Source organism: Oppia nitens, unplaced genomic scaffold, assembly GCF_028296485.1.
Source record: "Oppia nitens isolate AA-2021 unplaced genomic scaffold, nextdenovo-longstitch-racon4-pilon3 scaffold4_pilon_pilon_pilon, whole genome shotgun sequence".
Taxonomy (NCBI): domain Eukaryota; kingdom Metazoa; phylum Arthropoda; class Arachnida; order Sarcoptiformes; family Oppiidae; genus Oppia; species Oppia nitens.
In genome coordinates, this window is record NW_026533232.1 from 258,123 (window position 1) to 330,211 (window position 72,089).

The following is a 72,089-nucleotide window of genomic DNA, read 5'->3' on the forward strand; positions in this document are numbered from 1 at the left end:
ACTATTAAATAAATAGAAAAATATTATTTATTGATAAAATATAATTAAAAATAAAAAAAATAATATATTAATGAAATATATAATATTAATTACCCAAATAAAAATTATTATAAATTATTTAAATTTGATAAAAAAATGATAATAAAATGTCTAGTGTTTGTCAAATAAAATTTAGAAATATTATACATTAATATCATTTGTAAAGATATCAGAAATTTTTATGCAATTTTTATAATCAATCGGAAAAAATATTATTAAGCTAAATATATATATAAAAAAAAGATTAATAGTACATATGATAATTCTAAAATTATCTAATATATATAAAGAAACATTATATTATATATTTTTTTAGATTTCAAACAAATTTTTTTAAATTTATAAAATAAAATTAACACTATATTTCTTTATTCAATTAATAAATTATTATTTTTATATTTATTAATAAAATTATTAGTACTATTTATTAACTATCAAATTAACTTTTTAACAAATTTTCAATAATAATAAAAAAAATTTCTGACGAAGATCTAGCTTTAACTGTAGCTCAGAGTCCTTTTTATTATGGATAGAATTCGTAATTTAATAAAAATAAATAAAATAAATAAAGGTAATATTAATAATGTAAATTAATATTAATAAATAAATAGAATTAATATATATAAAAGATATTTCAAATAAATAAATTTAAAATAATTAATTTTACTGCAATTTAATGTTAAATATTATTATATAAATTAAATAAAATGATAAAATATTATAATTAAGATAAAATCATTTTTTAATCTATGATATTTAGAAATATACAAAATATATTTTCTTATAAAAAATTAGTATTAATTAATATATTTATATATATAATCTAACTCTTATGAATATCAAATATTGATTAAATTAAATATATAATATTAAACATAAAACAAGATATTATAAAATTAATAATTTATGATTTCATAAATAATATTTTATTAGATTAATAAAAATAATTATAATTATAACGTTTGCACTTTATATCTCAAAATTCGAAGAATAAACACTTGAAACATATAATATATAATCTAAATATATTTAATTAACTTTTATTTTTATTTTGAATCAGTTAATTAGTAAATGAAAACATATATCAATTTTTTTTTTTAAAATTTTATTTGTTTTTAATATATAAAGTTTTTTTGAGCTATTATACAGTTTTAGTAAATGAAAAAATACATTTTGAAATATATTTTTATATTGTTAATCTATTATTATTATATACATGCCTAATGTTGAGTATATTTTATCATTAAAAAAAATCATTTGTAAAATCATACATTTATTATTAGATATATATATAAACATATTCAATAGATTACAGAACTATAATACATATTCATGACAAAAAAATACTATTTTAATAACAAGACTATTTTAATTATTAAGTAAAGTAAAATTATTAGATAATTAACTATTAAATAAATAGAAAAATATTATTTATTGATAAAATATTATTAAAAATAAAAAAATAATATATTAATGAAATATATAATATTAATTACCCAAATAAAAATTATTATAAGTTATTTAAATTTGATAAAAAAAATGATAATAAAATGTCAAGTGTTTGTCAAATAAAATTTAGAAATATTATACATTAATATCATTTGTAAAGATATCAGAAATTTCAACAAAAAAATTAACAACTTAATTATTGTTAAGCCTTTAAATGGAAAAGCTTAATTTAATCATAAAAATTTGTTTATGCAATTTTTATAATCAATCGGAAAAAATATTATTAAGCTAAATATATAAAAAAAGATTAATAATACATATGATAATTCTAAAATTATCTAATATATATAAAGAAACATTATATTATATATTTTTTTAGATTTCAAACAAATTTTTTTAGTTTATAAAATAAAATTAACACTATATTTCTTTATTTAATTAATAAATTATTATTTTTATATTTATTAATAAATTATTAGTACTATTTATTAACTATCAAATTAACTTAAATTAATTTTCAATAATAAAAAAAATGTCTGACGAAGATCTAGCTTTAACTGTAGCTCAGAGTCCTTTTATTATGGATAGAATTCGTTCGTCATATCCATTAACAGCCAATTCTTTAGATGTCAATCGTGAGGCAACATTGAATATGCTACAGGCTAAAGGTGCATTGCAGATTGCTCAGATTAATAAACATTTTTCAGTACTACATACTGGTTACGATGATGGTGTTAAAGTTTGGACAGATTATAGCCGAGAAATAGAATTGTATGTTGATAATATTATAATGAAAACAGTACCAAAATATCGTGGCGTACTGCACGAAGCTAGAAATAAACTAGCCAATTACATTCATCAAGAATATTTTAACCGTTTTCCAAGATGGCCTGCAGTAGGTAACGAAAAATAAATTAATTTTTTTTTATTAAAAAATTTAATTTAAAAAATTTACTTTTTTTAATTATTAAAAAAATTAATAGGAGTTACTCAATCCGATTATATCGAACTATTAACTAAAGATCATTATACTTATGGTGCAAATGATATAGTTTGGTCGTGCGAAGGTATAATCAAAGTCGAAGATAAACGACCAAATGCTAGCACTTTTCAGTGTTATTTCTATGGCACACCTGATATAAAAGTTTTGTTACTTGATAATGATAAATGCAAGCAAGTTGAACGTATGTTACAAAATGGAGAATTAAAAATTGGCATATTATAAGATATAAATAAAATGTTAATATTAATAAATAAATAAAATTAATATAAATAAAATTAATATAAATAAAATTAATATAAATAAAATTAATATAAATAAAATTAATATAAATTAAATAAATTAATATAATAGAATAAATTAATATAAATAAATAAATAAAATTAATATAATAGAATAAATTAATATAAATAAATAAATTAAATAAATAAAGGAAATATTAATAATGTAAATTAATATTAATAAATAAATAAAATTAATATAAATAAAAGATATTTCAAATAAATAAATTTAAAATAATTAATTTTACTGCAATTTAATGTTAAATATTATTATATAAATTAAATAAAATGATAAAATATTATAATTAAGATAAAATCATTTTTTAATCTATGATATTTAGAAATATACAAAATATATTTTCTTATAAAAAATTAGTATTAATTAATATATTTATATATATAATCTAACTCTTATGAATATCAAATATTGATTAAATTAAATATATAATATTAAACATAAAACAAGATATTATAAAATTAATAATTTATGATTTCATAAATAATATTTTATTAGATTAATAATTTATGATTTCATAAATAATATTTTATTAGATTAATAAAAATAATTATAATTATAACGTTTGCACTTTATATCTCAAAATTCGAAGAATAAACACTTGAAACATATAATATATAATCTAAATATATTTAATTAAGTTTTGTTTTATCTTATAGTAGTAATGTATTATTAATAAATAAAAATTGTGGTATATAAATAAGTTAAATAGGTATGTTTTATAATAAATTAAATAGCAATATGATTTATTTATATAAAAAATGTTTATTTTTTTAATTTTTAACTATTACAACTCGAAAAATGTTTAAACAAAATCATCAGTCTAGTTCAATTGAACTAAGACAGGAACTATTAGCTGAAATTGAATGTATTTATCCAAATATTGCCAAATCATTGCATTTAAATCTAGATGAAACTTTAAAACAACTGAATGGCAATTGTATAAGTAATATAATTAATAAAGAAAAATTTTATATTATTAAACATCAAAATAATAATGATACAAATAAATACTATGATGAATTTCGTCAAAACTTTTACGATTACGTTAAAGAAAATTTAAATAATATTAACATCGAAAATAAATCATATTTAGTTGATATTTGTTCACTACTTGCCGATCAAATTCATATTGCATATTTTAAGATAACGTCAAAATGGCCGCAGCAAGGTAAAATAACTATTTTATATATATATAATTATATTTTATTATAATTGTAATTATAATTATAATTATTTACAAATTATATATTTAACTTTTTTTTAATTAATTAATTAATTTTCAAGGACAAAACTGTTTTACGCGTCTAGAATTAAATTTCTCACATGGTCGTAAATATCATGGTAATGATATTTTTATAACATGTTTCGGAATAATCAACATTAACGATATAAATACTGCTAAAGAAACTTTTGAATCGTGTTTAACTGGAAAACCTGAAATTAAAATTTTAGTTTTAGACACTATTTTATGTGAAAAGATGGAAAACGATTTAAAAATGCAAACTTATTATGGCCATGCCATGCAAGTAATTTATTTATTTATACTAATTTATAAACATTTAAAATGATTAATCAAAATTTTTTTAAAGAATAATATGGAACATCAATCATTTGAACAGCCATCATCATTTGAATCACAATCATTTAAACATGACTCAATAGTTTCAGTAAGCTTATAAAATTAATTTTATAGTTAGAAAATCATATTTAATAAAAATATATATAATTAAACATTAAATTAATATATCTTTTGATTTTGTAATTTTATTTTATTCAATTTAAGGAGACAAAAGCTTTTCAAAATCAGTCGCAACACAAACCATTTGTAAGTTGTTTGTTAATTTAGTACATATTTATTATAATTTATTAAAAGAAAAATTTATATATTAATTTAAATTTAGAAATTTATTTCAAATTCCAATGATACATATTTAGTGGCCCAAAATAAACTGATTATAATGGTTTTGAAAACGAATTATCCTAATATTGTTAAAGCATTGGATGATAATCGTAATGAAACACTATCGGCATTAAATGGCGTTGGCTCTATCAATATGATTGAAATAGAAAAATCATTTAGTCATAGACCAATGTATAATAAAGATGTATCGAAAGAATTTGATAATTTTACAAATTTTTTCAAACAATTTGTCTACGAAATTATGGAAAATGTTAATATAGAACATAGAACATATTTAAATGATGCTTGCTTAGTACTTGCTAGCTATATTCAGAAGGAATATTTTAAAAAAGCACCAAACTGGCCCGTTAACAGTAATTATTTTTTTTTAGAAATTTTTATATATATATATATATATTAATATTAATTTGATATTATCGTAAATATATTTATTTTTTTTATATAAGGTAGAGAAAACAACGAATATATTGAGTTAATGTTCAGACATGGCTTTCAAAGTAGAGCGTTCAGCATATTCTGGACTTGCGAAGGACTGTTCAAAATTCAGGACAAAAAGAAAACTGTATTCGAATCGTGTTTGTCCGGTACGGCTGATATCAAGATACTAATTATGGACGACGAACGATGTCAACGAATGGAATACAGTTTACAGAATCGTCGATCGTTTTCGCCGCCGCAAAGTAAAAGAAAATTTGTATAAAAAATTATATAAAAATTATTATTTCATATAAATTTTTTATCAGTTTTAAAAATTTATTTTAAAAAAATAATTAATCCTTTTATATATATAAATTTTAATTTTAATATAAGAAACAATACTTTTACTTTTAATTTAGATTATTAATTAGTAAATTACTATTTAGTCTATAATTTCTACTATAATTTTATTACTAAATATTTATAGAAAATATATATTTCTAATTTTTTAATTTTTCTATTAAATTTAATTGAAAAAATGTATTGTATGTATTATTTTTTAATTAAAATAAAACTTTAATTAATTTAATATAATCTTAATAAATATGTATTTTTCAATTTTATAACTTATAAGTTGTATAACTTTTTGAAAACAGTTTTGTTTAAATTAAGTAACAAACAGACATTGATAATAAATTTTAATTATTTAATTTGTTTTTAATAAAAATAAAAGTTTTTTTTTATTTATTTCAGTTTCTTAACCAAAAATATAATTTATATATAAATAGAAATAATTTTAGTTTAATGAATTTATTACTACAAAACTAACGGTATATTTTACTATAATATTAAATATTTTTAACTATAGTTTTATTATTTTTTTTTAAATTTTATTTTTTAAGTTTTAATTATTTCTCGTTTGTTTCGTCCGAAAAACTTATCGATGACTTCCAGACATTCATCTGAATTGTAACGATCGCGAAGTATCAAACATTCGGAACGGTTGACCTCATGTAACACTCATCGTATGGCCGCCGATCGGACCAACTGTTTGGACGCACGCATCGACTGAGGATAACATGTGTTGACAATACCGATGCGTTCGGCGAATATCCAATTCTCGATGTAATCGTCAAACTCAGCACTGGGTATGACTCGCGATACGAGTCCCGACTGTAGGGCCTCAGTGGCCGACATCTTGTGATTAAAATACAACATTTGTGCGGCCATTGATTGGCCCATAATCTGCGGGAACGTATAAGTCGAGCAACATTCGACCGACAATCCTAGCGATGAAAACGGTGTCGAAAAATAGGCCGAATCCGATACGACTACACAGTCGACCAGTGCCAGTGTAGTGGGGCCGCTACACCAATGGCCGCTGCCGTTTACCGCAGCGATCAACGGTTTAGGGAAAATTGATAAACGAAGCCACAAATTGCCGAACAGTGGTGTCGACAAACTGGACAACATTCGGCCGACAGTCCTAGCGATGAAAACGGTGTCGAAAGATATGAAAAATTAAAAAAAAATGATTTACTAGTATATAATAGATTTTAACAATTGTTTTCATAATTATTAAGTGTTAAGTAATTTCTATAACGAAAAAAAAAATTATAAAAAATCTTTATTTTATTTTTAATATTATAAACAAAATTTTATTAAAATATGTAGTTTTAGTTAATGAAACTTTCATCTAAACATAATAAACAAAAACATCAAATAAATACTCATTTAAAACGTCTTTATATAAATTGTTTAGTCATATAATTATATAAATTATTAATTTATTTTTTTTTAATAAAAAATAAATATTATTTGCACAAAATCATCAATGAATAATAAATTTATTTTATCAATATATCTATATATTATTAATATTAACAATATTTTTATTTATTAATTATAATAAATAGAAAAATTTGTAAATATTTGATAATAATTTTTTTTAACAGTAATAATATACAGTACTTTTTATACCAATAAATATAGTATTTATCTAATCTTTAATAAATTTTAAAAAATTTATTATGTCATAGATTTATTGATTTATAAATACAGTATTTTTTTATTTGTAAACTAAATTAATTTTTTTTTAGTTATTTTTGTTTGTTTCGTCCGAAAATCTTTTCGATGGCTTCCAGACATTCATCTGAATTGAAACGATCGCGAAGTATCAAACACTCGGAACGGTTGACCTCATGTAACACTCGGCGTATGGCCGCCGATCGGACCAACTCTTTAGTCGCACGCATCGACTGAGGATAACATGTGTTGACAATACCGGTCCGATCGGCGAATATCCAGCTCTCGATGTAATCATCGAACTGAGCGCTGGGTATGACTCGCGACACAAATCCCGACTGCAGGGCCTCAGTGGCCGACATCTTGTGATTAAAATACAACATTTGTGCGGCCATTGATTGGCCCATAATCTGCGGGAATGTATAGGTCGAGCAACCTTCGGCCGACATTCCCATTGATGAAAACGGTGTCGAAAAATAGGCCGAATCCGAGGCGACTAAACAGTCGACCAGTCCCAGTGTAGTGGCCGCCACACCAATGGCCGGTCCGTTTACGGCAGCGATCAACGGTTTAGGGAAATCGATAAACGCGGCCACAAATTGCCGAAACTTTTCGATCATATTGTCTACAATATGATTCATATCTCCATCAAAATGTTTCAATGATTTTTCATAATTATCTATAAGATATATATTGAATCAATATTATTGATATTTAATAAAAATAACAACTAAATCACTTTTATTTAAACTAAACTTTTTTCTTTTTTTTTAAATTATAAATATTTACTTAAATCAATGCCCGTCGAATAGAAACTACCGGTTCCCGTAATTAGGGCCAACTTAATGGACTCATCGGTTGCCGCATCGTTTAGTCCATTGGCTACTGTGTCGTACATTTGTTGTGTCCATGCATTGTATTTGTGCGGTCGGTTTAGTCGTATGATTGCTACACCCATACGTTTGCTTAATAATACATTTGGTTGCCTAACAATTGTATCAGCGGTGCTGATGGCGCTGGTGATGGTGATTGTGTTGGTGGTAGTGGTGGTGGTGGTCGTGGTGGTGGTAGTGGTGGTGATGGTACCGGTACTGATAGTTATAGTCATTATATTCAAGTCTATAGAAAAAAATTTAAAATAAAAATGGTTTACTATAGTATATAATAGATTTAACAATTGTTTTTTTTTCATATAATGTATTAAGTAATAAAATATTTTTTTTATTATGAAAAAAATATTCAAAATATGTCGTTTAAGTTAATGAAACTTTTCTAAACATAATAAACAAAAACACCAAATAAATAATCATTTAAAACGTCATTATATAAATTGTTTAGTCAGCTAATCGTATATATTATTATTATTTTAATAAATAATAAAAATTACTTGCACAAAATTATCACTTAATAATAAAGTTATTTTACCAATATATCTTAAAGTTAAAGTTAAAATTATTATTATTATTATTATTATTATTATTATTATTATTATTATTATTATTATTATTATTATTATTATTATTATTATTATTATTATTATTATTATTATTATTATTAAAATTTACTAAAAAATATAATGTAAGTTATTTAATAATCATAAAATTACATTTTTTAAACTTTAGATTTAATTAATTTTATCATTAAAGTAGTTATTAAACTAATATTTATATAATTAGCTTAATTATAATAATAATATTGTACTTAAATGAATCATCACTTTTAATAGTAAATATTATTAATTAATTAATTGTTTTCTAGTTTAACTAATATATATTTACTGTATTACAGTTAAACTACTTATATAAATAAAATTAATTGTTTGTATTTAAGATTTTAATCTTATAAAAAAAATATTAGCCTATTTTTAAAAAATAGTAATAAAATGTTATAATAATTATCTACATAAACAAAATTATTGATACTTGAATTTATATCGCTATTTAATTAAACAAACAAAAAACCAAACAAACAAACAAAAGTGTTCAAGGTTATAGGTTAATTTATTTTTAATTAATTTTTTTCAAGCCAATAATTTTTATTAAAATTTTTTAAAAACTTATTGTATAACTTTTTTGAATAGTTTTGTTTTTTGATTCAATTAAGTAACAAATAGATATTGAAATTATTTATTTTTTTTTAAATTTAATTTGTTTTTAATTTATATAAAAAATTGTTTTTATTTATTATACAGTTTATTAAACAAACAAAATAATAATAATAAATAAATAAATAGCAATATCATAAGTTAAATGTATTTATTACTATATAATATTTTTTTTTAATAAAGTTTTATTTTATTTTTTTTATTTTATTTTTTTGTTGTTTTTTTTCGTCCGAAAAACTTTTCGATGGCTTCCAGACATTCATCTGAATTGAAACGTTGTTTAAGTATCAAACACTCGGATCGGTTGACTTCGTGTAACACTCGGCGTATGGCCGCCGATCGGACCAACTGTTTGGACGCACGCATCGACTGAGGATAACACGTGTTGACAATACCGGTCCGATCGGCGAATATCCAGTTTTCGATGTAATCGTCGAACTGAGCACTGGGTATGACTCGAGATACGAGTCCCGACTGTAGGGCTTCAGTGGCCGACATCTTGTGACTGAAATACAACATCTGTTTAGCCATTGATTGGCCCATAATCTGCGGGAATGTATAGGTCGAGCAACCTTCGGCCGACAGTCCTAACGATGAAAACGGTGTCGAAAAATAGGCCGTATCCGATGCGACCGCATAGTCGACCAGTGCCAGCGTAGTGGCAGCCGCACCAATAGCCGGTCCGTTGACGGCAGCAATCAATGGTTTCGGAAAATCGATAAAAGCGGCCACAAATTGCCGAACAGTGTCGTCGACAAACTGGTCGATACCGTTGGTCTGTTTGTACATGTTTTCAAAGTTACCTTTAAATAATAAAATAATAATTAATTAAAGATTTATACACACAATCACACACACACACACACACACACACACACACACACACACACACACACACACACACACACACACACACACATACATTCATATATAGTACAGACAGACACCGACACACAGTTACCTATATCATTGCCAGTAGAATAATAACTACCGGTTCCCGTAATTAATGCCAACTTAATAGACTCATCGGTGGCCGCATCGTTCAGTCCAGTAATAATCTGACCATACATTTGTTGTGTCAGTGCATTGTATTTTTCTGGTCGGTTTAGCCGTATAATTGATACGCCCATACGTTTGCTTAGCATTACGTTATTTGGTTGATGTATATCATCGGCTTCTCTATTGTTAACGATATTATTGCCGTTGGTGTCAGTGGTTGTGGACATTATTAGCCGTAAAAAGTTATAAATACTTCATTTAAACAACAAAAAAATAATAATTGCATTATTGGTCAGATAATTGCAGTCGGCTATGATTTTTACAATTTTTTTTAACTGTCGATTATATGGCCAATCATGCAATTAATTAATTAAAATAAAAAATTATCTATTATAATCTTATCTAGTTTAAAATTATCCAAAACATTAATCACCTTGGTCAATTTACATTTACAATAAATACTGTATTTAAAAAAATTATTATTATGTAAACTTAAAATAATTATAACTATTCACTTTATGTAAGTATATTTTTAAAAAATAATTACTATATTATTTTAAAAAATAAAATATTAAAATGTTAAGTTAAACTATGTTATAAATATTTTATTGTTTATAAAAATACTTAATACTAAAATTACACATAATTTATATACATTTTAATTATTATATAATTATTATTAATATTATTATTGAAACAGTATATATATGTATATCATATATATCTGTTAACAACGCGTGTACTAAAACCTGAATACATTCAACAAATTGTTTTTTTTTTAATAAATTTTTTTAATATTCATTATTATAATACAACATTCATATCTATAATTGTATTGATAGTATATTTTATATATTAGAAAAATGTTTTCAATAAATATTTAATAATAAAAAATTCCTAAACTAAATATAAATTATAAATATATATTTTGATAAATTCAATGTCATTTAAACAGAATATTTATGTAGTAATCAGGGTTGGAAAAATACAAGGTTTTCAAATTTGGCTTTAGAAAAATTACATAAACAATGATAAAATATTTATTTATTTATTTTATTAAAATTTTTATTATTACATTATGATAGTAGTAGTAGTAGTAGTAGTAGTAGTAGTAGTAGTAGTAGTAGTAGTAGTAGTAGTAGTAGTAGTAGTAGTAGTAGTAGTAGTAGTAGTAGTAGTAGTAGTAGTAGTAATAGTAGTAGTAGTAGTAATAGTAGTAGTAGTAGTAGTAGTAGTAGTAGTAGTACCGGTGCTGGCAATGGTAGTCATCATTAGCATTAAAGCATTAATTCAAATGTTTGACTGGTCTAATTTATATTAAAAATTATCCCAAAAATTAATAATTGCCTAATTACTGTAACTTTATTTTTAATATAAACTGTCAATACTGTTATTACAATCATTATTATGGAAAACATTTTTAAACAACAAAAAAAACAATTTAAAAAAATTATATTAACTCTAAAACTATATGTATATAGTATAATACTATATACCCGTATATACTGTATATACTGTATATACTGTATATACATGATCTATCAATTTATATAGATTTTTAGTTTCTTAGTAATTGATTTAATTAATTTTTAAAAATTAAAAAAAAAATAAAAACATGTATAAAATTATTAATTAGTAGATTAATTAGTAGATTAATTAGTAGATTAATTAGTAGATTAATTAGTAGATTAATTAGTAGATTAATTAGTATTATTAATACTATTATTTTATTTTATTTATTTAAAATTGATTTCTGTTTGTTTCGTCCGAAATACTTATCAATGGTTTTAAGTGATTCATCAGATGCTAAACGTTCTTTAATTGTCAAACACTCGGATCGGTTGACTTCGTGTAACACTCGGCGTATGGCCGCCGATCGGACCAACTGTTTGGACGCACGCATCGACTGATGATAACATGTGTTGACAATACCGGTCCGATCGGCGAATATCCAGTTTTCGATATACTCATCGAACTGAGCGCTGGGTATGACTCGCGATACGAGTCCCGACTGTAGGGCTTCAGTGGCCGACATCTTGTGACTGAAGTACAGCATTTGTGCGGCCATTGATTGGCCCATAATCTGCGGGAATGTATAGGTCGAGCAACCTTCGGCCGACAGTCCCAGCGTTGAAAACGGTGTCAAAAAATAGGCCGAATCCGATGCGACTGCACAGTCGACCAGTGCCAGCGTAGTGGCCGCGACACCAATGGCCGGTCCGTTGACGGCAGCGATCAACGGTTTAGGGAAATCGATAAATGCGGCCACAAATTGCCGAAACATTTCGGCAAATTCGTCGGTCGCACGATAGATATCGCCGTTAAATTTTTTCAATGCATTTTGAATGTTATCTACAGTTAATTACAGGTAAAATACAGTATATATATGATTATACGTTTAGCATAAAAACAAAACAATATTAAAAATTACTTCAAAAAAATTTTTTTTTACTTAAATCATCGCCCGCCGAATAGTAGTCACCGGTTCCCGTAATTACCGCCAATTTAATAGACTCATCGTTTGCCGCATCGGTTAGACCAGCGATTACCGTATCGATCATTTCGGGTATTATTGCATTGCGTTTTTCTGGCCGATTTAGCCGTACAATTGATACGCCCATACGTTTGCTTAGCAATACTGTTGGCTGTCCAACGGCTTCTCTATTGTTATCGGTGTTACTGTCGTCGGTGTCAGTGGTAGTAGTAGTGGTGGACATCATTAGCCGTGAATTTAGAAACACTTTTCCAGCAATCGATGGCTTCGTTGACGATAATATCGTTGAACACAAACGGTATAAAAAGTTATTATTATTATTATTAGTTTTAGTTAATATACTTTTATAAATAGTTAACATTTTTTAAAAAATATATATTATATTTATAATTATTACAAATCAATGTATTAACAAAATATATAGTATATCTACTATTTAGTTATCATATAGGATTGACAACAAAAATAGCATTGAATACAACAAACAATATATATTTTATTAATAAATTATTCACTAAAATAATTATATAAATTAAATTTGTTGTTTATAACTTTATTTATTTTTCAATGTTTAAATTAGGTAATTTTTTTTAAAAAATAAAATTTTTAAAATCATTTTGTTGTCGTTGTTTAGTTAATACATATACATAATTGAATCTAAATTAATTGCACAATAATTATTTTGTTGTTGATATAAATTGCTAAATACTTAATAATATTTATATACAATTGAATATCTGTTTTTAATAGCTAAATGAGGTGCTATTAAAAAATTTATTACTATTATTACAATAAGTAATTAATTAATAAAATTAATGTATAAAAATTATTATTATTATTATTATTGTGTAAACTAATCAATAATTATTTACAATTTATAACTATCATATATATATAAATATATTTATATAAACTAGTAATTATGTTATTTTATTTATTTTTTAAATACTTAAAAATATAAATTTAGATTTAATATTTTTTTTAAAAAAAATTTATCCTATAACCTTGAACACTTGAATAATTGTTTTCTATTACGTCAATTGTTACTTAATTGAAACAAAAAATAAAATAAAAGTGTAAAAAAAAGTTTATATTAGATTTGTTAATTTTATTTTTTTAAATAAAAATTTTTTTCCAGTTAATAATTTTTTTTGTTTTAAATTTCAATAACACATTTGATTGAATTTTTATTAAAAATTTTGACTTCAAATTTTAGATTAAGCATCAAAAATAATGGTATCGATGGGATCAGATATAGTTGATAATTATAATTAAATTATTATTATTATTATAATTTTGTTAAACAATATTTAAATAAGTTATAATAGTGAAATATTAAATATATATATATATATATATATATACAGTATACTATATTTATAATTACAAATTAACATTGTTATAACCATCACACTTTAACTTACAGTTATAAACTAATATATACAAAATATTACAAATATATACACACAATAAAATAAGAAATTTTTGATTTTTTTGCATGTATTTTTGAAACTTTTTTCCACCTCCTTAATGTTAAAGGAGGTGTCACCTAGTAAATTTTAGTTTTATAAACCCTAATTATATCAGATTATTTTAAACTTTATTTGCTTAAAATATCTGTAATACTTTTCGAGTAATCAAAGTTTTATTTATTCCGCTTTTAAATTTACACACTGTATATATACAGTATATACACACATTTATTGATTAAAACATTTTTAATAAAAAACCATGATAATATCAATGTCAAAATATTGATGGGGGGGGGGGTAGCCTACAAACAAGGACAACCCTAATGGCCATACTCGGGTCTAGACTCATAAGATCTAAACTCATTTGATCCAAATATTATTTTATTTTTTCAAACTATATAATTATATATAAATGATAGAAAACTTAATAAAAATAGTAATCTAAATAGTTTAGAATTATTAATATTTATTTATTACATATTAATTTTTAAAAAATATAAAAAGCCAGAGATATTACCAATTGGTTAAAAAATGAATAAATTTTATAATTATTTAGATTATTATTTTATTAAGTTTTGTATCATTTATATTAAATTATATAGTTTGAAAAAAATAAAATAAAATTTGGGTCAAATAAGTTTGGGTCAAATGATTTGGGTCAAGTGAGTTTGGGTCAAATGTCTCTCTCTCTCTCTCTCTCTCTCTAATCAAAAAAATTAAAATACACTCTAATTAATAAAAATAATAATACAATATACATACATAAAAATAATTTTATTTTGTATATCTATAAAATCTACGATAATATTTGATGTCAATGTATTTATTTGTTTATATAAAAACACATCAAGGTTTTTTTTTTTTAGTTTATTAGTAATAGATTTATTTAAAAAATAAATTAAAAAAATATATAAAATTATTAATTAGTAGATAATTGTATTATTAATACTAATATTTTATTTTATTTATTTAAAATTGATTTCTGTTTGTTTTGTCCGAAATACTTTTCGATGGTTTTAATGGATTCATCTGAAGTAAAACGATCGCGAAGTATCAAACACTCGTATCGGTTGACCTCATGTAACACTCGGCGTATGTCCGCCGATCGGACCAACTGTTTGGACGCACGCATCGACTGAGGATAACATGTGTTGACAATACCGGTCCGATCGGCGAATATCCAGTTCTCGATATACTCGTCGAACTGAGCGCTGGGTATGACTCGCGACACAAATCCCGACTTCAGGGCCTCAGTGGCCGACATCTTGTGATTAAAATACAACATTTGTGCGGCCATTGATTGGCCCATAATCTGCGGGAATGTATAGGTCGAGCAACCTTCGGCCGATATTCCCAGATAAGAAAACGGTGTCGAAAAATAGGCCGAATCCGATGCGACCGCACAGTCGACCAGTGCCAGTGTAGTGGCCGCCGCACCAATTGCCGGTCCGTTGACGGCAGCGATCAAAGGTTTAGGAAAATCGATAAAAGCGGCCACAAATTGCCTAAAGTTTTCGGCCAATTTGCCAGTCGTACGATAGATATCGCCGTCAAATTGTTTCAATGATTTTTGTGTCATATCTATTTAATTACATATATATAGAGTATATATACATATAAGATAACAGTTTAAAAAACAAAGCATAAAAACAAACAAAAAATATTTATTAAAAAAAAATTTTTTTACTTAAATCATTGCCCGCCGAATAGTAGTCACCGGTTCCCGTAATTACCGCCAATTTAATAGACTCATCGTTGGCCGCATCGGTTAGACCAGCGATAATCGTATCGTTCATTTCCTGTGTCATTGTATTGTGTTTTTCTGGCCGATTTAGCCGTACAATTGATACGCCCATACGTTTGCTTAGCACTACTGTTGGCTGTCCAACGGCTTCTCTATTGTTATCGGTGTTACTGTCGTCGGTGTCAGTGGTAGTAGTAGTAGTGGTGGACATCATTAGCCGTGAATTTAGAAATACTTTTCTAGCAATCGATGGCTTCGTTGACGATAATATCGTTGAACATAAACGGTATAAAAAGTTATTATTATTATTATTAGTTTTAGTTAATATACTTTTATAAATAGTTAACATTTTTTATTTTTTTTTAATTTTTTTAAATCTATATTATATTTATAATTATTAATAATTAATGTATTAAAAATATATATATATATATATGTTTTTCGACTATTTAGTTATCATAAAGACAACAAAAATAACATTGAATACAACAAACAATATATATTTTATTAATAAATTATTCACTAAAAGAATTAGATAAATTAAATTTGTTTTTATAACTATTTATTTATTTTTTAATGTTTAAATTAATTTTTTTTTAAAATAAATAAAATGTTTTATCGTTTTGTTGTTTAGTTAATACATATACATAATTGAATCTAAATTAATTTACACAATTTTAGTAACTTTTTTTATTTTAACTGCTAATAATTACGGTAATAATATTTATATACTATATATATATATGGCCTTCAATGAATAAATGTATTAATAGCTAAATGAGGTGCTATTAAAAAATTTATTATTATTATTACAATAAGTAATTTATTAATATAATTAATGTATAAATATTATTATTATTATTGTGTAAACTAATCGGTAATTATATACTATTTATAACTATATATATATATAAATTTATATAATATAGTAATTACTTTATTTTATTTTTTTTCAAAACACTTAAAAATATCAATTTAGATTTTATATATTTTTTAAAAAAATTATCCTAAAACGTTAAACTCTTGAAAAATTTGTTTTCTACGTCAATTGTTACTTAATTGAAACAAATGAAAAAATAAATAATAGTGTTAAAAGGTTATAGATTTGATCAGGGTTGTGAAAGGGGTAAGGGGTAAGGGTAACAATTTTTTTAAACAAAATAAAAACTATATACATATATAATATGTATATATATAGATAGATAACTCTAAAACTATATATATATAGATTTTTAGTTTCTTATGATAGTAATTGATTTATTTTTAAAAAAATAATAAATAAACAAATAAAAACATATAACATATTAATTAAATTAATTGATAGTTTTTTAAAATTAATATTATTATCTTTTATTTTATTTTATTTAAAAAATTCATTTCTGTTTGTTTTCGTCCTAAATATTTATCAATTGTTTTAAGTGATTCATCTGATAGTAAACGATCGCGAAGTATCAAACACTCGGATCGGTTGACTTCGTGTAACACTCGGCGTACGGCCGCCGATCGGACCAACTGTTTGGACGCACGCATCGACTGAGGATAACATGTGTTGACAATACCGGTCCGATCGGCGAATATCCAGTTCTCGATATACTCATCGAACTGAGCGCTGGGTATGACTCGCGATACGAATCCCGACTGTAGGGCTTCAGTGGCCGACATCTTGTGACTGAAGTACAGCATTTGTCCGGCCATTGATTGGCCCATAATTTGCGGAAATGTATAGGAAGCGCAACCTGCGGCCGATAGACCCAGTGATGAAAACGGTGTCAAAAAATAGGCCGAATCCGAAACGATTGCACAGTCGACCAGTGCCACCATAATGGCCGCCCCACCAATGGCCGGTCCGTTGACGGCAGCGATCAACGGTTTAGGAAAATCGATAAATGCGGCCGTAAATCGCCGAAACCTTTTGACAAATTCGTCGGTCGCACGATAGATATCGCCGTCAAATTGTTTCAATGCATTTTGAATGTTATCTATTTAATTGCAATTACAGTTGAAATACAGTATATATATATATGATATACACTTAAGCTTTAAAAACAAAACAATATTAAAAAACTACTTCAAAAAAAAAACAAATTTTTTTTACTTAAATCATCGCCCGCCGTATAGTAGTCACCGGTTCCCGTAAGTAACGCCAATTTAATAGACTCATCGTTGGCCGCATCGGTTAGAACCTTCGATTACCGTATCGATCATTTCGGGTGTCATTGCATTGTTTTTTTCTGGCCTATTTAGCCGTACAATTGATACGCCCATACGTTTGCTTAGCACTACTGTTGGCTGTCCAACGGCTTCTCTATTGTTACCGGTGTTACTGTCGTCGGTGTCAGCGGTAGTAGTTGTGGTGGACATCATTAGCCGTGAATTTAGAAATACTTTTCTAGCAATCGATGGCTTCGTTGACGATAATATCGTTGAACACAAACGGTATAAAAAGTTATTATTATTAGTTAATACACTTTTATAAATAGTTAACATTTTTTTAATATTTATTTTTTTGAATTAATTTAAATTATTAATAATTAATGTATTAAATATATATATGTTTTTCGACTATTTAGTTATCATATAGACAACAAAAATAACATTAAATACAACAAACAATATATATTTTACTAATAAATTTTAAAAACTTTATTTATTTTTTAATTTTTAAATTAAATGTTTTTTTAAAAAAATTAAATGTTTTATCATTTTGTTGTTGTTGTTGTTGTTTAGTTAATACATATAAATAATTGAATCTAAATTAATTGCACAATTTCAGTAACTTTTTTTTTATATAAATTATAAAAAATACTTAATAATATTTATATACAATATATATAAATATAAATATATATTATATGGCCTTCAATGGATACCTGATTTAATAGCTAAATGGGGTGCTATTAAAAAATTTATTACTATTATTACAATTAGTAATAAATCAATATAATTAATGTAAATAAAATTATTATTATTATTGTGCGAAATAATCAATAATTATATACAATTTATAATTAGCATATATATTTATATAAACTAGTAATTATTTTGTTTTATTTTTTTTAAACATACTTAAAAATATGAAATTAGATTTAATATTTATTTTTTTTTTAAAAATTATCCTATAACCTTGAATACTTTAATAATTGTTTTCTACGTCAATTGTTACTTAATTGAAACAAAAAAAAGTTATCAAGGTCATAGGTTTGTTTATTTTTTTAAATTAAATTTTTTTTCCTAGTTGATATTTTTTGATTTAAATTTCAACAACAAAAAAATAATAATAAACAACAACAATAACATTAGTTATGTATACTTATTTTTTATTTATTTAAAAAACAATATTTAATTTTTTTTATATAAATAAATAATAATAAAATGTTTTTATTTATTTATTTTTGTAATTGAATTATTGGTGGTCCCTTACTTATAAATAAATTTAGGTTTATTAGTAAAATAAACAAATTTACAAATTTTGTTTATATTGATATATAATATTACTGTTTATTTGTATATTTAGTTAATATTATTATTATTGATATTTTAAAATCATTTTTTTCTTTTATATTTATTTTTTAATTTTTAACAGTATCTTATTTAACCTAGATCAAATATATTTTTAAATAACTTAAGCTTTGTTAGTGCATTTTTTATCAACAAAAAAATAGATATTAAAATAACATAATTTATATACTATTTATTTATTATATATTATTATTATTATTATTAATATTATTGAAAAATTTTATAGAAAACATATGTTATATTATAATTATTTAATTAATTAATTATTGAATTGAAAAATAAACGGCAGAAAATAATATCTAAATTTAGATAAAATAATTAATATTTATTTTTATAAAAAAATAAATTAATTAAATTAGTTACCATTTGTTTTCTACTGTAAATTATATTAAAATATTTTATTTTAAAACTGAAAAATTAATTTTTCATTCATTTTGCAATTAATTTAGCAAAGTTTAGCAACAGTCTAAAAAAATATCAATTTATTTTCATTATTATTATTATTATTATTAAAAAATAATAAAATGTTAACTAAACTAGCTACATTAATAATTATGATATCTGTTATCTACTGTCTGATAACAGTTCAAGGTATTATTTTTTTTAAAAATAAATTATATTAATTTAAATTAATAATAGTTAAAAATTTAATAATAATTTTTTTAAAACATTTAATTAGAAAATTATATAAAAGTACTACTACTACTACTACTAAATAATATTTTTAATTTTATCATTATACTATATTTAAAAAATTTGTTTTATATTTAATACAATACCATATTATAAATATAACTTTATCTATAAATAAATTAATAATAAATTTTTATGTTTTATTATTATTATTACTATGTTTTATTATCAGCTATAAACACTTGTGAGCCCTGTCCTCAAAACTGCTGTCCAACTGGTCAGATATGTATCAATAGTGTGGTCAATGGCGCAAAATGGTGCGTCAAAACAATGGACAAATAATAATTAAATAATAATATTAATAATAATATCAATTATACAAATTTTATTTATTGCTTTTTAACTAAGAATTCAAAACAAAAATTATTATTTTTTCAAAAATATTTTTTATGTATAATTTGTATAATTAAATAAAAACTATTGTATTTTAATAATAATAATTATTATTATATAAGTTTAGTTTAATAAAGATATTATTAATATTATTAATAATAATCTTATTTATTGTCGTAAAAAATTATGCATTTTTTCTGCTTTATTTTTAGTCACACATTATCAACAAATTATATAATTAATCTATAAAATTATGTAATAAAAAGTAAAATGCATACTCTATAGCCGCTATAATTATACAAACTAATGGTTTTCAACCTATTTAATGGTATTAAAGTTTTTTTCTGAAAATGCTTTCTAGCATTCTTAACTGGTTTTTTATTATGAATTTTATTCAATATAAACAAAAATATTTTTGAATTCTAGTTGGTTATTTGTGCATGATTATAATTTATAATAATTATTACATTAATATAGTTAAAACAAATTTAAATTAATAAAAGTTTCTTTTAATGTTTTAAACCATACTTATTTTTATACTACATACATGTATATGATTAAATGTAAATGCTATACTAGTTATAATATATAAATTCATTTATATAATAAAAAAAATTTTAAAAAAATATTTCAAAAATTACTAACATTATATTCAATGTTAAAATAAAATAATGTAATAATTTTATTATATTTTATGCAATTCATAATTATTATAATAGTTATTATAATATATATATATATAAAAATCTATAATGATTAACAGATTTACCTAGTTCAATAATTACATAAACTATTTCTAAATATGATTTTTAACCCCCATATAAACAAGTTAATTAAACAAAAATTTATTTAATATTAATTCATGGAATTTCTATATTTATAATTATTAATGTATTATTTTTTTTTTTAAATATTAAACTTTTGTTAACATATTTATATGTTTTTTTCTTTAGTAACCATTTGTTTTCTACTGTAAATTATATTAAAATATTTTATTATAAAAATTATAAATTTATTTTTCAGTCATTTTTCAATTAAGTTAGCAAAGCTTAAACAGTCTAAAAAAATATTAATTTGTTTTCATTATTATTATTAAAAAATAATAAAATGCTAACTAAACTAGCTACATTAATAATTATGGTTTCTGTTATCTACTGTTTGATAACAGTGCAAGGTAGTATTTAAAAAAATTATATTAATTTAAATTTATAATAGTATAATATTTAATAATAATTTTTTTTTAATAAAAGCAGTTAATTAAAAAAATTATATAACAGTACTACTAAATGATATTTTTGATTTTATCATGATACTATATTTAAAAATTTTGTTTTATAATTTATACAATATAATACACACACATATATATATATATACAGGCAAATTATAAATATAACTTTATATATAAATAAATTTTTATGTTTTATTATTATTTATTATTATCTTTTTTTTTATTGCTAAATAGCTATAAACACTTGTGAGCCCTGTCCTCAAAACTGCTGTCCAACTGGTCAGATATGTATCAATAGTTTGGTCAATGGCGCAAAATGGTGTGTCAAAACAATGGACAAATAATAATTGAATAATAATAATAATAATATCAATTATACAAATTTTATTTATTGCTTTTTTTTATCAGAAAACTTAAAACACAAAAATTATTTGTTTCGAAACTTATTTTTTATGTATAATTTGTATAATTAAATAAAAACTATTGTATTTTAATAATAATGATTATTATTAAATAAGTTTAGTTTAATAAAGCTATTATTAGTATTATTATTATTATTAATCTTATTTATTGTCGTAAAAAAATTATGCATTTTTTTGCTTTATTTTTAGTCACACAATATCAACAATTTATATAATTAATCTATAAAATTATGTAATAAAAAGTAAAACAATTTCTATTTATATTATATATAAATATATACCGGTATATACATGATAATAACAGCTAATAATAATAATTGTTAGTATATTAGATAAATATATTATATATTATTAATAACAATTTAATTACTAGTATAGATAATAATAATAAAATTTTGATTTCAATTTGACACCTACTGTATATCTTATCAGTTAAATAGGTGTAAATCAATCAATTAATATATATATATATATATATATATAGTATTATAGTATATATTATAAATCCACCTAACAGTGGATAACCAATTAACGGACGGATAAACTAAATAATTAAATATTTATGTTATTTGTTAATCAATTGTTGTCATAAAGGGGTCATTTGAGAGCTATTTATATGCCCTCTCATAAAGTAATGTAAAATTAGTAAAAAAATTGGACACAAATTCACAATTAGATCCCAATTAGGACAACGTCTGGTTAACGCAATAGTGGATGAAATAAAGGGTAAGTTTGAAAATTAATTATAATTAAACTAATAATTAATTAATTAATTTTTTATTTTTTATATACAGGTTAAATATCTAAGAAAATATTAGTAAAGAGAATAAATTTTTAAAAAATTTTAAAAATAGTTTTATTAATTTATTAAATTATTTTTCTCTAATCCCCATTCAGCGGACGGACCACAAAACATTGAATTAAAAATTTTTGTCCATAAATTATGACCAAAAATTAAAAATTGTATAAAATCATTAGATTATACCGTATGACCTCACATTAAATGATTTTCACAATTTTTACCGTATAACCTCACATATAAATGATTTTCACAATTTTTACCGTATAACCTCACATTTAAATGATTTTCACAATTTTTACCGTATAACCTCACATTTAAATGATTTTCTCAATTTTTACCGTATAACCTCACATTTAAATGATTTTCTCAATTTTTACCGTATAACCTCACATTTAAATGATTCTCAATTTTTACCGTATAGCCTCACATTTAAATGATTTTCACAATTTTTACCATATAACTATTTTTAATATGGGAATACGGTACTTTTTCAAAAAAACTATTTTTAATATGGGAATACGGTACTTTTTCAAAAAAACTATTTTTAATATGGGAATACGGTACTTTATCAAAAAAAACTATTTTTAATATGGGAATACGGTACTTTTTCAAAAAAACTATTTTTAATATGGGAATACGGTACTTTTTCAAAAAAACTATTTTTAATATGGGAATACGGTACTTTATCAAAAAAAACTATTTTTAATATGAGAATACGGTACTTTATCAAAAAAAACTATTTTTAATATGGGAATACGGTACTTTATCAAAAAAAACTATTTTTAATATGGGAATACGGTACTTTATCAAAAAAAACTATTTTTAATATGGGAATACGGTACTTTTTCAAAAAAACTATTTTTAATATGTGAATACGGTACTTTATCAAAAAAAACTATTTTTAATATGGGAATACGGTACTTTATCAAAAAAAACTATTTTTAATATGGGAATACGGTACTTTATCAAAAAAAACTATTTTTAATATGGGAATACGGTACTTTATCAAAAAAAACTATTTTTAATATGGGAATACGGTACTTTTTCAAAAAAAACTATTTTTAATATGGGAATACGGTATTAATTTTAAAAACATGAGTTAACTATGGGAAGACGGTAATATGATTGCTTATAAGATAGTTTAAATATATATTTGAGTTATTACGGTATTATTTCATATATAAATTAAAAAATATTATTTTCTTAATTAGTGACATAATTGATGCCCATTTTGATCGATAGATGTATTGTTTATATTATTTGTTATAATTTATCCGTCCGTTAAAAGGTTGATATATCATATCTATGGGCACAATATGTTCTTGATGATATATATTGTTATACATTTACACTTAATTTAATATATTTATAATTAAAATAATACAGTATTAATTGCTCAACTGATCCAGGACATTAGTTATATATTGCACTAATATTAAACTTATTTAATATAATATATAAATACTCTATTTAGTTAGTTATTTGTACAGTAGATAATAATTACACACACACACACACACACACGCACATACAAAATGATCTTGCACAAATATTACATCAACAACAATAACAAAAATTAATTGTGCACAATAGGTTCATCCAAGTTTATCAATAATTTAAATCATAATAATAATAATAATAATAATAAAATTAATTTATATAACAATATCATTAAAACAAATATACAGTATATAAATACAATAGACTAAAAAAATTTTTTAAAAATTGATTAATTGTTTAAAACAATACAAATTAACTAAATAATATATAAAAACAACATTGATTATAATAATTTTATTTGAAAAAATTAATATAATAATAATATAAATATTAGTATAGTATAGCGTAGTTTATTTAACTTTATATAACTTGTAAAACTAATTATTAAAATAAAAAAATTAAACATATGTTTTAGTTTTTTTTGTAAATCAAAACATTATATTACAGTATTTTTTTAAATATTTATTTATTTTTTGGTATTAGAAATTAATAACAAAAAAATTTAAGTTGAACAAAAAATCTTATCATGTTCAATTCAATATATCGATCATTGATTAGACGCAAACAAATTGATCTGGATAATGTCAATATTAGTGAATTGGCCCGTGTATTGTCAATGTTTGATTTAATTTGCCTGGGTAATTGATTTAATTTTATTTAAAAAATACATACATTTATGTTTCATTATTATTATTAATTACATTTTATTGATATATAAATATAAAAATTAATTAATAATAATAATAAAAACTATAGGTATCGGTTCAACATTGGGCACCGGTGTCTATGTATTGGCCGGTGATGTGGCCAGTGAAAAATCGGGACCCGCTGTTGTTATAGCATTTTTAATTGGTAATAATAATATATATATTTTTTAATATTAATTAATTTTATTGCTTGATAAAATTTTTAAAAAATACTTAACTATTTATTATTATTATTATTAGCTGCTATATCATCAATGTTTGCTGGTAAATAAACATACAATTATTTTTTTTTTTAAAAATTACAATAATTTGTTGTGTAAAATATTTTTCAATTATAGGTTTATGTTACGCTGAATTAGGCTCACGTGTGCCACGTACCGGCTCAGCCTATGTATACACTTATGTAACTGTAGGCGAGTTTATGGCATTTATAATTGGCTGGAATCTCATACTTGAATATATTATTGGTATTTAAATTATAATTATTTTTTTAAATAATAATAATATTAATAACATTTTTTTTTGTAAATTTTGTTATTATGTATATTTCAATACTATATCTAACATTTTTTTTTTAAAAATAAACTATAATTTATTATTATAAGGTACGGCATCGGTAGCCCGTGCCTACTCAGTCTATTTGGACGCCCTATGCGGAGGTACTATATCTAAACACCTGCGCCAATGGGTACCCATAAATGTATCGGAATTGGGCTCATATCCCGATCCATTAGCATTTGCATTGACACTAGTGTTGACAGGTTTGGTATAATTTTGAAAAAAATTATTATTTTATTAACACTAACTTTATTTTTTATTTCAATAGTATTGTTGGCCATCGGTGTTAAAGAGTCGATACGTTTGCATACATACATGACTTGTGTTAACCTATTGGTTGTAGTGTTTGTGATAGTGACCGGCAGTATTAATGCCGATACACATAACTGGGCCATACGTAAGAGTGAAATACCCGATAAATATGCCAAATATGGCGGCGACGGCGGGTTTTTGCCGCACGGTTTCGCCGGTTTGATGGCCGGAGCGGCCACTTGTTTCTATGGTATGTCTAATTATTTTTTATTTAAAAATATTAATTTTATTTTTAATTTATATAAAATTATTAACATTTAGCAATATTTAGTAATAATGCTTTACTTTACTTGATATATTTTAATTGGGATTAAAAGTAATACAAATTGTAAATATAAAATATATCAATAGTTTTATTGTTTACATTAAAAGTTAAAATTATCATTTAATAGGCTTTTATAAGACTTAAAAGTACTTATTATATAACTTTTTTAAAAATATTTTAAATATAAATTTGTGATTTTTTTAAAATATAATTTAATAGTTATATCACTTATAAATTATTTTATTTAAAAACTATTAATTATATTAAAAAAAATAGTATTACTGTATATAATAAATGCTAATATTATTTTATATATAAAATTTGCATTTATTATTAATTTTTTTGTATTTATAATATAGATTTTTGACTAAATTTTTTCATTTAAAAAACTGTAATTTTTAAACTGATAAATATTTTTATAATTTTTGTATAACTTATTTATATTTATCAAATTAGACAAAGCCTCAGACGGGCATTTAAATTTTTATTATTTTTATTTTTATAATTTAATTTTAGTTTAATATCGTATATAATGATTGTAATAATTTTTTTAAATATTTAATTTTTAATATAATAAATAAATTCGTTTATTGATTTGTTTTTGCCTAAAGTAAGCATAATATATATCTAATAAAATATTTAAAAATAATAATAATAATAATAATTAAATAATTTTTTTAAGTAAAATTTAATTGTTTAATCTAAAATGTTATCAAATATTTAGATATAATAGTATTATTTAGATATTATATAAATATATATATATATTTAATGATTTTTTTTTGGTTTTATTTTATTATAACATAATTTTTTTTTATTGAAAAGCATTTGTCGGTTTTGATGCCATCGCCACCACCGGCGAGGAGGCGAAAAACCCTAAGCGGGCCATACCGTTGAGTATTGTCATATCGTTGTCCGTCATATTTCTGGCCTATTTCGGTGTCTCAGCCGTCCAGACACTGATGTTGCCCTACTATATGCAAAACAAACAGTTCACTAACGGCGCTACTTTCCCCTATATCTACGATCAGTTGGGCTGGCATTGGGCCAAATGGATCGTATCTATAGGTGCACTGTGCGGACTATCGACCAGTTTGTTGGGCGGCATATATCCGTTGCCCCGTATATTCTATTCGATGGCCAGCGATGGCGTAATTTTCCGATCGCTGGCCACTGTCTATCGACGCTCGCAAACACCATTGTTGGCCACTTTTATTGGCGGCCTATTGTGTGCCGTAATGTCGGCACTGTTTGATATATCACAGTTGGCCGATATGATGTCTATTGGTTAGTAAAAAAAATGAAACTTAATGTATAACTATTATATAAGAAACACTTAGTTTTTTTGCTAACTGTCCCCGATCAATTTTTTAACACTAAAAAAATTAGGTACTCTATTGGCCTATACATTGATAGCCGAATCTATACTTATAATCAGGTAAACTATTTAGTGATTTTTTTTATAAAAAAAACTACTAGTGTTGTACTAAAACTATCGGGCACCGGGAGTTATTAAATTTAATTGATTTTTGTTTTTAATTTTCAATTTTTGTTAGATATGCCAACGATCTAGACTTTATCAATGAAACGCCTGAACCGATTGATGGCAATGGTGTCGGTGTTACCGATGATAGTGTCGATGCCGATGATGACCAGTCATATAATGAGCTAACACTGGGAGCTGTTTGTCGACAAATTTTTACGTGTAATCATCACTTGACACGTCCGACACGTGTTTCATCGATAACGGCCAACACATTGATAGCTATAATCAGTTAGTTATTTATGATAAATAAGTTTTTTTGTTGAAAATGCAATAAAAAAAATGTATTATTATTTTTCACATAATAGCACTGTTAATCATAATACTGGACATTGAGCTACTGGTACTCTACGATCAACTTATCGGTGGACATACCGGTGCCATCAGCGGTGTTGTCCTGACATTAGTTTTGTTGGTAGCGGTAATGGTATGTTTGACACGACAGCCAACAATAGCTAAATCTAAACATTTTGAGGTTTGTTTGCTTTTGTTTTTTTTGTTGGTGGGATACACCTAAATTGATTGATTGATTTAAAAAATACAGGTGCCGTGGATACCGCTCATACCGTTTTTGAGTATATTTGTCAACTTTTATCTAATGTTAAACCTTTCGACCGCCACATGGATTAGGTTTGCCGTTTGGATGACTATCGGTAACTATTTTCAATTGTTATTTATTTATTATTATTATTTTTTGATAATTTTTTTTTTAATTATATATATATTTTTATATCTATAATAGGTTTATTAATTTACATATTTTATGGCATCAAACACAGTAATCTACATAATGTTGTAATAAATAATACTAATAATAAATCAGTAAATGTTGTTAAAAATTATATAATTAGCAATAGTAGTAATAATGATAGTAATAATTATCATATTAAATGCTAGAAATTTTTACAAGTTTTTTTTATTAAAAAAAATTATACATTATTTATTTTTCTTATTTAATTAATTTTTCATATTTTTCACATTCAATTATTATTGTTAAATATGTTTTAATTAATTACATCCAAATGTATTATTTATAGTTTAAACTTATACAGCAAAAAAAATTAAATTTAATTATTTTTATTGTATTAACAAATATTTTTGATAAACTGTATTAAAATATATCATTTATGAATTAAACAATTAAACATTTTAATAAATGCTAATATTGTTAAAATTAATTTTTTTAATGTTTAATAAATCAATTAATAATTTATATATTTTAATACTAGATTTTTTTAAATTTAAATATTAATTTAATCTACGCTTATTATAAATTTGTATTTGTTTACAAACTTTAACTATAATATTTAGTTAAATTTTCAAACAAATACTGTATAATACAAACTGTAAATAACTAAATATAACAATTGTTTTATTGTTTATATTAATGTTTGAATTATATTATAAATTGATTAAAACAAAAAAGAAATCTATTTTTTTAAATTTTATTTAATTTATTTAACTATATTTTATAATAAAAACTATAACTTTTAATATACTGTAATTAATAATTTACTACTTTATTACTTTAGCTAAAATTAATTTATTGTGTTGTTTAATGTATTGATTTTTAATTACCTAAACTAAACATATTTAATAATATATCTAATAATTTTTTTATTATAAATTTAAAATTTGGATTTTATAATTCAATTATTTATTATTATTATTATTTGTAAACAGTTTTTTTTGTGATTATTTTTTATTTAAAAAACTGTCATTTTTAAATGAATGTATATTTTAATAGTTTATAATTTATTTATAATAAAAACTTAGGAGACGACGACAATCGAGGATTTATTAATTTTATATATATATATATATAATATTAAAAATTGACTAAAACTTTTATAACTGATATACAGCTTATTTAATGTAAAATATAATATAGAAATATTTAATTATTATTTTTTTTTTAAATCTAGTACTTAAACAAAACAAATATTTAAAAAGTATTTCAAATACTGTAGTTTTTTGTTTGTTTTATAAATTTTATTAATAAATATAATTAAATTATTTTTTAAAAAAAATTGTTGAATTCATTAACATTAGTAGTTTGTAATTAATATTAAAATAACAATATATAAAAATCTTTAAAAAAAATAACAAAAAATAAAATCTTTAAAAAATAATATCAATAAAAATTTAGTTATTCTCTATAATCTACTTAAAAACTTAAAAATTAAATAAAAATAATAATATGAAATATATGAACTAATAGTTTCATATTATTATTATTTTTTATGTCTAGACGTATAAACTTGATTTTCATTTGATTGAATATTTCGGCGATTAGTTAATAACTTTGTGAAATAATTTTAATAAATAATTATTTGTACAATATTTGTAATATATATCAGGGTTGTGAAAGGTTTCCGATTTCAGTGGGTGGGGTGGTATAGGGTGGGGTAAAATATACAAAAATCTCGAAATAGCTTGGGGTATAGGGTAGGGTTAACAATTTTTATTGCATTTTTAAACGACAAATTTGAGTAAATTCCCAATAAATTCCTAATAAACTTATAATATATTCCCAATAAATTCATAATAAATTCCCAATAAATTCCTAATAAACTCATAATAAATTCCCAATAAAACTACCTAAGTCTTACCCTACCCTACCCTACCCTACCCTACCCCCCATTGCAACCCTGATTATTATTATTATTACCATCGTAATTCCAGTGTTGGCCAGAGCATGAAAAGCTAGAAATTAGTGTAAAAAATATTAAATAAATTAGCATTATTTTAATAATAATAGTGTTTTCCAAAAAAAACTATTGTAAGATTATTATAAATTATTTTTTAGTAAATAAATTTTTATTTTAAAAATAAAAACTTTTTATAAAATTATATAAGTTTATTAAGTCGTTTATATAGGCTGTAATTTTTTAAAAGTATTATTACAACATATTTTATTTGTCATTATATATGTTAAATGTTTTATTTTTAAAAAAGTTTTTTTTCTCTATAAATATATTTAAATTATTATTAGTTATATTGTATTTTATTTCTATTACAACTATAATACAATATTAGTAAATATATTAATTTTGTTCAGAAAAAAATTTATATAATTTTTAAAAAATATAATAGAAATAAATTTACTATTTAAAATTTAGTTAATATTAGAATTATAATAATATTATAATAAAAAACTGTTAATATTAAATATAGAAATAATTTTATTACATATAATAAAGCTAAAGATATTTTATAATTGATTGCTATTATAATAAGTTCATTATTTTGTATTATTATATTAAAAAGTAATTTTTACAATTATTTTACTACTTATTTATTTTTGACTAAAATTATATTTATTAAAACTATAACTAAACTACAATTAGTAATAAACTTAAATCTTATAAATCATTTATTTATAGCATATTTATTTTGTAAAACATTTATTAATTAACATATTTAAAAAAAACATAAGTTACTTAAGTAAATTAAACTAAAATTTATAATTTAATTATACTTATAATGATATGATTTATAAAATTAAATTACAATAATTAAATATGTTTTTTTAATTAAAAGATAATATTTATAATTATTTAATTTTAACTCATAAAAAATAAAATTTATGATAATTACTTATAGTAATACAAGCTGTAAATTTTAAATATATAAATAGTTTTAATATAATATATTATAGTTTAAGTTTATTTTTTTTATAGACGAAACGGAAATTAAATAAAAATTAAGTTAAGTTTCTTTTATACATTTCTACCAAAAAAAAATAATTATAAATTTATTAATATTTTAAAATTTTGTACTTTATTTTTACAAAATTTTATAGATTAGCAATCAAATTGAATTTTTTTTATTAATTTTAATGTAGATTTTCGCCAATTTGTTTCTATGGTATATCTTTGAGTAATAATAATAATAATATTTTATTTAATTGATTTTAAATTATAGTTTATATTTAATAGTTTAAGTATACAATAACATAGTAATTATAGTAAAAAAATTTAATACAAACTATAAATTTTTAATATATGAATAAATTTATTGTTTAAATTATAGCTAAATTTATGTTTTTTCTACAATAAACTAATATTTATTTATATTTTTAAATTAATAATTTTTTTTTTAGTTTTTTTACAATAGTTTTATAGTTATAAATTTTTAAAAATTAATTTTATAACTAATTAAATTTAAATATCTATTTTAATAACTTTTTTTTGACAATTTTTATATTTATAAAACAAAAATAGACTTAAATATAAAAAAATACAAAAATTTAATTGCAAAGTGGCCGCCATTTTATATACTTTTTGTAAAAAAAATTTTGATACTAATAATAGTATTGCATAATATTTTATAAATTCAAAATCTAATAATAAAATATAATACAATTAATTTATTTATAATATAAAAATTTTATAAAATCTAATTTTTTATGAATAGTACAAAATTATATAATATATTACAGAATACAGTATTTTTAATCTATTGTTATAACAAAAAAAAACAAATCAATTGTATAAATATTAATAGTATTATATAATTATGAAAAATACAATACATTATATACTGTATATATATATATATATAGCTTATACAATATAATATATAGTTTTTTTTATTTTGGCTACTAATATACATATTTTATTTTTTTGTTGAGATATTGTACATTCCTGAGCTAACATTGTCACTAATTTTTTTAAATATATAAAAAATATATTTTACTCATCAAAAAATACAATTATTTTTTTGGCTCCTAAAACTGTTGTTAAATTAATAAAATTCAATGTCAATTATTAATAATAATATTAATAACAAACAAGTTTAAAAAAATAAAAATAAAATGATAATAAAAGTTACATTTTATATTAAAAAAATTAATGATTATTATTTACAATGAAAACTTAAAAACATTATATTATAGTAATATTTCTAATTTATTTAATGTTAATAATAACAAAAATAATTACATAACATAATAACAAAATAAAATACATACAAAAATAAAACATTTGAAAAATAAGTAATTTGTTTTTATGATAAATAAAAATTTTGTATTAAATAATAAAATTAAATGTTTATTCAATATTTACAGTATGCAAATACAGTGTTTGTTTGTTGAATTAATTTTAATAATATTATATATTATTACAGTATATTTTATGTTAAAAATTCAATTGAATATTTAAATTATTAAAAGTCTAGTTATGACAATTGAATAATAATATTTATTTTATTTTTATAAATATTAAACTGAATAAATATATAGTGTATTATTAAATAATTGTTGTTTATTTATACAGAATATTTTTAAAAATTTATTTTAATTAATTTCATTTATAATTGTTATAAAAAAATAATATATTTTAAGTATAATAGTAGTATTATAACAAAACAATACATTTATATTATATATACTGTATATACAGAAAGTGTAATAATAATAATAATAATAATAATATATTTTTAGTTATTTGTTATATATTTTGTATTAATATATAAAAATTTTGTAAAATATCGTATAAAAGTTTTATTTTATTTTTTTTAAATAACCGATGGATAAGTTTTGTTTAAAGTGGAAATGGATGCAAATGTTTGTCCAAACAGTTGATTATTATATATATATATTTTAATAAACCAATGGTTAGTTGTTGTAGTTGTTGTTGTACTGATCAAACAGTTGTATGGATTGTACGGTTGGTTAATATAATCAACAATTTTTTGTTAATGTTATGGTCAGCCACAACAAACAATGGTTTCCGACGACACAACAATGGATTATAGCCTGTTTTGATCCCTGGTATTCAAACAATTTATATATATTTTTATTGATATTATTAAAAAAAATAATAATAATTATATATTTTTATTTTATTTGTTGCTTAGGTATGTGTGTGTCTGATAATAGTATGAAAAAGTGGAAAATGGATGTCAATGGGTGGAAATGGACGAAAATGACTGTCCAAATAAAAAAACAATTATTTTTAATATTAATTATTTTATTTTACCGTTGGTTGTACTGTTTAAACAGTTGTTAGTGTATAGGGGGGTACAATTAGTAAACACCTATACCATTGGATATACCAACTGTTTGATCAGTACAATAGCGGCAAAAACATATAGTCAGCCCCCGCCACCCCCACCGCCAACCCCCGATTTATTGGTCAAAACATATTATTATAATTTATTAATTTTTTAATGTTTAATATATACTACTGTACTGTATTATTATTACTGTATTTTACATTCAATTGAAATAAAACAAAAATTTTAATTAAATATATATAAATATTTTTCATTTAACTAAATAAATATATTGTATTATTATTATTAAATAATTATTGTTGATTCAGCTAAAAAAAATTTGTAATTTAAATAAAAATAATATTTACATATATAATAAAGTATAACAGGTATAATATAAACTGCTATAAACTATAAGCTAACTATTTATTTTATAATTAGCTAACTAGTAAATTATTATATGAATGATTTAACAACTCATAATGATAATAAAGTATTACAATTAGTTAAAAATTGTAAATTATATTTATATAAAAATATGTATTTATTATTATTTTTGTAAACAATTTTTGTTATAATTAATTTTGGTTAAATATTTTTATAAAAAAAACTGTAACTTGTAAATTGATTAATATTTTAATAACTTAATAATTTATATATATAATTTATTAACAAATAGATTCTAAAAACCACCCATTTAAATTTTTATATTTGTTTATAGTTATTAAAAATAATTAATCAAATTAATTAATTAACTAGTTACTACATACTATGCATTTATTTAATGTAAATCAAATTATTAATTTTATTAATAAATTATTTTTAAAAAATTCATTTTTTTAATTATTTGACTCAATTAAAAAAATAGCTAATAATTAATTATAATTTTATATTTCAATAATAAATTTAATGTTATTGTAAACTAAGACTAAATTATAGACAAAATATATAAATTATTTTTTTAATAAAAAACTATTTAATGTAATTGTAATTAATTAAGAATATATAGTTTTTATTAATATTAATATTAACAAATAGTTTATATATATATATATCTTATATTAAACAAACAAACAAAAAATAAAAATATTGTAATTAATTATTTAAATCAAATCATATAATCATCTAATCATTTATTATATACAGTTCCCCTTCCCTTCTCTCCCCTCTATTTTCTCCATTAAACTACACATTTTACTTCATAGCTGATTATGTTTGTCCGTCCGTCCAACACATCTACCGTTCCCTTATTATTATTATGTGTTGGCGACACCACCACCACCACCACCACCACTACTACCGGTGCCGCTGTTGCTGTCCATCAACTGTTGTTGTTGTTTAATCCATTGCTGGCACAGTTGTCTCAAATCATCGGCCAAATAGTACAGTTCAACCATACTGACCAATAGATGCATATAGGGTTCAATACTGATAACATCGTTGTATTGGTCGTCCAAATCTACCAGCGCTTCCTGTATATCATCGGCACAGTTGCCAATATCTTCGATATAACTTAGAGTTTCGTTGTCCAGTTGCCGACGACGATCATCATCACTGGTGTTGGTGGTGGTGGTGATGACATCGGTATTAAGTAAACACCGGTGCCTCATATCGTCCAAGTAGTTGTCGTACAAGTCGACAATCATGGAGTTAAGATTAGCCCGGTGCTCATCGATAACTGTGCGCAACTCATCCACAGACATCACTGGTGGTGGTGGTTGTTGTTGGCTACCTGTGCTGATGCTACTGGTGGCTGGGTTGTTATCATCACTCATCATTTGTTATATATATATATATATATGCCGTGTATATAGTTAAGTATCGATGGACAGGTAGATTGAATGGGTGGTTGGCTGAGTGAACTGAGCCCTACCGTGATTTTTTTGAAACTAAATAAAGTTTTTATTAGCATTTTTTTAGAAAATAATTTTATTTTTTATTTTTTAATCAATTGTTGCATTTATTTAACATATTGTATTGTTGTCTATATATTAGTTAATATTGGTTTAATGTATACAGTATAGCAAATATAAGATAATTTATATTATAATCATTGAAATGTATATCTTATTTGTAAATTTATGTTAAATATTAAATATTTTTTTAATATATATTATGTTTGATATCATTTATTTACCTAGGTTATTATGAATTTTTTAGTACAGTTATATTAAAACTATATTTAACTATTAAACTAGTTATTTTTAAAAAAAACTTATTAAAAATATTAATTACCGGTAAATATTATTTCAAAATGTTATACAGTTGTAGTACTGTATTTAAATATTGCAAAATAACAAATTATAATAAATTATTTGTAGACAAAGTAAATAATAATAATAATTTTTTTTATATTTTAATTAAAAATATATATATATATAATTATGTTAATATATAGTTTTATATTTAGTAATAATAGTTTGTACGTATAAATTAAATATCATTGACTTATAGTTAACTTTATGCAATATTTACATTATATTTACATTATATCATTTTAATTAAAAAAATACTAATAATAATAATAATAAACTATAATTTTCAATATCAAAGAAAAACATTATAGATATAATTTATTTTTATTTTTAAATTTAAATTTATATATAAAGTTTATAATTTAGTACATATTTTTATAGTTATGGTTTATAATGATTATAATATTTATTATATACTGTATATATACAGTACTATAGTATATAAATTAATTGCTTTAATCAATCATTATTGTTAAAAATTTATGGTTTTTTATAAAGTGTTTGTGTAAAACATTGTTTTATTAATAATCAATATTATTTACAATACTAGAGGACATTGAATCTATTTTTTTTTCATTATAAATCCTATTTTTTGAATTATATATGATTTTATCATTAAAAAAAATAAACTATAAATATATTTATAGTATGTATAATATTATATGTTATATATAGACATAATTATATAATTAACTAATGTTTATTAAATAATTAATTACTATAGCAATCAATATTGTTGTTGTTGTTGTTGTTAAATATTTATTAGGTTTTATTATTATCAAAAAATTTAATAATAATAATAATAAATAAATTTATATATTGAAAAAACTTTACTGTTTGTCTAAAAAATTTTAGTTTAACTAATTTTTTTCCCAACAAAAAAAATAAAGTAAAAATCACTATTAATATTACAACATATATAGATAATAATATACAGTATAATAATAGTAATAATTATGATTAAACATTATATAACAAAAATTACTGGCAATAAAAGCAAATCACAACTGTTTAAAACACAGTTAATATTATTGTGTCATTTGATTAACATAATCAAACAGTTATCGTTTATGACAAACGTTATTACCAGTACTGAGCACCGGCTGATCCTATTTGATACATCATTGCTTTTAGGTGTTACCCAACGGTTTGACCAGTTTACCGCATTGCAGACAATGGTATTGGGCTACAGTATGCACCGATTGTTTCATATGCCGACGACTACCTACAGTGATAAACGGCTTAACTATTGTTGGCATCAATTGATCCAATTGACAACCGATACCAATATAACAGTTCATAGATTGCAAGCACTGGCCATCAGAAGCACCGATAGTCTACTTGTTGTCCATCGGCTTAGACATAGAGCTCGGTTAGTCTATAAACTAGTCAACTGGGCTATCTATTCAATTGGTAACTATACAATACTAACTGTAGATTATTATTTTTTTTTATTTCTAGCTTAACTATTTTATTTTTATTTTATTTTTACAAACTATCAATATAAATTATACATAAATAAATTATATATATACGGTACTGTATATATATATTTTGTAAAAATAAAATTTAAAAATAAATAAATATTTAGCTAGATAAAAATAATTAATCTTCATAATATTAATAACATATATCATATAAATTGTGTATAAATTATTATTTTATTTCTAGCATTAAAAAAATTTTCTTATCTAGCTAATTTTTAAATATATTAATTTAATAAAAAAAAATAATTTTTTAAAAGTTTTATCTAGAAAAATTATATGATGATGATGTCTAATTTATAATTAATAATAATAATTTAATTTTTTTTTAAATATATATAACCTAGATATTTTATTCAATCTTTCACTGGTGGTTATTATATTCAAAGTTTATACATTCAAACAATTTATACTAGCTATACCATCCATGCTATTGTTTACAATAAGTATCTATATTGCTGCACGTGATCTATGTATACCAAGCTCATTTTTTCATCTAATTTGCTGCTATTTCATATGGCGTTCCCAATGTCAGGGCTATCAATTAAAAAATCTGCTTGTTAATTTTAGAAAACTAACTAACAATGGCAACCATAATAATAATAATAATAATAGGCGCAAAATTTTTAGACTAATTTTTGCATACAATAAATTGTACTGGATACTACATAATCAGGGTCAATTGCTTGAACAGTTAGGCAGGTGCAATCAATTTTGGCAACATTACTATCTGTATCTAACAGTTACATTGATGCCCCTGAATCTGGCCCTAACCTATGTTGTTGTGTTTGATGGTGATCGACTAAATTGGATAACTTGGCCACTGTGTACATTGGGTATCCTGTATATATGGATATTTGTTTTCCTACAATCGTTTTATGCCTCACTAGTGGCCAAACGTGCCCGACTAACGCCCGGCCAGCTCTACGGCTGTCAGACAATATTGTTGACCAATAGTAGTGGTGTCGGCGGCGCCAAACTTAAGCTAAAACTGTTGACACTAATTGAAACGGTTAGTCAAACGGTTAGACTACAAACTCGTTGTGTGTACGGGTTTTCTATAGGCTCACTGGTTGTTATGACATTCCCATTTTTGGCACAGGTATGCATTTTTAAAAAAATACATATTTATTTATTTTTATTACAATAATTTTAATTAAAAAAAATATTTATCAATTTTTTTTTCAATCTATATTTATAGATAACAATACGTTATTTACGGTATTTTTTATTGACTATCAATTTAGCAAAAAAATATCAATAATAATAATAATAATAATAATAATAATTAGACTATAATATTTGATTGTAATTATAAAAAACTAAATAATAAATTATTTTTTTTAATATTAATATCAATATATGTTTAAAAAATATAATAATATCTAATATTATTGTATAATTAAATATTTATTTGTGTACTAATAATATATGACAAATAAAAAAAATAAAAAAAATTATTTGTGTACTAATAATATATGACAAATAAAAATAATAAAAAAAATTATTTGTGTACTAATAATATATGAAAAATAAAAATAATTAATTAAGTTTTTTTTATTTCGTAACTTAAACTTGAAATTTATATATTTATTTTATTATTAGCTATTGTTTTAATTAATTTTTTTTAATGCTATACAATATACTAAATGTTAAATAAAAATGTTTTTAAACAAATACTTGTACTTATTTGTGTAATATTTATTTACTAAAATTTAATATTTATTACATACAATATAAAGCATCGAAAAATAAAATATAATTTACTTGATTTACAATACTAGAGGACATTCAATCTATTTTTAAAAAAAATAATAAATCGTATTTTTTTAATTATGGTTTATCATTAAAAATATATACTATAAATAATATATAAAATGTAGACATAATTATAATTAACTAATGTTTTATTAATTAATTACTATAGCAATCAATATTGTTGTTGTTTGATGTTTAATATTGTATTTATTAGGTTTTATTATTGTTTAAAAAAATAAATACTATATTAATAATAAAAAATTAATTTATATATATATTGAATATGTAAATAATTTTACTTTTTTTTAAATATATAAATATTTTTCAACAACAAAAAAATCACTATTAATAATACACTATATATATTATATAATTATGATTAAACAGTATATCAAAAAAATTACTGGCAATCAAAGTCAATCACAACTATTTAAATCACAATTAATATTATTGTGTCATTTGTTTAACATAATCAAACAGTTATTGTTTATGACAAATATTATCAACACTGCTGAGCACCGGCTGATCCTATTTGACATATCTATGCTTATTGGCCATCGATTCATTCAATTTACTAATTTCCAGACAATGATGTTGGGCTACGGTATGCACCGATTGTTTCATATGCCGACAACTAGGCGGGACAGTGATAAACAACTTAACTATAGTTGGCATCAATTGATCCAATTGACTACCGATACCAATATAACAGTTCATAGATTGCAAGCGCTGGCCATCCAAAGCACCGATAGTCTAATTGTTGTCCATCGGCTTAGACATAGAGCTCGGTTAGTCTATAAACTAGTCAACTGGTCTATCTATTCAATTGGTAACTATATAATACTAACTGTATTATATTTGTTAGATTATTATTTTGTTATTTCTAGACTAAACTATTTTATTTTAAGTTTATTTTTAATTACAAACTATCACTATAAATTATACATAAATAAACTGTATATATTTGATAGTTTGTAAATAATAAATTAAATATTTAGCTAGATAAAAAAACAATTTATCTTCATAGTATTAATAACATATACTGTATGATGATGATAAATTGTTTATACTAATAAAATAATAATAATAAATTATTTATATCTAGATATTTTATTCTATTTGTCCATGGTGATAATGATATTGAAATTCTATACATGGTCACAATTAATTTTAGCCATCACATTTATATCCTTGTTCACACTAAGTGTATCAATTACAGCACATGATATTTGTTTAGCTAGCTCATTTTTTCATCTAATTTGTCTATATTTTATTTGGCGTTCCGAGTGCCTGGATACTATTTTGAAAAATCTGCTAGCTAATTGGTCCAAAAATACCAATAATAAAAATAAAAACAATCATCATGATAATAATAATAATAATAAATTGAAAATTTCTATATTTTCCAACAATAAATTGTACTGGATAATCCAGGAACAGGTAACTGTGCTTGGCCAAATCAAACGATTCAATCAATTTTGGCAACACTACTATCTGTATCTAATGGTTACACTGATGCCCCTGAATCTGGCCCTGACCTACGTTATACTGTTTGAATGGCAACGACTCAATTGGATAGAGTGGACCCTGTGCTCAACGGGTAGCCTATATATTTGGATATATGTTTTTGTCCAATCGTTTTATGCCTCACTAGTGGCCAAACGGGTCCGACTATCGCCCGGACAGCTCTACGGCTGTCAGACAACAATATTGTTGTCCACCAATAGTGGTGTCGGTGTCAAACTTAAGCTAAAATTGTTGACATTAATTGAGATAACGTTTTCAAGTAAACGGCTTCAATCAATGTATGGCTTCTCTATTGGTAAGCTATTTGTTATGACGTTTCCCTTTCTAGCACAGGTATGTTGTGTTATAATCATTTAATAATTTCAAAAAATAACTAAAATAACAAATTTTTTTTTGTTTTTTAAATAAAATAAATTTCAACTATATCTTTATACAGATTACAATACGCTATTTAAGATATTTTTTGTTGACTATAAAAATAGCCGAAAAATATCAATAATAGTAATAAAAGAAATTATATATTATTAAAAAATTAATTAATTTTAAAACTAAAATAATATTATATTAAATTATAAGCAAAATTTGTTAAAATGATAATATTATACAATTATTACTGTGTATAATAGAAAATTTTATAATAAATATATTATTTTATTTTTTTAAATGATTCATCAGTTTATTTATTATTTTAGATATAATATTGCAATAAATTTTATAATAACTTTTTTTTGTATATACAGTATATATATATATACAAAGTTAAAAAATAACAAATATAAAGCATATGTGTTTGATTTATTTTTATAATTTATAATGATAATGATAATAATAATAATAATAATAATAATAGCTATAATAATAATGATGATAATGATAATTTGTTATTTAAAATTATTAAAAGTTGCTAAAATAAATTTTTTTATTACTAATTTAATTAATAATAAAACTAAAATAGTAATACAGTTTAATTACAAGTAAATTAAATTGCATATAGCTTGCTAAATTTATTTTGTATATATAATTTAATTTAATATATTAAAAAACATATGGGTAAGCTAATAATATTATTTTTAACTTAAAATATATAATACAAACAACGATAATTTTTTTTATACTAATTAATTGTGGTTTTTTAAAAATAAATATTTAAATTTAATTAAGTAATTAAAAAAAATAAAAAATATTAATTATTCCTAAATAATTTAATAAATTTAAATATTTAGCGTAATATTTATTTTTATTTAAAAAAATTAATTAGAATTACTAATTTAATTAATTAATTTTTTTTAAAAAAATTGATTAATATTTACACATATAAATACACGTACGTATATTTTAATATTTTACATTTACTATGTACATTTTTATAATTTTTAATTTAAAAAAAAATTAAAAATTAATACGCATTCACCAATAGATGACGTTGACGTAAAAATATATATATAAAGTCCAATACTGTATTATAATACAATATGTATAATACATAACACGTTTACACAAATATATACGTGAGTTATAGTTTTTTTTTATAATAATAATAATTTTATTAACAATAAAAATAAAAAAATACAGTATAACTATATGTACAGTATTTTTCATTAATATCTCCCATAAAAAAAACGTTTAATAATTTAAAATTATTATTATTATCATATAAACTATACGTTTGTTTGTTTGTAACTAACACTTACTGTACATTCAACTCTCACATAACAAACAAACAAAAAATCTAAAAAAATACTAATAATAATAATAATGAAAACAATTGTAATGTTTTTACAATAATAATAATAATAATAATAATAATAATAATAATAACAAATATTATGTAAACACTTGTGTAATGTTTTTTTAATGTCATTGAAATCAATTGAACAAAACAAACAAAAAAAGTAGTGTTTATTACAGTCATAATAATCACTGATTATTATATATATCATATATAAATGATATAATAATCACCGCCGCGACCGAAGTCCTGTTATTGACATCGCGAGGACACACATCGATCAAAAAGATAGTGTCCGCCCGAATACAACAACATGTCGGCGGCCACAACCAAAGTGACCAACAAATTGTCGGCCGTTAAAGACCAATCATCGGCGGCCAATGAATCGGCCGATGAATCACTAATGATTAGCAACCTATTGGACGAACTATACGAAGACAATCAACGGCTGGCCGACGATCTGTCGTTTGCTCGGCTATTGAACTCGATATTGGATGACATACGCAAAGATGCTATTGTTTTGATCCGCGATTGTCGCTGTCATCGGCAGCCAAAGTCAAGCAGTCGGCAACTCTATGCAAATATTATGAAATCAAACGACGAATTTAGGACACTGTTGGCCACACAGAGAGTGGCCGCTAATGATGATGACGACGACAACGCTGACAATGTGTTAACTAATAGCGGCTATAGTGCTGCCGCAGTCGGCGGCGGTGGTGGTGGCGGACATCGGTCGACCCGTAAGTCTCAAGAAACTACTTCAGAAGTAGAGATCAGTTGCTAAATAATAGACTTATTTTTTTTCTTCACGCGTATAGTTCACGTCAAACAAGAAGTATCGACGGCCGCAGCGGCGGCGGCTGATGTGATAATCGCCGAAAATGGCCACCAGTTTATCGATGATAACAACTACGACAACGTCGACGACTATGAGCCGCCAATATTGCCGATTGAAGTCAATTACAACAACTACGACAATGAAGTAGAAGAAGCTTTGCCGCCGCCCTTGCGATCGTCTCTCAGCTACCGATGCACTGCTTGTTGTAAACTATTTCAAACGGTCGACCAATTGGACAACCATATGACTACTGTACACATCGATTCCCATTCATACGTTTGCAACGAATGTCATCGTATTTTCCAGACCAGAGACCAACTGTCCAGACATTTGCTGGTCAAACACCAGTCGGTGGCCTCTAAAACAACAACTACTAATACTACTAACAGGGCTGTTGGTGGTGGCGGCGGCGGTGGCAGCAGCCGCAGCACATTTGACTACACTTCTATGAGGACGACCACTAATAGCGCCCATAACGATAATACTAGACAACATAACTCGGACAATGACAACAACAACAAACTAGTAGTGGTCACAACAAAACGTAGACCCGGCCGCAAACCTAATTATCTTAAGGCTAAAAGAAAAACAGCTACCAGTGCTGGCCAGTCGGGCCACAGCAAACACTTAACGCCCGAAAAGATAGTCAACGACTACTGGAACAATAATAATAACAACAACAGGTTCTTTATGGGTGATGATGACGGTATTGGTGATGGTATTGGTGGTGGTGGTAGTGGTAATGGTAGCGGGGGTGGTGGTGGTGACGATAGTATTAGTAGTAGCGTTGGTAGCAATTTGTGCGATTGGCCCGACTGTGGCAAACGATTCAAACATAAACAACATTTGGACGATCACCGACATCTGCATCTGGGTATTACCTATCAGTGCGATGGCGACAACGGTTGCGGTAAAACATTTCCCAGTCCAGTGTATTTGCGTATACATCGGCGCCGCTATCATCGACAGTACGAAAGACAAAAGTGGTCACTAAAACGCGATAGGATTCTTAATCCATCAAACATTGGTACAGATGATGATGATGTTGATGATGATGATAGTCGGGTGGTTAGAGATGGTAAAAAACATTCAGGACATTCATCGACTGTTAAACAACATCAACAACAAGCGGTCAACGATACCAACAATACTAGAGTTGGTGGCGGCGGCGGCGGCCGTCGGCCAACAAAATGCACAAATAATAACCATAACAACAACAACAACGATAACGATAGTAATAGTTTTAGTGACGTAAATATTGGTCAGATATTCGGTACAACAAACCAAACAGACAACAACAACGACGACAACTACCACAATAACAATGATAACAACAACATTGAGGAACACATACCTATCACCACCACCAGTGGTACTGAGGATGATGTTGTTCCTTCAGAAATTAAAAGAAAAAGAGGACGACCTCGGGGTTCGACCAAACAAAACATTTTGGCCGCTTCTATAGCTGCTGCCGCCGTCGCAGCCGCCGCTGCCAGCAGTAGTAGTAATAGGCCGGAGCTTAAGATACGGTTGCAATTGAGTGCCAATAATGGGGGGACGTCGTCATCAGCATCGCCGCCGCCGACTGATCGACGATCAACGCTCAGGGCTGACAGGGGCCGTGTCGGCCAGTTTCCGTGCGATTGGCCCGACTGTGGCAAACGTTTCATACACCGGCATCATCTCGATGATCATCGGCACCTGCATTTGGGTATTGACTACCAGTGCGATCTAAGCGATTGTCTCAAAAAATTTCCCAGTCCTGTCTATTTGCGTCATCATCGGCGCAAAGCTCACGGTATCTACGATTTTAAGCCACCAGATCTTGTTGTTGTCGGACGCAGGCGTCGGACATCCGCCCGTAGTAGTCAGTAGTAGTAGTAGTGATAGTGACCATTCCTACTCCACCACTACCTAACTGTCCTCTACATTACATACCATTACTTCCCTACTACACTATTATTATACAGTAGTAATAAGCTTTCCAATGAAAATATGGTAATTGAATTGAATTGATTTTTTTTACGGTAATAACAATTGAATTATAATAATTGATTGATTTTTTTAAATTTGAATTATTTATTTATTTTTTTGACTAAATATTTTTTTGCGAAACGATTTTTGTTATTATTATTATTATAATTTTTGATAACATTATTTTTATATCATTAATTTAAATTTACAGTAATTACTGCTTAAATTAATTATATATTTAATATATCATATATAAAATCCATTGATTATAAAAAAAAAATTTCAACAATTATCAATAAATTATAATTTCATTGATAATTGTTTTTTCTACTATTATATATAAAAAAATTTGGTAATATATATAGGTCTTCTAGATATTTATAAATATATATATATATACAGTATTATAAATGCATATTAATTTACAGTATATATATTAATATATAATTTTTCTACAGTAAAAAATAATTATCAATAATTTTATATATATATATATATAAATATTTGTAATAATTGAGGTAATAATAAAAAATCTATGGCATTATAAAAAAATAAAAATTCATATTTCTATGTAAAATCTATGCAAAATATTATGGAATATTTTTACCCCCCCCCCTCGCAAACAATAAAAATAAATTATTAAATAATTATAATTATTAATATATATATAAAAATAATAATAAATATTTTTTAAAAAATAATAAAAATATTATACTTGATTATAGTATTTTTTTTTTAAAAATGTATACAATATTTGTTAGCCTTGATATTACCGGTAATTACTGTATTGTAAATATAAACAAAATATAACAATATTATAATCAAGACTGTGGGGGTGGGGGTGGGGGTAGAGGAAAGTAGTTTTTTGTTGTTGAGGAAACTGTTGTATTAAATAATCTCCCGGAGCTCTACCGGTAAATACAAAAAAACAGTAACATTTTACATAATAATGTTGGGATCGGCAACCGATTGTGAGATCACTTTATGGGGCAATACTTTCGCACCGTTCAGATAGAGCTCATCCTTGACTACAACGTCTTCGCCCAAAACGGTAACGTTTTCCATACGAACCTACCGATGCACACCCGACGACACGACAATAATTAGTATACAGTATAAACACATTACAATTAATCAAATAATAATGATAATACCGACCCATTGGCCAACTACACACTTCCAGCCGACAATACACGAATCGAGCCACGAGTGAGACTTGACAATAGTGTCGCCCAAAATGGTACACCTTTTCATACAGACGCCATCCTCGACCACCACATTCGGACCAATGGTTACATTGGGTCCGATACGACATTGTTTGCCAATTTTGGCGGTCGGATCGACCAACACATTGCCGACAATACCTTTACCCTGATATAGTTGTTCCTGTTTTTGCTGCTTTTGACGCAACGAAGTCAAATACAGCGACTGTCCGGTCAGATAGTCTTTGGGTTGGCCGACGTCCATCCAGAAGCCTTGCAAATCCAGAGCATAGAGATTGTGGTCGCTGGCCATTGCGGGAAACACTTCCGTTTCGATAGATGTCGGCCTCAACTATAGAAACAATTAACAAACAAAAAAAAACGGTCAGTGAGTGAGTGAAAGGTTTCGGCTAATTATTACTTCTATTCGGTCCAAAACTGATGTCTCAAACAAATACATTCCGGCATTGATTTTGTTGGACACAAATTCGGTCGGCTTTTCGACAAAACGATCGATTTGGCCGCTCTGATTGTCGTAGACGACGACACCGTATTTGGACGGTTCCTCGACACGGGTCACCTGAAAAAAACAACACAATACACAATCAGTGACCGAAAACCACGCAAACAATCAGCCGATAACACTTACAACAATAGTTCCCTGTCGGCCGTGCGACCGATGAAAGTCGATCATCTGTTTGAACGGGAAATCACAGATAATGTCGCTGTTTAGTACAAAAAACGGTTCGCCGTCTGCGGTCAACTGGTCGCGGGCCAGCGCAAGCGGTCCGGCCGTACCTAACGGATACTCTTCGTGCGATATCGTAATCTTGATGTCCATCTAATCGGTCGGCCGATCGGTCACAAAGACAAACATAGAGAGAGAGAGAGAAAGAGAGAGAGAGAGAGAGACATTACAATCAGTTTCAGTAATGAGATGTCTATCGGGACAGTCAGTCGGGCGGCAAATAAAAAAGTACTTACTTTTTGTTCCCAGGCCTTGATCTCCCGTTCCAACAGTTCTGCGCGATAGCTGACCGCTAGTATAACGTGTTTGACGTTTGCCTAGAATTAGCCGAAAAAAACAATAACAAAAATTAATGTCACAATTATTATAATCACCCGACGATTATTATTTTTATTATAAAAAGGTTTGTCCCGACGGGAGTTGGGGTCGTCACGGCCGCAGTCCCCGTCGGTGACCACACCAACACACACACCAACCAACTGACCTCAACGAGAGCCTCGATTTGATGGCAAATCATCGGTTTGTTGCAAAAGTCGACCAACGGTTTGGGCTGCGATAGTGTTAACGGTCGCAGTCTAGTACCGTAACCGCCCACTAGTATTAGGGCTTTCATTGTCCACTTTAGTCTAATAGTCCACTAGTCGGCAGTGTTTGTCTCGTTTGGATTGGGTGTTGGCCTCGGGATGTGTGTGTGAATACCGGCGATGACTATACTTTATAAACTGCTAACTACTGTATGTATGTGTATGTAATACACAGTGTGTATAGCATTACACATATGTTTTTATGAGAGTGACGTTTACTTTACAGCATAGTGTGTGGTATGTGTATGTGTATGTGTATGTGTATGTGTATGTGTATGTGTATGTGTATGTGTATGTGTATGTGTATGTGTATGTGTATGTGTATGTGTATGTGTATGTGTATGTGTATGTGTATGTGTATGTGTATGTGTATGTGTATGTGTATGTGTATGTGTATGTGTATGTGTATGTGTATGTGTATGTGTATGTGTATGTGTATGTGTATGTGTATGTGTATGTGTATGTGTATGTGTATGTGTATGTGTATGTGTATGTGTATGTGTATGTGTATGTGTATGTATGTGTATGTGTATGTGTATGTGTATGTGTATGTGTATGTGTATGTGTATGTGTATGTGTATGTGTATGTGATGTGATGTGTATGTGTATGTGTATGTGTATGTGTGTAAATAAATAGTGATTTGTAACTTGTCAATTTAAAAATTTAATGTAATGCACTGATTTTGGTCTTTTACATACATTAATATTGTATGAGTAACATGTTATAAATAGTACCAAAGTGATTAAATACATATATTACGTTTAGAATATTAAACTAGCTTGCTAAAACTTTTTTATCATAAATGTCTTTTAAAGTTTAATTATTTTATAATAATAATTTTTTATTTAAAAATAATAATAACTAAATTAACAGGAATCTTTTAATTAAATTATTTTTTAACTTTTAAATCACTAATTTTATATTATAATAAGTTATAACTTATTTGATAAAAATATTATGCTTTTAATAAATTGTTACATTTAAAAAAAAAAATTTGAATTATGATAGTTTCTGAATAATTTATTTACAAATATTATTTTTAATTAATTATTATTTTTATATAATTAGTAAGCATTAAAATAAAACAGAATATTAATGTTTTATTTTATATATAAATTTTTAATATATTTTTTTAAAAATATTATAAATTTATATATAATTTTTTTCACAATTAAACTAAATATGTAGTAAAACATTAGTATCATTATTGTACTGATTATGATAATGATTATTATCATCACCATTGATATCATCATTAAAATTATTAATATTATTATTATTATTATTATTGCTACTATAGTTGATTGTATTGACAGTCATAGAATCTCTATTATTAGCATTATTAGCATTGCTAGCATTGCCATTATCGACATCATCATCATCATCGTTTACCATACATTCATATTTATTAATATTAGTCATATGCGATTTCAATATATTATTAGCTAGACTATTGTATCTGGCACGTGATCTATATAAATATATAAGATAAAAAAATATTAATATTATTTTAACTAGGTGATCACCCACACACACACACCCACCCCCACCATCACCTACCTGTGCACCAATACGATAATTATAATTATCAATAGGCCATTCAATGTCAAACTGATCCAGACAAACGGATCCAATTTAACTCTAGTATTATTATTATTATCGATTGTATTGTCATTGTATTGTAATGCCTCAGATATTTCATTTTCGAACACTTTTTTAGAAAAAAATAGTTAAAAATAGTTAAAAATAGTTAAAAATAGTTAAAAAATAGTTAAAAAATAGTTAAAAATAGTTAAAAAAAATAGTTGGTTAAAAAATAGTTAAATTAAAAATTAAAAAAAACAATAAAATGTACTAACTAGTACTTAGATCAATAGCCTGATAAGTCAATCGAAATCCACGACCCGGTTTATTGTGATCGCTTGAAAATTTTAGCTGTATATGATTGGTCACAAATATTACAGTGGGCGGTACTTTATTACCCGTATAGGTAATATAGCTACTGTTCCAATCGAAACCGTCGTGTATAACCAAATGATCATAGTTGATTTCCGTATCGAAATCGGTAAATTCGATCATGATACATTTACCCGGCTGAACCGTAATATTCCAATTACATTTCAATGCAAACGGATAGTGATCGGGATAACCAGGAGTATGTAATACACCACTAATCTCATCCATTGTTAATCCACATCCTATTTATTGATTATTAAAAAACAATTATTTAATAAATGAGAGGAGTCTTAAACAGCGGCAGTGGCGGCGGCGGTGATGTTAGCGGCGATGCTATTAATTACAATGACTTAGAGTATGCCACCGAACACAACCAGTAAACGCTATTTTATTATAACTATAAATAACTATTTAAATGTTTTTTTTTATAAAAAAATATAAGTATTAAACTGTAAAATATTACACAAATATATATATAATTACAAAACATTAATTACAAAAAAAAATTATATATATAATTAAAATGTTTTTGAATTCATATTATTATTTTTTTCAAATATTATAGTTTAAAAAAATAAATATAATAACTATTTCAATAATATTTGACATTTTTTTTGGTAACTATAATAAAAACTATTGAGAGGTATTTAATTTAATTATATTTTTTTAAAAAATAAATAAATAATAAGATGGTTAGAAAATAATTTACAAATAAAATTCTCTTAACCGATTTCATTATTATAAAAATAATAAATAAATAAACTACTAACATTTACTATCTATATTAATTTATTACAGTTTGTTAACTAATATATATGTAAAATATATTTTTATTTTATGCATTTATTTTATTATAATTTCGTTTTAGTATATATTTGATATTTTATATTTAGATATACATTTATTTTGCAAACAATAAAACTAATACAAACTCAATATCTATTTCAATTAATATTCAACCCTTTTATTACATTTAATATTTTATAGCACTTACTTTAACTTTATGTTAAACATGTAAGTACACACATACATACACATAATATCTACTGTATTTGTTATACACCGACAATACTCTCTATGCATAGCATGGGAACCACTTTCCCTTATATTCAACACTATGTGTTAATTAAAAACATTTTAGATAATAACTTTTGAACTATTGTCAACTCATAGATTTGACTTTAGTTGCCAATTATATATACAAACATTAATACACATACAAAGTTATATTAAAATCCTTGACCGGGAACACCGCTTAAACACAATTAAAACATTTATTACCATTAGTTCATATATAAGCTGGTGTTCCACTTTACCCGCCATTCAGTATCTGAGAGCCAAACATAACACATCACATATGTGCCACACATCTGGAGCCAACTCCACATCACCTCAAATGGATCCCAAGACATCCAGCAATAATATTGTTGCAAATTGAGATTAAATAAGATAGTGTGTGCCCTTCAATAAGACAACTCAAGTCAACTCATCACTGGATCAACACATAAATACTTTAAACTTACTTTTTATAAAACTTGTGTAAAATTTATACTTTAATTTGTTTTATTAAATAAATAACTTTTAAAAAACTTATAAAACGACTGCAACCCATCATTTATTTTACATATATATATATTTGTTTTTATTATTAGCATGGTAAACTAATGTTTAATTTTTGCTGCACTGTAACTAAACTAGGTAGATTATACTGTATTTTACTGAATTAAAAAATTAATTTAAATTTTAATTACATAATAAACAACACACACACACACAAAATCACTTTTTGCAATACATTAAACTAAAAACTAATTATTATTATTATTATTATTATATTTATCATAATTATTGAATATTAATTAATTAATTAATTAATTACCTTGGTTAATTGTTTCATAGGTTATATTGAATCCATAACTATCTAATACATAATCCGATTGAAATTTAACTAATAGTTTGTTGCCAGTACCGATTATTGAATTTATTTTTAATAAATTATTACGCGGTGGACCATCAATAAAATCATAATCTTCGCCCAGACCGCTATAGTTGGCCAACAATCGATCGGGTCGGGGCCAGTGGCCATCGTATACAGTTAGGTAGTCGTGCAGGGCTTCCGTATTGAACGTACGAAACTTGACCAGAGCGTACTGTCCACGGGGGACAGTTATGTACCATTGGCATAGTGTATGGGACGGATATTTTTGCGGATAATTTGGACTCAATATAGTACCATGGTCATCGGTTAGATTGTATGTACATTCTAGATATATAATAATTTTTTACAAACAAAAATTAATTATTATTCATAGTATTTTTTTATAAAGATAATATGCAACAAATAATAACATTTTTTATTAATTAAATTAATTGTAATAATTATATGATATATTTAATATAAACAAAAATTAAAAATTATTATTTTTATAAAAAAAAATTCAATAATTACTTTGTGAATCACTAATAGCATAGATCATCAATGGTTTTAATAATAATAATAATAATAAACTAAAAGTTATGACACTGTTTGCAATTAAAAGTTTGCGAAACATATTTTTTTTTATAAAAAATTTTTTTTAAAAACTAAATAAAATTATTAATTGTTTTGATTTTTGTTACAAAATAGTTATAATATTGCAATATATTTTTAGCACAAAATTTTTATTAATTAAATTACATCAAATAGTTTTTGTAATAAATTTTACATTACATGTATTATATGTAATATGATATCATATAATAAAAATAATAATAATTACTTTTTTATTTATAATAATAATTTTTATAATATAAACACTGCGAAAAAAAAGTTAATATCAGTCTTTTAATGATATCATAGTTTTAAATGATTTTTAAAAAAAAATTAAATACAGACAATATAAGTGTTGTTTATATAAATATATATTAAAAATTACATTAATTTTTATAAACTATTAATATTAAACTTATATACTGTATATATAAACAATTATATATGATTTTATTTTGAAGATATTGATTGATAAAATAAATATATATATATATATATAAATATTTTTTTTTTCTACATTTCCCTAGAATTTACTGTTTATTTATTGATAACAAAAATTATGATAATTTTTTTTGTGTGTGTTTGTATTAATTTGCTTAATAATAAATTTATTTATATAATACAATATACAATATCTATATAATATTCAATTAATAATTATAATTATAGAGCAAATTGTTTTTGATTGTTTAAACTAAATAAAAAAATTTAAAAAAAAATTATTTAATAATATTACAATCATGTGTCCGAAAATAAATGTGTCAATGTAATTTTTTTATTTGCATAAATCCTAGTTTTACACAAATTTTACTTAAATTTTTTTTATTATATTTAAATAGGTTTTAATTATTTGATTAAAAAATGTTTTGGCGTCAATATTAGTTTAGATAAGTGATAAATAAAAAAGTTTATTTTAAAATGGTAAATAATTTCACCAAAAAAAAATTAATGATTATTATTATCATTATTACAGTTATTATCAATTATAACAATTTTTTTATATACAGTTTATATAGTTCAACGATCAATGTATTTTTAAATTTATCATCAAAAAAATAAATAAAAAGTATTTCATTTATTATTTATTAAACTTATAAATTATTTTACTGTAGTTTTCATTAGTTGGATATTGAGTTACTATATTATATACAAAAAAAAATTTTTTTAAATATCAAAACATAAATTTATTATTATTATTTAAAAATAATATATTTTATTAAATTGAAAACAACATATAGATATTATTATAATAAACTTATTGTATGTTTACAAAACAAAGTTCAATAAATAAATTTTTATTTTTCAAGTGCATCTATTATAATTATTATTAAAATATATTAGCTAGATAAATTTTTGTTGTTGTTGATTGAACAAATTTTAGTAAATCAGCAACTTGATTTATTAAAAAAAATTTTTTTTATAAAAATTATTGTTAATAATAAATTTTAAAAAAATAATAAATAGAGAGAATTTGACTTAAATTTGATTTGAATATAATATTATTAATCAATAACATTAATAATAATACTAGTAATAATATTTTATGTATATATAAAATAATTTTAGCTTTATTATACAAAAAATATATTACAATAGATCAATAAAAAAAATCAATTGATATATACAATACATACAGTGTATAGAAACAGTGCCTTAAAGTTGTCTTAGAGATATATGACAGCTATTATACAAAAAAAAAATTATAAAATAATAACAAAAAATAATAATTGTGTTACAAAAGTATATATATATATACCTGTATATAATATATACAGTATCTATGGTACTAAAAAATGCAAGATATATAACACACAAAAAATAATATTATTAACAAAAATCCTATTAATATTAATTGAATAATTAATATTCTCTACTATATTAATGGCATTTACATTATTTACATAAAATTGATTTTTTAGTGTACATGTAATTATTAATACAGTTTTTTTAAATTTTATATTTGATCTGTTATTATTTTTTTTTGTTTAAAAAATACTAAAGTCATATCAACAATTAATACAGTATTAATATTTAAATTTGTTTTAAGTTATACGTAATAATAATTATATATTTAAATTGTAGTTAAAAAACTAATATATATTAATAAATTCATACTAGCAAACTGTGCGCTAATAAATTTTTTTGAAAAATTATTTAATGAGAGTATTTCAATAAAGTTTATTAATTATAACAATTAAAATTACAGTCCAATAATTAAAATATGGCTAATAATAATAATAATAATAATAATATTTTAACATCAAAATGGATATTATATTATTTAATACTAGTCTATCAACTATGCCAACAAACTTACTACTATTTAAACTATGAAATAAGGGTCACTGAGGTCAACACCGCAGTAGTTGACCATCACTTACCTGCAGTTACCCTATGCTATAGACATCGGGTGCCTAACATATCCATACCGGCGGCTATAGGTTTGGATCACTATTTAATGTATAATCAATCATCAAATAATAACAATAATAATACCGTTTATTGTATGATAAGTATCAATAAAACTATTGATAACTTATGGGATGATAACAGTAATGATGATACTATGGATGTTAATAATAATACTAATAATACATACAGTTGTGATAGTATTGCCCAACCCTACTATAGGGTCCTACCATCAAACAACAACAATAGCGGCCGCCGCTATTGTGTGACACTATTTTACGGTAATCGGTGGTGGCCAGCGGTAAAATTTCAATCCAATTTTCAATTAGCCCTGGCCATTAAAAATGTCCACAGCCTACAATTGGCCATACATGGTCAATATGATCATGGTCAGTTTAGCACATTTATCGATCATCCGACATATAGTAAGCCTGATAAATATTTAGTAAACCTAAACCTAGTAGACGTACACTTGTTGTCAGCGCCCTATCCCACTGATTGTCTGGATTATAGTTTAAATAAATATATTGGTATTAATCGGTCATCACGTGCGCCAAAATCACGTGCCGAGTGTATGCTCTATGAGATACGCCGCGCGTGCGGTCATTCAAGTAGTACGTATTGGACGGCATACGAGTCTATAGAGAAATTAATTGAAAACACATTTAATAATAATAATAATTGTCAGCTAATAAAACCTGATTTAAATCGATTGCATAGACTATGTAAACGTGATTGCCGTGATCAGGATCAGTTTATCTATACTAGTTTTGACCATGTTCAATCAACTTATTTGGTGCATAATCATCATCATCAACAACAACGACAATATTCATATCAATATTTTATAAATAGTAAATTTTTTAGGAAAACATTGTACGTATTGTTGGCTAAAATTGATTTACCGACATATTTGTCAACATTGTTGGCATTGATTACACTGTGGTTAGGAATCAGTGTCGTTAACAACACTGAATATACAACACTAGTATTGATGAATAGATTAAAATTAATTTATTCAATAATAACTGAAATAGTTGTTAGAAAACATATTAAACAATATTTATTGAAAATTATCAAATATTGTTTGGTGTCTATAAAACTATTGATATTTATTGCAAGTTTCATAATGATGATTGGTCAATTATATAATTTGATCTATCAAAATTATTATTGTACAACTAACATTACAAAATACAGTTTAGCTATCGGTAACAACAAGTCAATTATATTGCCAAATGTACGTATACAATTTTCAATTGGTGACCCTGGTCATATTTTAAGTAAAATACCAGAAAAAATACCAAGGGAATTAGAGGATGTTTACTATAAAGTTCATTTAAAATTAGAACAATTACTATTTGGACATGGCAATATTGATTTGATAATTAGCTGGCTAAATAATATAACTGTCCAGTGTAGTTTATTATTTGGCGATAATAATAATACTACTAATAATAATAGTAATCGACTAGAGTGTCCAAATAAATTTGATGAAAATTTATTCATAAAATTTGTCAACAATTATGTAATAACGTGGGAAATATTTCATACAATTACTAGCGACTATCGCCAACGTATAAGCGATAAACTAAATCAACATGGTCGATTGAAATCAATTTTACTAGTATTCAACACTAGCCAATTGTTTAATAATAATAATAATAATAATTATCTAGATAAAAATATAGATTACTACACTAATCAATACAATAATGCCCAATTAGTTATTGCACCTAGCACATCACCTGATAAAATAATACGTATAGAAATTCCCGGACAACACACAAATCTATACGTTGGCTACAGTGTACGTACCTATAGACGTTTGAGTCGACCTGGCTATCGTTGCCAGCAAACATTATCTATGCCCGAGCATTTTTGTACATTCAATGACAATTTTTATTTAGAATTAAATTACCATGATCAATTTGCTAAATTAAAATCACCTTATCATCAATTTGGCGATCAATGTCCGATTGTCGAAATTTTCCGAGAATTTCAATGTATACCAATGTTTAGATATAGTAGCCAGGTTAATAATAATAATAATAATTTTTTTAATCTTAAAGATGGCAACCATACTATTGAACTAATTGGCTATAATTTTCCGATAATAACCGACATGAATGATAGCCATATGTTTTATCGTAAATGGTGTCCAATGAATGATGTAATAGATGATAAAGATTTAGATAAAATTTATAAAATTTGTCGACTATTAACCCGAGCAATCAAACCGTGCAATTATCAGGAGTTTGATGTTAGGTATGTTAGGTATGAGCTAAACAACAATGATAGCAACAATAATAATAATAATAATAATAATAATAATAATAATAATAATAATAATAATAATAATAATAATAAACAGTTAACTAGTGTAACACTAGTCCCGCAAACGGTATTCACGCCTGTCATTACCGAACACTATGTTATAGAGTTTGAAGATATTATGTATGCTATCGGCGGCACAATTAGTCTATGGTTTGGTATTTCCTATTATATATTATTATTATAATTATAGGAAATTTTAAGCAATTTTTTGAATCAAAACTTTTTACTAAACTTTGAAATTTATTAGATATTTGTTTTTTAAATAATAATATGTGTATAATAAATAATAATGTTTTTTATGTTATTATATTAATTAATTTAAAAAAACATTTAATTGCTAAATTATATTTTTTTTAAAAATTATTTGAACTGTTTTTCAAATACTAATAATAATTTATATATAATTAATATTTATAACAATATATTTTATTAATATTTTTTTTAACACAGTTTTTTAAAACAATTGTATAGTTTTAACCAAATATATATATATCTCTCTCTCTCTCTCATTGTATTATAAATTGTAATTATTTATAAATAATTTTTTTGTAAAAAAAACTAATAAAAAAAACTTTTATTTTAGTAAACAAATAAAAAATTATTATTATAAATAAAAAAAACTATTTTCATTATTATTATTTGCATCAAAATTATTTGTGTGCAATAATCGACAATATTTTCATATGCAGTACAACATCGGCAACGGTATTGTCGGCTAGAAATTTGGTCCACGCATCGGGATTATTATGACCACCGGTGGGATTAGTATAGGCATCAAACACTGGATTAGCCAACTGTTCTCTCAGTGATAGAAACTGTTTCGGTTCGGTAATCATAGTGTTATAGTGTTGGATCAGCACCGGTATGAACGCTATAAACGGGACAATAGACGGGGGGACGGGTATTAAAAGCGAGTAATAATAATAATAATAATAATTAGAAAATAATAATATACTACTAAACCGATCATCTCTTTTCGGGTCAAACGCCACTCGGAGTCAGTCACCCGAAACTCATCTATCGTAAGGCCATTAGCCTCGAGTGCCTGTCGCCAGATAGACAACTGTTTGTCAGCCGATAGATACAGATGTTTGGTACCATCTAGTAGTGGTACAGCCGTTGTTATTCGGTCGGTCAGATCGGCCACTATTAACAAGTTTGCGTGCAATGATCCGCCGCCATCGGTGGCCAACAGCCGAGACAGTATGTCCAACAATTGGTGTTTATCGGGTATAAAGTGTAGTACAAAATTCGAGAATATCAGATCTGCCTGACCGGCCAACTGGCCGACCGATTCGGACATCTGATTCCACGGTAGACTCAGATCTTGTAGTACATACTCGACGCCCGACGGCGGCGACAACAAGTCGCTGTCCTGGCGGCGACAATAGTCAATCATTTTCGGATCGCCATCGATGGCCACAAAACGCCGATGTCTCAATAGTTTGGCCAGTTTGCGGGTAATGCCGCCATCGCCCGGACCGATATCGATGACCAGATTATACAATCTAATAATAATAGTAACAAAAATAAATCATTTATTTTTATTTATTATCAAAAATAATAATTATTTTTTTTAAATTTATAAAATAGATATTAGTTTTTTTTGTTGAATAAAAAAATAATAATTATTAGTTATAAAATAAAAGTGACAATTAATAAATATTTTAATTCATTTAATTAATTTTTATAAAAAATTACTGTTATTTAATTACCTATTTTTAGCTGCTAATGTACGCATAGTACTATCGGCAAATTGTCTAGGTAGATGATTGAATGTTTGATAAGTTTCTGGTACTAGATCCATTTTTTAATTAATTAATTACTTAATTAATTATTATAATTAATTGTTGTTTACTATAGAATTATTTTAGAGAAATTAATAAAAATTATTATAATTATTAAATATTTTTTTAAGACTAAAAATGTTTAATTTTTTTTGTCAAAAAAAACATTAAAAACAACTTCTTAAATATAAATGTTTTTTTTTTTAAATTAATAATTTATAATATATTAATTAATTTCATATCCAGTATGTCTGGTAACTGTATATGTATGATAATATATGATATGATTATATTATATGATAATATATGATATGATTATATTATATGATAATATATGATATGATTATATTATATGATAATATATGATATGATTATATTATATGATAATATATATATATATATGTATGATTGATAACACTGTTGAGTTACGATGACCCTGATAAGTTTTAGTTAGACACACACACACATACACACTAAAACAAAAATTAAAATAAATTTTTGAATCAAATTTTTGGTAAAATATAAACTATTTCTCTCTCTCTCTCTCTCTCTCTCTCTATTAAACTATTAAATAATTAAATTAACAAATTATTTAGATTATTATTAAATGAGCTAGTTTCATTTTATTATTATTATTTTTATGAAATGTTTTTCTTTTAAAATTTTAAGTACAGATTGTGTATATAAGAAATTATTTTTTAATGATATATATAAATGATTAAACAATTTATTTAAACAATAATTAAAATGATAATTTATATGGTCTATGGATTTATGTTATATATGATGTATTGTACTTATATTTTACATAATATGATTAAAAATGATTGATTGATTGTAATTATAATTGTATGTATGTATGTGTGAAACAAAATAATTAGTAAATCAAAAAAAAAATAATTAATAAATAATTTACTTAATGTTTTTTTTCGACATTATTCCTATTGTATTCAACAATAACAACAACAACAACAAAATAAATCCAAAGTTATTTAAGTACTATAAATATCAACACAAATAATAATAATTAATTTTAAAAAATCAATACAATTATTATATACTGAATAACAAAAATATATATAATTATTTAATAATAATTTCTATATAATAATTATTTTAAAAAAAATCTCACAATTATTTTATATAAGTGAACACATGTTTAGGTATTACTGTCTAATATATATAATGCATATATGAATGTCGAAATCAATTTACATAAAAAACACTGTATAATCACATTTTATTTAATTAATTATTAATAATAATAATATAATTTACATATATATATATATTAATATATAAATTATATATATATACACTGTGTATATACACGTCACATACACACACACGCGCGCACCGGTATGTTGTTATTTAGCTATTATTTAGTTATTATACTGCAGTAACCGCCGCTACCATTAGCTATCCATAGTTACCATTACCGGCTGCCGAAGTGGCCAACAAAATATCTTTATGATGTGCTTTCATATGCAATTTGAGTCCCTGTTGGGTCTTATATTTGGCATTTGTACACCACTGGCACCGGTAGCTGTCGATCTGCTGGTTAACCTGATGGACACTGTTCTCATGTTTGGTCAATTGTTCACTGGTTGCGTACCGTTTCGAGCACAGTGGGCACTGGTATTTCAAATGGACATCATTGAGATGCTGATGATATTCGTGTAGTTGATTGAACTGTTGGCGACAGTCGCTGAACGAACACAGATAGCCCTGCGATTGTTTGCCACTGCCGGCCGATGACCGGTGCTGCTGATGATGACCATCACTACCGCCGCCACCCGTGGAGGTGGACGACTGATGCTGTCGATGATGGGTCCTCTGATGGCTGGTCATTGTGTGAATGTCGTCGAAAACTTGCGGACACTTTGAACACTGCCACAGCTGATGGCCGTTGCGTACGTGTCGGGCCAGTTGGTCGTCGTTGGCGAAACGTTTCGAACACGTACGGCACTCGTGCTGGCCATTAACCAGTCGCTGGCCATAGTGCGGAGGTGGCGGTTGTGTAGGAAATGCTGGCTGAGGTCGACAATCGGTAAAACGGTTCATCGATTGCGAGTCGTTAAAATGATTGGCAATGATATTGTTCGGATTGACCGACGCAGCCGCCAGATTGGCAGCCGCTGCCGTCAGGTTCGGGTGTTGTTGATGCGGAGGAATGTGATGATGATGACCACTGGCCAAGTGATACTGTAAGTGAACAACAGTGGGAAACGAATGGCCACATTCGTGACAGCGGAAGATCATCTGATTCTGGCCGACAACCAATTCGATGCTGTGTTTGGCCTCCAAGTGTGCGTCCAAATCTTGTTTGGCTGAGAAAAACTGTTGACAATAGCCGCAGAAGACATAGTGATGGGCACATATCATGTGAATGTCCATATCGGCCGACGTAGGAAACAGTTGGCCACAAACCGAGCACTTGTAATTGCCGCCGGCAGTGGCCGCAGCCATAATCAGCTGCTGATCGGTACTACTGTTGTTGTTATTATTATTATTATTATTGTTGTTGTTCGAGACCACTGAGTTGACAGCAGCGGCTGCGGCGGCAACATTGTTGGCCACAGTCGTAATGACATTGCCGTCGCCGTAGTGAACCGATTGGCGCATGAGATCGCTAATGAAGGCGCCGGTAAACTTGGCGTCCAAACAGTTGTTTAGATTATCGAGACTTGAACCGACAATACCGCCGCCGCCGTCCATACGATGATCGCCATCCATACCGGACATCATACCAGTCATAGCGTTATTTGCTTTTGTGTCAAACTTGTTTGAATCCAATCGACTCTGGCCAGTGGCCACACGCATCGTATAGCTTGCGGGTCGTCCGCGTCCACGCTTTCCCGGTTTTCCACCGCCGCCGCCACCACCGCCTCGTTTAACGCCACTCACGGCTGCAGCGGCCGTAGTCGACAGTGTTGACTGATGTGTAGACTGATGGCCAGTATCGGGACCTATTTCGGCCATCAGTCTATGATATTTGTTGTCCAATTCGTCTAAATAGGCAAACACTGGTACGGCGTGTCGGCAGCGACACTGTGTCCTCAGTTGGGCCGCATATTTGCGATAGTTATCCAGTACTTGAATCAAACATTTCTGGGCAAATACTTGTCGTTCGAGTGCCCGATTCTGGTCACGTATTTCGCCGAATAGTTGATCGCCAGTCGGGTTAGTGTTGTTGTTGTTGGCCAGCGAATGATCGGTAGAAACGGTAGACATTGCTGGCGACGAGCAATTAGTGGCGGCCATTGTCTCTCTCTCTCTCTCTCTCTCTGTATATGTGCTGAGTTAGTGGTGGCGATAGTCGATGGCCAGCAATGATGTGTGTCTAATGAGTGGTCGGCCACTGAATCACAATCGGTAATCCAATCAATCAATTGATTGGTTAGTCTATCGGTAGTTATGTTTGTATTGTTGTTGTTATGTATTATTAATGTGTTTATGAAATATGATTTTGTAATGTAATGTAAATAATAAATACTGTAATATAAACACTATATATATATATATATGTATTGTATGTATGTATGAGTGACTGCAATGTATAGTAATGTACAGTAAAAACACATATAATGTTTAAGTATGTAATTAAAAAACGTGACTTAAAAAATGTCCATAAATTACGTCTAGTTTTTATGCTTTTTACAAATTTTGTACATTGTACAATTTGTTTTTTGTTTTTGGTTTTTTTATAGTTAAAATGTAAAAATATTTTTTATCATAATAGTTAGTTTTTTTAAACTTATTGCTAAATAATTATTTTTAAAAATTAACTAGTAAACTAGTTATGTTAATTGTATTATTTATTTATTTTTTTTTAAATTTTAGTTTTTTATTATTTTTATTTTTGTTGTTTGTATTTTTTTAAATAAACATATCATATGAATATACAGTACAGTATTGTATAATTGACTTTTCAAAACTTTATATATATTTAATTATAAATTAAATAATTATTGTTGTAAAATAATTTTATTACACAAAAAATACTAAAATGTAGACAATTATTATAAAGTTTAAAAATAATAACTTGTTTTCCAAACTTATCTATAAGAATATTATTATGCTTTTTAAATTTGATAAAATTATTAATCAATATTTAATATAATTATTAGATACTATACTGTACTGTACTTTAGTTATTTGAAAATGTTTGGGAAATATAAATATTTATAATATTTGTTAAAAGAGATATTAAATAATAAGTTTTCAATATTATATATTCTATACAATTGTAAAATAAAATTTTTGTTATCATATTATATCTCATCTCAAATGTCAGTTTTAAATAGAAATATTAAAAACAAATTAATATTATTTATAAATTAACTAAAATATTTTGTTTTTTTAACACAATAGTTGTGTAATGTTTAACTAAAATTATTACATTTATTTTTTTTAAAATATGTATAAACTAAAATTATTTTGTATTATTATTATTGCAACACAATTCAATATTATCAAATCACAAGGTGGTATATTATTTTTAACTTTTTTAAAAAAAAAATAATTAATCATTTATTATTATAGTATCATTTAAAAATAATAATAATAATAATTTATAAACTTACTAAATAAATGCTAAATATTTTATTTTAAAATTAAATTATTTTAATAGGTTATATTATTCAATTAAATTTATTATAATAATAATAATAATAATAATAATAATAATAATAATAATAATAATAATAATAATAATTAATAATAATAATACTAAATAATAATAATAATAATTAATAATAATAATAATTAATAATAATACTAAATATTAATAATAATAATTAATAATAATATTTTTATTAAATTTGTAATTTAGATTGTCAAAATAAACATTACAATGATGATCAGGGTACTATAAGTACACCAAATTATCCAGAATTTTATAGTGGTATTAAATTATGTACATGGTACATTACTGTCCAGCCAACATGTACAATTGAATTAGGATTCGATGATTTTGATACCGAAAATGGTAATGTCGATTTTCTAATATACGATGGCCATAGTATTGATGATGATGAATCTAGTCTAATAAATAAACTAACTGGCCAATTGGATACATCAGATCTGATAGATGTATCTAGTACAAATAAAATGCTAATTGTATTTAAACGTGAATTTTCACACATATCTAATTATCGTGGTATTAAATTTCATTATCAATCAATTTGTCCAGGTTAAAAAATATTTTTTTTAAAAATATATATTATATGTATTATTATTTAATTTTAAAAAAATATTTTTATTTTTCAAATTATACATAGATATTGATCCAAATAATTTTGACCATGATCATAGTCAACTATTTCAAAATCTAACTGGTACAATTGATTATTCAAATGTTAATAGTTTTTTGGTTAGTTATCTATGGACTATTGAAACACAACCGGGCAAAAGTATTAGACTATATTTTTATCAATTAAAACTAACGGCTGGCTATTTGGCTATATATGATAAATTTAATGATAATGATTATTTGAAAATTAAGCAATTTAATTATCGTGATAAATTTGATCGAAACAATGGTACACAAGTATTATCAGCTAGCAACAATGTTAGTATTATTGCTCGAATAAATGGACATGTTAATATATATTATGAGACAATTGATTATGGTAATTATTATTTTCTAATTAATTATTATTTTCTAATTAATTATTATTTTCTAATTAATTATTATTTTCTAATTAATTATTATTTTCTATTTAATTATTATTTTCTATTTAATTATTATTTTCTATTTAATTATTATTTTCTATTTAATTATTATTTTCTATTTAATTATTATTTTCTATTTAATTATTATTTTCTATTTAATTATTATTTTCTAATTAATTATTATTTTCTAATTAATTATTATTTTCTAATTAATTATTATTTTCTAATTAATTATTATTTTCTAATTAATTATTATTTTCTATTTAATTATTATTTTCTAATTAATTATTATTTTCTAATTAATTATTATTTTTAATATATTATTTTTCAAATATATTATTTTTTCTAATATATTATTTTTTTTTCTATTTTTTCTAATTTATTAATTTTTTCTAATTTATTAATTAATTATAATTTATTTTATTTTATGTGACTAGGTTGTGGTGGTAGATTAACAAATGAGACGGGAACAATTTTTAGTCCCGGTTATCCCAATCATTACTATCATAATCTAAATTGTACCTGGAACATTACGCTAGCTGATCGTGGTCATAATTTAATTATACATATTGAGGAAATTGATATTGACAATCATAATGATTTTGTTGAAATATATGATGATAATAATTTATTTGGCAATCATCTATTATTGCTCAATAGTAGTAATCAAAATGTACTAGATCAGAAATTATTGACTACAACAAATAGTGCCCGGATCAATTTTCTAACCGACAACAATTTAAGCGTTAATAAAGGATTTAAGATTACATACTATAGCAAACAATTAGGTAATTATAATAGTTATTAATATTTTTAATTTAAAAAATTACTTATATTTTAATTTAAAAAATAGTATATATTTTAATTTAAAAAATAGTATATATTTTAATTTAAAAAATAGTATATATTTTAATTTAAAAAATAGTATATATTTTAATTTAAAAAATAGTATATATTTTAATTTAAAAAATAGTATATATTTTAATTTAAAAAATAGTATATATTTTAATTTAAAAAATAGTATATATTTTAATTTAAAAAATAGTATATATTTTAATTTAAAAAATAGTATATATTTTAATTTATAAAATAGTATATATTTTAATTTAAAAAATAGTATATATTTTAATTTAAAAAATAGTATATATTTTAATTTAAAAAATAGTATATATTTTAATTTAAAAAATAGTATATATTTTAATTTATAAAATAGTATATATTTTAATCTAAAAAATTAAATTAAATAATAGGTTTTACTAAACCATACGCTATCTCATTGGCTAATAATATACAATATATGAATCGGGAAAAATCAATTAATTATCACATATTAGATGCTAATATTATTGATGCTAATAGTGATACTGTAATATTATTTGACCATGATAGTCGATATGTTAAATTTTTAAATATTACAAACAATTTCAAACCATACAAACAGATTTCAATGCCCGGCACCGGTAGTAGTAGTAGTAGTAGTAGTATTAGACATTCAGGTATAGCCTACGACTGGATCCATGGATTGTTGTATTGGATAGACATTCAATCAAAGACTATCAATGTTATGGACATTAATAATACACAGAATATTCTGACAATAGTTAGACTGGAAAGTGATTTCTCCAAACATTTATTAGTAAATCATTGGAAATCAGTACTACTGTGGAGTAATATAGGGTTTCAGCCAAATCTAATTGAATCAAATTTAGACGGAAGTAATCAAACAGTTATTTATCAAAATGACAAACAAGTAACACAACTGACCATTGATTACGATAAACACAGATATTATTTCATTGATCACACAGACTATGGATTATATTCATGCGATTTCAATGGCAATAATGAATTGTTTTTTATGAAATCCAAACAACTATTTGATTCATTGATTGCAATACAAGTCATCGATAATGACTTATTTGTGGCAAACAATCATATGATTTATAAACTGCAAGAAATAGATCTACGGATACCCAGAGCTGAAGTCATTGCTGTTATACATAATTTTGTTAATAATGATAATAATAATTTGTTTTTTGATTACAACAAAACAATTTTGGACACCAATTACATCCATGACTTTATTATCATTAATAACAACATTTACAATAACTATTCAAACAATGTATGTTCAGATACCGTATGTACCGGTTTATGTCTACCCAGTGCTAGTAGTGGACAGTCATATAATTGTATGGAACCGGTAGCTAATAGTGTACTACAAATTATTAATGATAATAATAATGATAATGATATTAACAAATTAATCGATAGTTTATCTGGATTTAAATCATTGGCAATAATTAATTGTATTATGATTATAGCTATTATTATAGTATTGGCATATATTATATGGTATATGATTTTTTTTATAATTATTTTTAAAATTTTATTTATTATAATTAATTAAACTTTATGATTATATTTTTTAATAAACATATTTTTAGGTTAATTAAATTTCGACAAAATCATCATGATAGATTAAGTGGTACATCAATGCAATCGATTGATAATCAAACGGATGATACAGTAACTATTGAAACAATAGTTAATTAATATCATATATTATTAAATTAAAAAACATTATTATATAATTTTGTATATAATATATATTATTAAATTTTTTGTAATTTTAATAAATAAAATATTATTTGTTTTTATTAGTTTAATATGATTAAAACTAGTTATATTGAAATTTATGCTATAATATTATCAACTAACTAATTTAATAGTTTAATATAGCTATAATTGAAACTAATTGTATACTATGTTAGGTTTTATTTAATATTTGTCAGGATATTATTATGTGAACTAGGTACTTTATTGAAGTCACTTAATAATTAACTATATTTTAGATTTAATAAAATATGTTTATTGGTTGGATATATTGAAAAGTAATAGTCAATAGATTTGTTATCTATTGATACAAATGGTATACAACTATACAGTTTGGTCGCCAATCCAAGAGTGACTGTGCTCTCCAACTGTACTATCGGTGCCCATAAACTCACAACAGTTTCTCACTGTTGACAGTCGGGTCATAAAAACTTAAAACTATTTTTGTTGCCCATTGGCTACTCAAAGATATCTCTTTCAGCCAATACATCAAATACATGTATATTCAACATAATATACTTAAATATAATTCAAACATATAGTTTCAAACAAAATATAATAATAATAATTCAAATCATGACAAAATCCTCTCTCTCTCAATTCAAATACTCATTTGAATTCAAAATAAAGTTACAAAACAATAATATGTCATTTAATTATAAAACATCAAAATTATCAAAAATAATATAGAGTTACAAAAATAAGTTTTACTAAAATATTCAATAAGTTTTCAATTGATTTACTTTATAAATCAATTCACAAAATATTCAAATAACTAATAATAATAGTTATAATAGTCATAATTGTTGTATTGATTATAATTAGGATATTGTTGTTGTAGTGACGTTAATGGCATATAATTGGTTGTCGTGTAAGTGTTATCACATTTAGTGTCCAATTGAGCGTCGGTAGCAATAGTTTGTTGATACTGTTGTTGGCCATACATAGTTGTCATCATTTTTAATGTTTGTTCAATAACTTCAAGTTTTGAAACCCAGTTGACAGTATCATCAGTATTGGTTGTATCCGATGATTGATGAATAGTTGCCAACAGTTTGTTTGCCGTATCATACAGTGTATCGATGCGCTCATGTATTATCTTTAGTTTAATTTTACGTTTATAATCAGTAGTATGTTTAGTATAATTAGCCATCTATAACAACAAACTTAAATATAATCAGTAAAATAAAAATAACTGTTTATTTGTCAAAAGTAACAACAATTTTATTTTCAGGTTTATTAGATAGTTTAGGTACTGTTTGTGTCTCATTACTGGTACATTGAATTGATTGTAAATCAATATCATTTGTATGATTAACATAACTGCAAATATTATTATCAAACTTTTTATTTCTAAAAACAATATATAATATAGCAATAATCATACAAATTATAATTATAAATAAAATAAAATTTATAAAAATGTGAGTACCTGTAGTACTGTATAAATAACTATCTACTGTGTCATAACTATTTATTTTGTTAATACTTTCATTTAATTTAGCAAAATAATTATTATTAATTGTTTGTCTCATATATGGATCAATCACATGATTGATAGTATATGACCAAATCGGTACAAAATGTAGCTCTGTATGCAAATTTAATGTTTGAGATTCATATATATAATCACTTATTTTAAATGATTCGTTTGCCGGTATGACAAACGGTTCCGGTGGGCACATAATTTCACGATTAAATAATGTAATATTCAATGTGTTACAGTATACATAATTATAATTTAATGCTTGTTTAACTTGTATGATATCCATGATATCAAAATTATTTTTATCATCACATTGACCTCGTTTCCAGTATTTATTGTTATCAAAATAATTGGTACTGATATTACATTCAGATTCTCTGGGAACTAATATTAGATTTACATTATCAATGCTATTACCTCTCAATGGTTTTACACATTTTGTTACCTCATTAAACAATATGTTTTTAGGTCCGATATATGCTGAATGACATAATTTTTCAACATTATTATCATTAAATTTTTGTATTAAATCAAAACTATCGGCAGTCATAACATGCATTTTTGTATCAAATATTTTCATTTGATACCGTATAATAACTAATTGTCTTAATTCATCATGATAACAATTTAATGGTTGCCAAAAATCTTGAGGGCAAGATTCAGTGCAATTTACTGTATAATTAAATAAATCTAATAATTTATAATTTATTTTATTATTTTTAAAATCTCTGGCAATTTCTGTCATTTGTGTTTTAGTATAATGTAATCTTGTTATCAATAGACTCACAGCTCTCATAGCTTTTGGTGTTATCTCTTTGAGAAATAAAACATCATTTTTCAGTTCAATTACATCACTTGATATATTATATAATAAGTTATTGTATTGTTCAAAAATCTGTTTACCTATTTTATCATTTAATTTTAATTGATGTATATTTTTCATAGCAATTCGCGACTCTTCCTCTAAGTCAATAATTTTACGCTTATTATTAATATTTTCAATCACAGCAGTGGCACCTAAACCTATACTAGTAATTATACTAATGATAGTAAATAATGCAATTGAGCCCAAAAATATGAATCTTTTTTCTCTAATTAAACCAAATTTAGTACTGTCTTTGTTACCAACATTAGTGCAGAAACTATTGAGTGGTTTTAAAAATGAATTATCGTATTCATTGATACACCAGTCATACAATTCATTACTAGATTTTTCGTTGAATATAAACTCTTTAAACAGTGTACAAGGTGATTGATAATTTACTACTGTAGTTACAGTTTCAATACCTTTTACAACAGGGTTTTTACTTTTATGCCATATTATTGGATCAGTAGTTGCTAAACAGTCAATCAATGGTATGCAACATATAATAGATAGACATGCAATTGTCATAAGTGTTAATCTATTAATAGGATTGTGTGTACGTTGACTACGCCTAAGGCCGTCAATCGTACGATAATTAGGGCTATCGTTACTACTGCTGTCGGTATCAGTACTCGTATCAATTTGAGTGATAATAGTATCAATTGATTCAGTAGATTGAGACATATTATACATTACTTGATTGTTGTTGTCTTCTGTTTCACTATCACTGGAATCAGTTGTTGAATACAGTATTTCGTTATTTTGTTTTGAAATCACTGGTTGTTGTCTTTTATCTCCAGTTTGTTTGCTATTAAGTAGCTGTTTATTATATTTAACACTTTTTCTTAAACTTATCGGTTGTGTTGACAAACTTGATATGAATGGTTTGGGTTTTGTTGTCAACTCATTAAACAGTATATTCCTATCATAATATGGTTTCAATCTATCAGCTCTGACTATATTTGACTTATGGGTCGTACTTTTAAAATCTAATTGATATAGTAGTGGTGATATTTGCCTAACTATAGTGTATATCCCTGTCCATCGTTTTGTCATTTTATCATAATGTAACCCTTTTATTGCCGGGTCATATAATAATACTTGTTGTCCTACAGTAAACAAATGTTCTCTACGTTTGCTATCATATCTGAGTTTATCCCGTTTATGGCCTTTATTTAGGTTTTCAATTACTTTTAGTCTAACATCTGTTAGATACTGTGCTAACCCTAAAGCATAGTCATTGACTGTTCCCTTAATTTTTGGTAACTGTAAGTTGAAATCTGGTGGTAGGTTAGGTTTATTACCCATAATTATCTCAAATGGACTATAGTTTGTAGTGCTTTGTACTGTAGCATTGTATGCATAACATACGGGTTTGACATATTTTGACCAATTGGTATGTTTTTCATTGGCAAACATACTTAAGCAATCAATTAGTGTACCATTATATCTCTCTGTTATAGAGTTAACATGTGGGCAATAACCTGAAGTTTTTACTTGTTTTATGCCCAATAGTATGTTTAAATGTGTAAATATTTTTCCTAAAAATGCTTGATTGCAATCAGTAAGTATGCGCTCCGGTAGTATACCATAACTGCATATTAAATCATAAAATAAAAAGTTTGCAACTGCTTTGGCACCACAATTGACAACAGGTTTACATAATGCAAATTTTGAAAATGTGTCAGTTAATACAATAATGTATTCATATCCATTACTTTTAACTAACTTCCCTACGTGATCTAATGCTATTTGTTCAAAACAATAACTAACAATTATTGGTTGCATTAAACCTATTGGTCTCTGTCTTAACCTTTTTCTCTTTTGACACTCAATACAAGATTTTATATAATATTTTATGTATTTAGACATTTCAGGCCAATATAAATGATCGCATATTTTACGTGTAGTCCTTTTGACACCTAAGTGAGCACTAGTGGCTAAATCATGGTATTGATACAGTATATTCATAATCATTGATCTGGGAACACATATGAGATATTTAGGTATATTATTATGTATCATAAATTTACATAATATGTTGTCAATTAAAATAAATTTATCAATTTTATGTTTGATAGACTTATGAATGTTATCATTGTTTAGCATAGAAATTATTTGTTTCAACTCATTGTCGTTATTTTGTTCAGTAATTAAATTATCAAATTTATTTTTATTACTAAATAAAGTTTTATCTAATTGGATATTATCTACTGTATCAACATTATACTGTATATTGTTTGTTAATCTAATTACATTACAGTTTATTATGTGTTCACTAGATTCTAGTGTATTAATGTCAGACTCTGTTATGTTTTTATTGTCAATTATTTTATGATTGATTGGATACCTTGATAGGAAATCTGGTAATTTATTTTGTGATCCAGGTATATGTGTTATATCAAAATTATAGTTTAACATAATTACTGCAAATTTGTTTAGTCTACCTTTCAAATCCCTTTTACTTTTAATGAATGA

The 72,089-nt window shown here is 24.5% G+C and overlaps 13 protein-coding genes across 13 annotated transcripts; 4 read left to right on the forward strand and 9 right to left on the reverse strand.

Moving 5' to 3' along the window:
- The first annotated feature begins 2,020 nt into the window (after nucleotides 1-2,020).
- LOC128959681 (uncharacterized) lies at nucleotides 2,021-2,713 on the forward strand. The gene is made up of 2 exons (XM_054305683.1): nucleotides 2,021-2,387; nucleotides 2,472-2,713. The coding sequence occupies exons 1-2, from the start codon at nucleotides 2,021-2,023 to the stop codon at nucleotides 2,711-2,713; spliced, it is 609 nt and encodes a 202-aa protein (XP_054161658.1).
- Nucleotides 2,714-3,548: 835 nt separating this feature from the next.
- On the forward strand, nucleotides 3,549-5,409 carry LOC128959682 (uncharacterized). Its single transcript, XM_054305684.1, has 6 exons — nucleotides 3,549-3,956; nucleotides 4,073-4,314; nucleotides 4,378-4,455; nucleotides 4,572-4,613; nucleotides 4,690-5,062; nucleotides 5,156-5,409. Exons 1-6 carry the CDS (start codon nucleotides 3,587-3,589, stop codon nucleotides 5,407-5,409), a joined length of 1,359 nt encoding a protein of 452 aa, XP_054161659.1. The 5' UTR covers nucleotides 3,549-3,586.
- A 737-nt stretch (nucleotides 5,410-6,146) lies between these two features.
- Nucleotides 6,147-6,599, reverse strand: LOC128959684 (enoyl-CoA delta isomerase 2-like). The gene has a single exon (XM_054305686.1). The coding sequence runs from the start codon at nucleotides 6,597-6,599 to the stop codon at nucleotides 6,147-6,149; it is 453 nt and encodes a 150-aa protein (XP_054161661.1).
- Nucleotides 6,600-7,177: 578 nt separating this feature from the next.
- LOC128959685 (enoyl-CoA delta isomerase 2-like) lies at nucleotides 7,178-8,259 on the reverse strand. The gene is made up of 2 exons (XM_054305687.1): nucleotides 7,941-8,259; nucleotides 7,178-7,830 (listed from the first exon to the last, which is right to left on the reverse strand). Exons 1-2 carry the CDS (start codon nucleotides 8,257-8,259, stop codon nucleotides 7,226-7,228), a joined length of 924 nt encoding a protein of 307 aa, XP_054161662.1. The 3' UTR covers nucleotides 7,178-7,225.
- A 1,200-nt stretch (nucleotides 8,260-9,459) lies between these two features.
- On the reverse strand, nucleotides 9,460-10,481 carry LOC128959686 (enoyl-CoA delta isomerase 2-like). The gene is made up of 2 exons (XM_054305688.1): nucleotides 10,217-10,481; nucleotides 9,460-10,058 (listed from the first exon to the last, which is right to left on the reverse strand). The coding sequence occupies exons 1-2, from the start codon at nucleotides 10,479-10,481 to the stop codon at nucleotides 9,460-9,462; spliced, it is 864 nt and encodes a 287-aa protein (XP_054161663.1).
- A 1,505-nt stretch (nucleotides 10,482-11,986) lies between these two features.
- On the reverse strand, nucleotides 11,987-12,971 carry LOC128959688 (enoyl-CoA delta isomerase 2-like). The gene is made up of 2 exons (XM_054305689.1): nucleotides 12,707-12,971; nucleotides 11,987-12,606 (listed from the first exon to the last, which is right to left on the reverse strand). The coding sequence occupies exons 1-2, from the start codon at nucleotides 12,969-12,971 to the stop codon at nucleotides 11,987-11,989; spliced, it is 885 nt and encodes a 294-aa protein (XP_054161664.1).
- Nucleotides 12,972-15,181: 2,210 nt separating this feature from the next.
- LOC128959689 (enoyl-CoA delta isomerase 2-like) lies at nucleotides 15,182-15,799 on the reverse strand. Its single transcript, XM_054305690.1, has one exon. It carries the CDS (start codon nucleotides 15,797-15,799, stop codon nucleotides 15,182-15,184), a length of 618 nt encoding a protein of 205 aa, XP_054161665.1.
- A 1,538-nt stretch (nucleotides 15,800-17,337) lies between these two features.
- LOC128959690 (enoyl-CoA delta isomerase 2-like) lies at nucleotides 17,338-18,325 on the reverse strand. The gene is made up of 4 exons (XM_054305691.1): nucleotides 18,215-18,325; nucleotides 18,060-18,147; nucleotides 17,450-17,943; nucleotides 17,338-17,358 (listed from the first exon to the last, which is right to left on the reverse strand). The coding sequence occupies exons 1-4, from the start codon at nucleotides 18,323-18,325 to the stop codon at nucleotides 17,338-17,340; spliced, it is 714 nt and encodes a 237-aa protein (XP_054161666.1).
- Nucleotides 18,326-24,990: 6,665 nt separating this feature from the next.
- Nucleotides 24,991-27,748, forward strand: LOC128959596 (cationic amino acid transporter 2-like). Its single transcript, XM_054305590.1, has 8 exons — nucleotides 24,991-25,102; nucleotides 25,221-25,316; nucleotides 25,412-25,435; nucleotides 25,510-25,638; nucleotides 25,777-25,932; nucleotides 25,998-26,231; nucleotides 27,132-27,593; nucleotides 27,696-27,748. Exons 1-8 carry the CDS (start codon nucleotides 24,991-24,993, stop codon nucleotides 27,746-27,748), a joined length of 1,266 nt encoding a protein of 421 aa, XP_054161565.1.
- A 15,073-nt stretch (nucleotides 27,749-42,821) lies between these two features.
- Nucleotides 42,822-45,465, forward strand: LOC128959586 (GATA zinc finger domain-containing protein 16-like). The gene is made up of 2 exons (XM_054305580.1): nucleotides 42,822-43,342; nucleotides 43,421-45,465. The coding sequence occupies exons 1-2, from the start codon at nucleotides 42,916-42,918 to the stop codon at nucleotides 45,313-45,315; spliced, it is 2,322 nt and encodes a 773-aa protein (XP_054161555.1). The 5' UTR covers nucleotides 42,822-42,915; the 3' UTR covers nucleotides 45,316-45,465.
- Nucleotides 45,466-46,100: 635 nt separating this feature from the next.
- On the reverse strand, nucleotides 46,101-48,208 carry LOC128959411 (mannose-1-phosphate guanyltransferase beta-like). Its single transcript, XM_054305354.1, has 6 exons — nucleotides 47,849-48,208; nucleotides 47,601-47,681; nucleotides 47,266-47,457; nucleotides 47,038-47,196; nucleotides 46,573-46,968; nucleotides 46,101-46,485 (listed from the first exon to the last, which is right to left on the reverse strand). The coding sequence occupies exons 1-6, from the start codon at nucleotides 47,975-47,977 to the stop codon at nucleotides 46,354-46,356; spliced, it is 1,089 nt and encodes a 362-aa protein (XP_054161329.1). The 5' UTR covers nucleotides 47,978-48,208; the 3' UTR covers nucleotides 46,101-46,353.
- A 917-nt stretch (nucleotides 48,209-49,125) lies between these two features.
- Nucleotides 49,126-52,456, reverse strand: LOC128959692 (CUB and sushi domain-containing protein 2-like). Its single transcript, XM_054305694.1, has 5 exons — nucleotides 52,355-52,456; nucleotides 51,785-52,168; nucleotides 49,809-50,147; nucleotides 49,510-49,660; nucleotides 49,126-49,420 (listed from the first exon to the last, which is right to left on the reverse strand). The coding sequence occupies exons 1-5, from the start codon at nucleotides 52,380-52,382 to the stop codon at nucleotides 49,126-49,128; spliced, it is 1,197 nt and encodes a 398-aa protein (XP_054161669.1). The 5' UTR covers nucleotides 52,383-52,456.
- A 5,375-nt stretch (nucleotides 52,457-57,831) lies between these two features.
- LOC128959693 (uncharacterized) lies at nucleotides 57,832-58,988 on the reverse strand. Its single transcript, XM_054305695.1, has 3 exons — nucleotides 58,897-58,988; nucleotides 58,145-58,689; nucleotides 57,832-58,052 (listed from the first exon to the last, which is right to left on the reverse strand). The coding sequence occupies exons 1-3, from the start codon at nucleotides 58,986-58,988 to the stop codon at nucleotides 57,832-57,834; spliced, it is 858 nt and encodes a 285-aa protein (XP_054161670.1).
- Between the last annotated feature and the right edge of the window lie 13,101 nt (nucleotides 58,989-72,089).

What these genes read in the sequence shown, in the direction of transcription:
- LOC128959685 (XM_054305687.1), bottom strand. Translation starts at nt 8,259, where the DNA reads ATGACTATAACTATCAGTACCGGTACCATCACCACCACTACCACCACC. An exon ending in TTCGACGGGCATTGATTTAA is followed by an intron (nt 7,831 to 7,940) that starts GTAAATATTTAT and finishes TATATCTTATAG; the next exon opens with ATAATTATGAAAAATCATTG.
- LOC128959693 (XM_054305695.1), bottom strand. Translation starts at nt 58,988, where the DNA reads ATGGATCTAGTACCAGAAACTTATCAAACATTCAATCATCTACCTAGA. An exon ending in ACATTAGCAGCTAAAAATAG is followed by an intron (nt 58,690 to 58,896) that starts GTAATTAAATAA and finishes TATTATTATTAG; the next exon opens with ATTGTATAATCTGGTCATCG. An exon ending in GACCCGAAAAGAGATGATCG is followed by an intron (nt 58,053 to 58,144) that starts GTTTAGTAGTAT and finishes TCCCGTTTATAG; the next exon opens with CGTTCATACCGGTGCTGATC.
- LOC128959681 (XM_054305683.1), top strand. Translation starts at nt 2,021, where the DNA reads ATGTCTGACGAAGATCTAGCTTTAACTGTAGCTCAGAGTCCTTTTATT. An exon ending in TCCAAGATGGCCTGCAGTAG is followed by an intron (nt 2,388 to 2,471) that starts GTAACGAAAAAT and finishes AAAAATTAATAG; the next exon opens with GAGTTACTCAATCCGATTAT.
- LOC128959690 (XM_054305691.1), bottom strand. Translation starts at nt 18,325, where the DNA reads ATGTCCACCACAACTACTACCGCTGACACCGACGACAGTAACACCGGT. An exon ending in AACGTATGGGCGTATCAATT is followed by an intron (nt 18,148 to 18,214) that starts GTACGGCTAAAT and finishes CGGTAATCGAAG; the next exon opens with GTTCTAACCGATGCGGCCAA. An exon ending in GATCGGCGGCCGTACGCCGA is followed by an intron (nt 17,359 to 17,449) that starts GTGTTACACGAA and finishes ATAAATATTTAG; the next exon opens with GACGAAAACAAACAGAAATG.
- LOC128959586 (XM_054305580.1), top strand. Translation starts at nt 42,916, where the DNA reads ATGTCGGCGGCCACAACCAAAGTGACCAACAAATTGTCGGCCGTTAAA. An exon ending in TGGCGGACATCGGTCGACCC is followed by an intron (nt 43,343 to 43,420) that starts GTAAGTCTCAAG and finishes TCACGCGTATAG; the next exon opens with TTCACGTCAAACAAGAAGTA.
- LOC128959692 (XM_054305694.1), bottom strand. Translation starts at nt 52,382, where the DNA reads ATGATCTATGCTATTAGTGATTCACAAA. An exon ending in CTATGAAACAATTAACCAAG is followed by an intron (nt 50,148 to 51,784) that starts GTAATTAATTAA and finishes ATCAATAAATAG; the next exon opens with GATGTGGATTAACAATGGAT. An exon ending in ATTATCGTATTGGTGCACAG is followed by an intron (nt 49,421 to 49,509) that starts GTAGGTGATGGT and finishes ATATTTATATAG; the next exon opens with ATCACGTGCCAGATACAATA.
- LOC128959684 (XM_054305686.1), bottom strand. Translation starts at nt 6,599, where the DNA reads ATGTTGTCCAGTTTGTCGACACCACTGTTCGGCAATTTGTGGCTTCGT.
- LOC128959682 (XM_054305684.1), top strand. Translation starts at nt 3,587, where the DNA reads ATGTTTAAACAAAATCATCAGTCTAGTTCAATTGAACTAAGACAGGAA. An exon ending in ATTATGGCCATGCCATGCAA is followed by an intron (nt 4,315 to 4,377) that starts GTAATTTATTTA and finishes ATTTTTTTAAAG; the next exon opens with AATAATATGGAACATCAATC. An exon ending in AACATGACTCAATAGTTTCA is followed by an intron (nt 4,456 to 4,571) that starts GTAAGCTTATAA and finishes ATTCAATTTAAG; the next exon opens with GAGACAAAAGCTTTTCAAAA.
- LOC128959688 (XM_054305689.1), bottom strand. Translation starts at nt 12,971, where the DNA reads ATGTCCACCACTACTACTACCACTGACACCGACGACAGTAACACCGAT. An exon ending in TTCGGCGGGCGATGATTTAA is followed by an intron (nt 12,607 to 12,706) that starts GTAAAAAAAAAT and finishes AATTAACTGTAG; the next exon opens with ATAACATTCAAAATGCATTG.
- LOC128959411 (XM_054305354.1), bottom strand. Translation starts at nt 47,977, where the DNA reads ATGAAAGCCCTAATACTAGTGGGCGGTTACGGTACTAGACTGCGACCG. An exon ending in TCAAGGCCTGGGAACAAAAA is followed by an intron (nt 47,458 to 47,600) that starts GTAAGTACTTTT and finishes CCGACCGATTAG; the next exon opens with ATGGACATCAAGATTACGAT. An exon ending in CAGTTTTGGACCGAATAGAA is followed by an intron (nt 46,969 to 47,037) that starts GTAATAATTAGC and finishes TTGTTTCTATAG; the next exon opens with TTGAGGCCGACATCTATCGA.
- LOC128959689 (XM_054305690.1), bottom strand. Translation starts at nt 15,799, where the DNA reads ATGACACAAAAATCATTGAAACAATTTGACGGCGATATCTATCGTACG.
- LOC128959686 (XM_054305688.1), bottom strand. Translation starts at nt 10,481, where the DNA reads ATGTCCACAACCACTGACACCAACGGCAATAATATCGTTAACAATAGA. An exon ending in TTCTACTGGCAATGATATAG is followed by an intron (nt 10,059 to 10,216) that starts GTAACTGTGTGT and finishes TATTATTTAAAG; the next exon opens with GTAACTTTGAAAACATGTAC.
- LOC128959596 (XM_054305590.1), top strand. Translation starts at nt 24,991, where the DNA reads ATGTTCAATTCAATATATCGATCATTGATTAGACGCAAACAAATTGAT. An exon ending in CATACTTGAATATATTATTG is followed by an intron (nt 25,639 to 25,776) that starts GTATTTAAATTA and finishes TATTATTATAAG; the next exon opens with GTACGGCATCGGTAGCCCGT. An exon ending in ATTGACACTAGTGTTGACAG is followed by an intron (nt 25,933 to 25,997) that starts GTTTGGTATAAT and finishes TTATTTCAATAG; the next exon opens with TATTGTTGGCCATCGGTGTT.